The sequence below is a fragment of the Balaenoptera ricei genome, chromosome 5 (genome assembly GCF_028023285.1).
Source record: "Balaenoptera ricei isolate mBalRic1 chromosome 5, mBalRic1.hap2, whole genome shotgun sequence".
NCBI lineage: Eukaryota > Metazoa > Chordata > Mammalia > Artiodactyla > Balaenopteridae > Balaenoptera > Balaenoptera ricei.
Window position 1 is genome coordinate 72,691,153 of NC_082643.1, and position 72,089 is coordinate 72,763,241.

A 72,089-nucleotide genomic window follows, 5' to 3' on the forward strand; every position below is an offset into this window, starting at 1 on the left:
CTAGGGCAGCAAAGAGGAAAGGAAAGACGAAAATATTAAAAATGCAGGAAAAGAGACAAAGGAAAAGAATAAAAGTATGCTCTAGATAAGATGCAAACTTCCTGTAAAGGCAGCACTCATGAGAGCAGAGCACCGAGCTGAGAATGTATGAAGGGAATGGCATCTATAATGGCTCCCAGAGAGACAAGAATTGAGCCTCAGTGAGAATCTAGCAAAGTAATAGGAATACAAGTGCACTAATAGCTCTGGAAGCAGGGCTAGTGGAAAGGGTCTCTGCCCCCAGAGACTGTAAGTATCAGGAATGAATATGTAAAACATTGAGATTTAGCAGGACTTTCAGTTTGCACATATAATCTCTTAAGTTGATTTCTGAATTTTTTTTTCTCCTAAACTTTCTTCCACCTTATGTTGAGACGATTTGCAGAAAGGTAAATATGGCATATTCCTCAGACACACTGAATACTGCAGGCTCAGGTTCAGGAAAATCAGTAGGATTCCATAGAGTTATGCCTTATTTGTCGACAACTCGATAGTGAAATTCTTGAGATCAGCAACTATTTTTAGTCATCTACTACGGACCGAATATTTGTGTCCCTCCAAAATTCATATGTTGAACCCTAATCCCAATGTGATGGTATTTGGAGGTGGGGCCTTTGGGAGGTAATTAGGTCACGAGGGTGGAGCTCTCATAAATAAGATTAGTGCACTTATAGGAAGAGGTCAAAAAGCTAGCTAGCTCTCTTCCCACTACGTGAGAATGCAATGAGAAATTAGCCATCTGCAAGAGGGCTCTCACCAGAACCCTGCTAGCACCCAGATCTGTCCTACAGCTTCCAGAACTAGAGAAATACATTTCTATTGTTGATAAGCTACCAGTTTATGGTATTCTGTTATAGCAGCCCGAGGTGACTAAGACATCATTCTTATATTCCCCCCAAACCTATCACAACACTTTTCATGTGATAGATATTCAACTAATATTATGTTGATTCACTTGTCCTTGATTCTTCATGCTTACCATTTAAAAATTAGGAATATTCAATATTCTTTCCTAAATGATGTAACCTTGTCCAATTAATTAAAAAAATCATGAAAAAGCCAGTCACATTATTAATATATCTTGAGTGCAATAAAAAGTCAGGTGGGTGGAGCTGATAATACACCCAAGTCTTCTTTTTCACCATTATTTTTATACTTTTGAGCTGTGTGTGGAATTGCCTTTGAAAACATTTGTGCTTCTCATTTAGATGAGCTCTGTGACATGCAGAGAAAGATGAAAAACAAGCTCTGTGTGAAGTCTCATATGAGGGGTTAGTTCTAAATTTACCAGCCACTAATTCCTTTGAGTGATCATATTTGTTCTTTGATTATGCATAACCTTACTGATTTCAAAGCAAAAGAGCAGGAGGAGATGAGAATGCTTGAATCACACAACAGCCTCAGGTGGTGCCTTTGGCATTGAAAAACTGACATTCCATTTCCAAGTCTCAAAATACATGAGGCGTAACAGACTTTGGGCAAACCTGATGCAGTAGCAACAGCCTGTGGCAATCCAGGACTAAATACCAAGTGGAAGACAGTACGTTTAATGTGTATAGGAGCCTATGCAGCCCAGACAAGGAGCATGAAGGGATGGAATAGGAACTCCCTGACGTGGTTTCTTGGGGAAGGTTTAGTGGTGTTGCACAGGCAGTACCATGGTGGCAATGCCTCTGAACCTTGGGAAAGCTCTTTGCCAAACACAAAAGGACTTCCTTCTTGAAGGGGATTAAAACTCTCGCTTATTATTGACTGTATAAAGAACTTTGTTCCTACAGAGTGGCTGGAGATAGACATAAAGCAATCTGGTAAAAGACAGAAAGTTGCAGAGTATACTAGAGAAAATAACGTCTCCCTTAGGAATTATAAAGATCAAATAAAGTCGTAGGTTGAGAAAGCACATAAAGTTATACATTCAATCATTTCACTCTATAATTGTATAACTGTTCATGTTGGGTTTTTTTTACTAGGTTACAGTTATTGAGTGATTACTATATGCCAAGTACTGCACTGAATATTTCACAATGTTATTGCTTTTAAGCCTTATTGAAAATCATAGGAAATATGTACAACTATCAACCATATTTTTTAAAAACAGGAAACCAGAGCTTAGAAAAGTTAAGTAAATGGCTCAAGATCATATGACTACTAATTTCAAGACTGAGATTTGCCAGCTAAAGAATGTCATTCACCATTGGATCTACAAAGATTGAGTCATTAGCCACTGCAGCTGCTGACCTTCCACGCACCCTGAAATGAGTTCAGGGTGGAGATCAGGAATGAGGCACTCTGTGCTCTGTGGAAACTGGCAGAACAGGCCTTCAGATAGTGAGATATTTTCAGGAGGAAATTTTATGAACCCAATTTCTTGCATCTCCCCATACTTAGAAAAGCACTAAAACCATTAACTTAGATATCTGTTCCTTGTGACTGGCAGTAAGCGTCTACCGAGATGTGTGCTTGATTGCATGTACCCCCTTCTCCAAAATCACATATATGCTGACCACACCCCACCTTAACTCTTTGGAGCATTTCCTCAGAGTTATCTGAGAGGCTGTCTACTGGGCTATTGTCCTCAGTTAGGCCCCAGATAAAACTGAAACTCACAGCTCTCACGTTGTGAGTTTTTATTTCATTCGACAGACTTGAAGACAGTTCTGACTAACTCCAAATCCCATGTTCATAATTACTAACCTGGATGATCCCTAAAGCAAGAAACCGTTTTTTTTAACATGAATTGTGATGGTCAGCAGCAAAACTATGCACCCCAGAGAGAAATCAGATGGGACAAAATTTGTTTCTTAATAATGTGGCATTGGAGACCTCTATCAAGAATCAAGAATTATTGTATATCCTCCTTCACTAATTGTATGTATGTATAATATGCCTCAATTAGACTTACTCAATTATAGTGTGTCTCAATTTAGGTTCAGTCATTCTCCAAAAAATTATCTTTATGGATTCCTGAGTTAAAAGAGACCTACCAGATATTATCATATAAGGACACTGTGATGGTTAATTTTATGTGTCAGCTTGATATGTCATGGGATGCCCAGATTAAACATTTTTTTTCTGGTGTGTCTGTGAAGGTGTTTCCCTAAGATTAGCATTTGAATCAATGAACTCAGTAAAGTAAATTGTCTTCCCCAATGTGGATGGGAATCATCAAATCCCTTGATGGCTTGAATAGAACAAAAGGTAGAGGAAGAAGGAATTCACTCTTTTATTTTTCTGCCTCACTGCTGGAGTGAGGCATCTCATCTTATCTTCTGCTCTCAGACTGTGAGCATTACATTATCAGCATCCCTGGTTCTCAGGTTGTTGGACTTAGACTGGCATACACCATCAGCTTTCCTAGGGCTTTTGATTTCCTGGGGCTCCAGCCCACGGACTGCAGATCGTGGGACTTCTAAGCCACCATAATCATGTGAGCCAATTCTTCATAATAAATGTATCTATCTGGCATCTATCTATCTGTCTGTCTGTCTATCTATCTTTTATCTAATATTGGGGTGTGTGTGTGTGTATATATATATATATATATATATATATATATATATATATATATATATATATATATAAACTCCTCTTGGTTCTGTTCCTCTGGAGAACTCTGACTAATACAGACACTTAAGTTAGGGGATAAAGATTTTGATACCCAGAGAAGATAAAGTTGAGTAAACAACAACCTGTGCAGAATCCTGCCTTAGCAAGGCTTTCTTTGTTTTTTTCCCTGGGAATGCTGTGAGCTACACCTACAAATGTGAGCAGTCAGTCTGTAGCATTGAAAACAAAGGCTGCTGTGCTTTGTAGTTCATAGCAATTCAATTAGAAAGAAATTTCACATCATTTTTCCCCTTGTGAAAACAAACTGCCTTCACGTTACTAAACGTAAGACTGGTGGTCCCAGGGTATAAAAGTGTCCTGACATTGGTGAGTTGTATTACAGTCTTCAAATATTCTTGCCAACTGTTTTTGGAATACATTGCATTCTTACATTAATTCATCTATTCATTCATTTAGTCATTTTAGAACAACATGTGGAATGCCTACTCCATGCCAGACATGTTTTACATGCTAACAAGGAAGGGATGTGCAAATAGGCAAATTCCTTGTGCTGGAAAACACATCAACAAATAAACATGACATATTTTATCAGTTATAAGTGATAAGAGAATGAAAAAAACTGGGAAAAGAAAGAGAGGGCATCTAGAAGGTTGGGAGTGTGTTTTAAAATAAGGTGTTCACTTATTTACAAAACAGAAACAGACTCTCAGGCAGAGAAAACAATCTTATGGTTACCAAAGGGGAAAGGGAGAGGGGATGAATTAGGAGTTTGGAATTAACAGATACACAACTACTATATATAAAATAGATAAACAACAAGGACCTACTGTATAGCACAGCAAACTACATTCAATATCTTGTAATCCCCTATAATGGAAAAAAATCTGAAAAAGAATGTATATATATATATTATATATATATTTTATACATATATAGCTAATTCACTTTGCTGTACACCTGAAACTAACACAACATTGTAAGTCAGCTATACTTCAAGTAAAAAATTTTAAAAAGAAAAATAAGAAGTAAAATAAGGTGTTCAGAGATGGCCTGGCTGAGGAAGTAGCACTTGAGTAACATCATGAATAAGGCAAAGGAGTAAGGGAGCACATCTCTGGGGTGTGAACATTCCAGACTAAAAAAAACCCACAAACACCTTGAAGAGAAACCTACTAAGTGTATGTAAGGTTCTGGGAGGAATCTGGAGTGCTAGGGCAAAGCGAGAAATAAGAAATGAAGTCAGGGTAATGACCAGGGGCCAGATTGCGAACAGCCTTGCACACTGTGGATTTTGTTCTAAGAGTGACAAGAAGTCATGGGGAGTTTTGAGTAGGGTATGGAAAGGTCTGATTTGTGTTTAAAAAAAGAACATTTTTATAGTGTAGGATAGATTGTACTCTGTATAAATTATGTCTCTACAATTCTGAAGTTAAAGACAAACTCATCACTTGCCCTTTAGAAGGACATTCGTGTTATTCTTCAGTAGAATTATGTATATATTATTGTCATTTGCTCTGTTGTTCAAGGTTTTTTTTTTCTTTCAGTTTTATTGACTGTAACATACATACAGAAAAGTGCATAAATCAAAACGTATAGTTTAATGAATTGTCACAAGGTGAATAAAGCTGCATAGCTATTATCTAGGTCAGGAAATAAACTATTTCCATTACTTTCAGAAACTCCATTTGTGACCTCTCCCAATCATATGCCTTCCCTCCTCCCAAAGGGACTACTATCCTGACTTCTAAAATCATAGATTGGATCTGTCCATTTAAAAAATATGTAGAGATGGAATCATCTGTTATGCACTATTTGGGCCCTGGCTTCTTTTGCAAATGTTGTATTTGTAGGATCTTGGCATTATAAATCCATCTCCAATGCATCTTCATTTTCTATCTTATTAATGTATCTTATCATTAGTATTTTTCCTCTATATTCTTTTAAGTTCTCTTTTTAATGTCAGAGGGTCTATTTCCTTTTCTTTCTCATTCCTAAAGTGTAGTCCTTTTGGATCCTGAACTAAATCCTTGAGTGCCTACCACAGCCTCTCATCCTTAGTGGGCTCTGGAGTCCAAGTTTTGTCCTTGCTGTACATGAACTTGTCAAATGCTCTGCTTGGCTTCTCAGTCTCTCAGTAATCTCTTCTCTAATTGTCATTTGCCCCTGGGAAATATATAGCCCCATAGTCTGGGCTTATCTCCATGGTACTTCCTTTTCTTCTCTCCTAGATCTTGGCCTTGCAATTCCTCTCTGCCTTGGGAACTCTTTGGTATCACCAAACATATTATTTTTTTGTTCCAAATTTTCTCATTCTCCTTAACGAGAATGTAGATATGAACAAGTGGGTTCACCTTTACCACCATATTTTGATAAAGTTTTGATCATTTTTTAAGGTAGCTAATATTCTGAATGCCTTGAATTTACTATAACTATTGTCATCAATTTAAAATTCTATAGATTATTTTTAAATGGAAACCTCTTCATTCACAAATGTAGTAGCCCTACCAAACAATTAAAAACTAAACAAAGAATAAATTATAAAGGTTTATTTCACTAATTCTTTTCCAGAAAAGCTCTAGGAAATAACATATAGGATTTCTAAATGCTGAATTTAAAATTATGTTTCCTTGAACAGAAATGCAGACTTTTAGCATAATTACTGCAAAGTATTTTTTATCACTCAGAAAGAAATCAAATACTTACTTTAAACCAATGTGACTTGAAGAAAGGTAAATCTTATACCCTAACAACTGAGAAAAGATCGTGGAGAAATTACTCCAATTTAGATGAATTGTATATATAAAGTTATTTTACTTCCATTATTAAATTTTTTTCTAACTTCAAAACTAAGGGAAGATAAGTGACTTCCCCATGTCACACAGCAAATAAGTAACAGAGATGGACCCCAAACTCTCCTGCCTGCTATAAGTGTTCTCAAGTGTCTCACACCTTCCCCAGCCCTTCTTTAACTCTTAGTTCATGTCTAGTTACTATGTTCTCCCCTCCCTATATTTCCTAACAAAATTTCTTGAAAGTGAAAAAACAACAATTATTTTTGAACTTCTTCAATCCCTGTGTTCACGGTCTGAACGACTGAGGATTGTTCATATTTCCAAGTTTTCGGAATTTTGTAAAACTAAACAAACTTATAATAAATAACTTAAGTCAACAGGTCAAGATATTAAAAAATGAATTTCTGTATTAGCTGAATGATTGTATGGAATTACTTCAAAATTACCTTCCAAGTTCACTACTGTGCAATGTTATAACTATCTTCAAATTGTCTTATTATTTAAAAACAACTTAAAAAATAATTTTAAAACATTGAAAATATTTTTATAATAGTGACTATTTTATTCAAAAATATGTAATGTTAATGTGAAAACGACTGTCAAACCTTTTTCAAGATGAATATAAAGACACCACAAAGCTCTATGACTAGTGTCTCTATTTGCCACTTACATTTCTCTTTCAAAATATATGTAATTTGTTTTTCTATAAATAGTCCATCTTTTGAGTCCAGCCAATATGGTATCTAATAATGGCTCTCTGACATCAATCAACAGTGCATTTCTCTGAAGGAAATGATGTAGTCTATGTGCAATGCCTATTGTCTCTTTGTGGTGCATAGTGTATATGTGGTAATTAAAGCAAGCAGCTAGTGTAATCATGGGTTATTAGGAGGAAATGCTTGTGATTAGAATAAAAGATGATTGTTGTATTAATATTTCAGGTGGCAGAATCTGTCTGAAAGGAAGCTATTTCTGGAAGTATTCTGGGACTCCATCTTTTAGATGCATATGCTAATCCCAAACCCTGTAACTAAAAACCAGACTATATTTATCCAGTATGAACCTGAATGACTTTTCCTACAGACTACTTGAGACTCATTGAATATAGAGAGAAGAAGGAGAAAGGGTAGAGTATGATACTGTAAGAGGAGCATCGGATCAATCAAATAAATACTGAATCCTTCTCACTATACGCAAAGCAACATACTAGATGCTATTGGTTATAGACAGAGATATTGAAAGCTCTGCCTGACCTCAGAGGGCCTGTATTAGCAAGGAGGCAAGACTATGCATATGTTTTTTAATTGAACATCACAGTATAATGCTGTATTAGTTTTCTAATGCTGCTGTGACAAATTACCACCAACAGTGGCTTAAAACAACACTAATATATTATCTTACAGGTCTGTAGCTTTGAAGTCTCAACAGGCTAAAATAAAGAAATCTCCAAGGCTGCATTCATTTTTGGAAGTTCTAGGGTAGAATTTGTTTCCTTGCTTTTTCCAGTTTCCAAAGCTGTCCATATTCATCTGCTGGGAGCAACGTTAATCTATCTTCAAAGTTTACAACATTGGATTGCTCTCTCACCCTTCCCCCATCATTGCATCTCCATCTGCCATCAGAGGAGAAAGGTTCTTCACTTTTAAGGACTCATGTGGTAAAATTGGGCTCACCTGGATAATCCAAAGTAATCTTTCTCAATGTTCTTAACCTTTATTATAATTGCAAAGTCCCTTTTGCTGTATATGGTGACATATTCACAGGTTTTGGGGGTTAGTTCATGGACATCTTTGGGGGCCATTATTCTGCCTACCATAACTACTGAAAAAGTAGTTTAAAAATAAAACTTAAATTAAGATTCAGAGAAAGAAGAGAGATCATGTGGGCAAGATGCTAAGGGAAAGGTTTATCAAGAAGGTGGGGAATAAATTGATCTTTGAAAAGTAGGTTATTTGTTTCTTGATGTTTTCTTCCAGAAAATCAATTATTTCATCAAGATTTGCCAAGTTATTTGCATAGATGATAATATTATTCATGTTATCTCAATTTATCCTCAAAACAACCTCATCAGGGAGGTATTATTATTATCCCTGTTATATAGTTGAAGAAAAATTAGGTTAAGAAAGTTACCCCAAATCACATTCTTTGTATAAATTGAAACTAAATGGAAACCTACATAATTGGCACCCATGTCGACACTTAACCACCATACTGTATAACTCTTGTTTTATGTTTTCCTTCAAATGTCTTTTGTTGTAGTATTTTCCTTCTTAAAACCAGGTTTATGTTTATATTTTACAACTGAAATTATACATTCTATACTTTTTGTTTGCTTATGTTTTGTTTGCTTTGTTTATGTTATTTTCAAATGTATTGATTTCTCCTTTCATGTTTATAATTTTCTTACTCATTTTTTCTTAAAAAATATTTTTTCTTCTAACATCTTGTTTTGAATTCTTAATTATTTTCTTCAAAAAGTGTTAAGGCATGGAATTAGGTTCTAAATATAAATTTTACCATATCTCAAAAATATTGCAATTCAGTATTTTTGTTTTAATTATTTTAAGAAAGTCAGTAATTGAGTTTTTGACAATGGCAATTCCCATGGCAGAAAAATAAAATCAACAAAGAACTAAGAAAATAAATGATCTTTCCACCTAGACACCCAGAGATCTTGATAGTTCTGATGGTAAATAGCTTCTAAGACTCCAGGACTCTTTTATTTTTTTGGCATATATTTACAAAAATAAGTTAATAGGATGTAAAAAGTTTATAATTTTTAATTTTTCTTGTAGAAATATATTAAGGATATGTTATGTCAACAAGTCTATCTTTTTATGTTATCATTTTTGCTGATTGCATAGTAGGCCTTTAATGAGGATAGTATAATGTATTTGTCTAATCCTCTATAGTGAGGCTGTTTTTTTTCCCAATTTTGGATTACTATAAACAACACAGCAATGAACATCTATATACTTCTAGCTCAACTATCTATCTATCAATCTGTCTACGTGTCTATCTGTTCTCTCCCTATATCTTATTCGCCTGTTTGATTATATCCTTTGTAAGGAAATATAGTATATATTGTTAAGTATGTGAGTTTTGGTCTCAGTTTTCCTGGAATTGAATCTCTCTCCACAACTTATTATGTGAGTTTTGGCTAGTTGTTTAACCCCACTGTGATTCAGTTTTCTCACGTATGGCCAAGTAATAGGCTTGACCTCTTTTTTGGATTTCCTTCCCATTTAGGTCACCACAGTGCATTGAGTAGAGTTCCCTGTGCTATACAGTATGTTCTCATTAGTTATCTATTTTATACATAGTATCAATAGTGTATATGTGTCAATCCCAACCTTCCAATTTCTCTCACCCCCTCCTTCCTCCTTGGTATCCATATATTTGTTCTCTACATCTGTACCTCTATTTCTGCTTTGCAAATAAGGTCATCTATACCATTTTTCTAGATTTCACATATATGTGTTAATATATGATATTTGTTTTTCTCTTTCTGACTTCCTTCCCTCTGTATGACACTCTCTAGGTTCATCCATGTCTCTACAAATGACCCAGTTTCAGTCCTTTTTATGGCTGAGTAATATTCCATTGTATATATGTACCACATCTTCTTTATCCATTTCTCTGTTGATGGACATTAGGTTGCTCCCATGGGACAATCACCTCTGAGCATCTCATTTGAATTGAATGGGCTCCAACCATGTTCTGGTTATTACATTTTCATTAAAAAATGTGCCAGTGCTTAAGAGCTTGAAAAACATTTTATCATACTTATGGAGTCTGCATGTTAGGAATCCAGACAGAGGCCCTCACGTTGAGACCCTAGCTGGAAAGTCTTAAGAATAGGTTGAGGCACTCTATATCTGGGTGCTGAAATTATTGGCAGGCACCTTTATTCTCAACTGACAGTTGCTGTCAGCTGTAGTCTGGGACCTCATCTGGGCTTGTCAACTGAAGCATCTTCACAAGTTCTCTCCATGATGGCCTCAGGGTGGTCAGAATTTTTATGTGGCCACTCAAGGTGCCATACCATATGTCTCAAGAAAAAAGGCAGAAGTTTCACTGCTTTTTGGGACCTAGTAGTATATGACCTAGGAGTCGTATAACATCATCTCTGCTGTATTCTATTGATTGAGTTAGTCACAAGGTCATTCAGATTCAAGGGGAAAAGATAAAGACTCCAGTTCTCAAAGGTAGGGTGGCAACATTAACTATTAATGTAGACGACCATGTGGATTGGGAGATGTTATAGTTACCTTTGGAAAATATTATCTGTCAACCTTTCCTATTTATATGCAAGTACATATTTGATTCCAGGGGACATCTGAATGGATAGGTCTTGTTTCTGTATTTCTACCTGGGATCTCACCTTCTTCACCAGGAAGAAGGTGCCTTGTGAAGAAGAGGGTCTTCATATTTAGAGAAGAAGATGCATCTGAGGGAAATGGTTACTGGATGAAATACCAAAGAAGAAAGTTGGAGTCTAACGTGCCTTCTGGTATCATAAATGTCACAGCAGCAGGCAATATAGACCAGGGGCAGTGACTCTAAGAATGCCATAAGATTTCTTAAAACTTTGAATGTCTCTGTGTTTGTTGTTATGTTCTTCTGACTGTTTCCCCAGAAGGATTTGAAGTAAGAACCTTAAAACCAAAAAGGTAAGTATTTGTCTTTGAACATACCAAGAAAATGTTGAACTGGAGAAAAGATAAACCACTGAGGAGGCAAATGTGGGAAGGAAAGGAGCCCCAAGAGAAAGGCTGTGTAGCATCAGCTGCTAAAGAGGAAAAAAAAAGCAGTCTGGGTCCACAGAGACTACACGGGGGAAAAGAAAAGCACAGGAAACTGGCCTTCACCTTAGATGTGGCCCAGGGGATTTTACAGTCTGAAATCCCTAGAAAGGTGAGAGCAAACCTGCTGTTAACTATGCCAGCTAAATCAAGACGATCTAAAATTTTAAAAATGAAAAATACCAGGATGTAAACAAGAAACTGTTTGCAATGGCCAAAATGTGATTATGATTATTTTCTCTTGGGTCCTTCCATTGGTTTTATTTTCTCCTTCCCCTCTCTCTTTTCTAAACCCCTCACTATTTTTGTTTAGTCTTAAGTCATTTTTAGTACCTGCTCTCCTTTTACACTTAGTGAAGGTAGAAAGAAAAAGGGAAATATTAAAGATCATCTAATTCAACACTAATTTTAACAAAAACAAAGCAGCCCCAGGGAGGGAGTGACAGGCTCGGAGTCAACATGGATTATTGGTAGCAGCAGAGTTGTGGCTGCAAGCAGCTCTACTGACCCTTCGTGTGTTTCTCTGTATATGAGACTGCCTCTCTGGCCTAGCTTGAGGCTGAAGTCCCAGACAAGGAAAACTGTCCCTGTGTCAATTTTAGTTCTCTGGAAAGCTGATGCCAAGACACAATGAAAAGGGCATGGGATTTTTGAGGGGAGGTGCCATGAAGAATGAATAAGAATAAGTGAGGGGGGTGTTGTTTGGATCACAGTGTCAATCTGACACTGTGAAGGAGAGAGGGGAAAGGAGGAAGAGACTCTGATTGCTATAGAGTTCTGGGAAAATGGCAATTAGGTTGATGGAGTGCCTTAGAGCAAAGATTAACCATTACAGGAGTCCCACATTGGGCAGAAATGGCTCAGCTCTAATATTACCAGGCATTATTCAGCCATTGGCTGAGAACAGCCTGGGGTGGCAGGGGTTGGAGGAGCGGGGGTGTGTGGGAGGAGATGGGAAAGAGAAGAGTAGTGAGAGCAACGCAGTGGATCCCAAAAGTGTGGCAGCTGCAGGCTTTTGGTTAACTACACTCCTTGCAGCAGATCTCTTTTTAAGCAGATCTGAGTCATACCCTCCTATGACTGCCTCAGTTCCCTTCTATATAACTTACTTCAAATAGGACTATAGTAAGGTGTGTAAGTCAATTAGTTGTCTATTGCTGTGTAACAAATTACCACAAACAGTGGCTTAAAACAGCATATAGTTATTATCTCATAGTTTCTGTGGGTTAAGAGTCTGTGCACAACGTACTTTGATCATCTGCAAGGCTGCAATCCAAGTGTTGGCTTGGGCTGGGTTCTCATCTGAGGCTCAAATGGGGAAGGACCTGCTTCCAAGTTCATATGGTTGTTGGAAGAATCCAAATTCCTACAGGTTGTCAGAGTGAAAGCTTCATTTTCTTGCTGGCTGTTGACTGGAGACTATACCCTCAGGTCCTTCTTTGTGCCTTTTTCTACAAGGCAGCTCTCAACAAGTCAGCTCACCTTTTCAAAGTTAGCAAGGGAGAAATTCTTACAGCAAGATGGACGTTACAATCTTATATAAAGTAATGATGTACATATAATCACACATATTCCATCATCTTTGTTATATTCTGGTCAGAAGCAAGTCACAGGTCCCACTCATACTCAAGGGGAGGGATACAGGAGGGCATGAGTATCAGGAGGTGGGGATAGTTGGGGCCATCTTAGAATCTTTCTGCTACAGTTGGAGGCTCTATTTATTGGGCCCAAAGGACTGTTGAACATTTATAAACATGAGCATTTGGGTTCTGTCCCAGAAGACTTAAACATTGAGAAATTCAAACATAGAGGTGTTCATGATCTCAAATTATTTTAAACATTCCTGAGTAGGACTAGTTCACTCATATATATATATATGGGAAAGTTGGGAGACACTGAATATGTCTGTTTGATAAAGACTGAACATATTTTATCCAGCCTGCAAAATACTCTTTCACTTAGATTCATCCAAACTTGAGCACGTCACTTAATGTTACTTTTTTTTTTAATGCTTTGGTTTGGGCCATGTCATCAGAAACACAAACAATTTTAAGATGAAGTCACCTGAAAACGTGTCCTCCCTGAAGCTAACCATCAATAATCAGTCTCAACAGAGATGACTTTTTTAAAAATTTTATTTTACTTATTTTTTTATACACCAGGTTCTTATTAGTCATCCATTTTATACACACCAGTGTATACATGTCAATCCCAATCTCCTAATTCATCCCACCACCACCCCCACCCACTGCTGCTTTCCACCCTTGGTGTCCATACGTTTGTTCTCTACATCTGTGTCTCAATTTCTGCCCTGCAAACAGGTTCATCTGTACCATTTTTCTAGAGTCCATATATATGCGTTAATATACGATATTTGTTTTTCTCTTTCTGACTTACTTCACTCTGTATGAAAGTCTCTAGATTCATCCACGTCTCTACAAATGAACGAATTTCGTTCCTTTTCATGGCTGAGTAATATTCCATTGTATATATGTACCACATCTTCTTTATCCAATCATCTGTCGATGGGCATTTAGGTTGCTTCCAAGACCTGGCTGTTGTAAATAGTGCTGCAATGAACATTGGGGTGCATGTGTCTTTTTGAATTATGGTTTTCTCTGGGTATATGCCCAGTAGTGGGATTGCTGGGTCATATGGTAATTCTATTGTTAGTTTTTTAAGGAACCTCCATACTGTTCTCCATAGTGGCTGTATCAATTTACATTCCCACAAACAGTGCAAGAGGATTCCCTTTTCTCCACACCCTCTCCAGCATTTGTTGTTTGTAGATTTTCTGATGATGCTCATTCTAACTGGTGTGAGGTGATACCTCAGTGTAGTTTTGATTTGATTTTAGTGATGTTGAGCAGCTTTTCATGTGCTTCTTGGTCATCTGTAGGTCCTCTTTGGAGAAATGTCTATTTAGGTCTTCTGCCGATTTTTGGATTGGGTTGTTTGTTTTTTTAGTATTGAGCTGCATGAGCTCTTTATATATTTTGGATTACTCCTTTGTCTGTTGATTCATTTGCAAATATTTTTTCCCATTCTGAGGGTTGTCTTTTCGTCTTGCTTGTAGTTTCCTTTGCTTTGCAAAAGCTTTGAAGTTTCATTAGGTCCCATTTGTTTATTTTTGTTTTTATTTCCATTACTCTAGGAGGTGGATCAAAAAAGATCTTGCTGTGATTTGTGTCAAAGAGTGTTCTTCCTATGTGTTCCTCTAAGAGTTTTATGGTGTCTGGTCTTACATTAAGGTCTCTAATCCATTTTGAGTTTATTTTTGTGTATGGTGTTAGGGAGTGTTCTAATTTCATTCTTTTACATGTAGCTGTCCAGCTTTCCTAGCACCACTTATTGAAGAGACTGTCTTTTCTCCATTGCATACCCTTGCCCCCTTTGTCATAGATTAGTTGACCATATGTGCGTGGGTTTATCTCTGGGCTTTCTATCCTGTTCCATTGATCTATATTTCTGTTTTTGTGCCAGTACCATATTGTCTTGATTACTGTAGGCTTGTAGTATAGTCTGAAGTCAGGGAGTCTGATTCCTCTAGCTACGTTTTTTTCCCTCAAGACTGCTTTGGCTATTCGGGGTCTTTTGTGTCTCCATACAAATTTTAAGATTTTTTGTTCTAGTTCTGTAAAAAATGCCATTGCTAATTTGATAGGGATTGCACTGAATCTGTAGATTGCTTTGGGTAGTATAGTCATTTTCACAATACTGATTCTTCCAATCCAAGAACATGGTATATCTCTCCATCTGTTGATATCATCTTTAATTTCTTTCACAGTGTCTTATAGTTTTCTGCATACAGGTCTTTTGTCTCCCTAGATAGGTTTATTCCTAGGTATTTTATTCTTTTTGTTACAAGGGTAAATGGGAGTGTTTCCTTGATTTCTCTTTCAGATTTTTCATCAATAGTGTATAGGAATGCAAGAGAGTTCTGTGCATTAATTTTGTATCCTGCAACTTTACCAAATTCATTGATTAGCTCTAGTAGTTTTCTGGTGGCATCTTTAGGGTTCTCTATGTATAGTATCATGTCATCTGCAAACAGTGACAGTTTTACCTCTTCTTTTCCAATTTGTATTCCTTTTATTTCTTTTTCTTCTCTGATTGCCATGGCTAGGACTTCCAAAACTATGTTGAATAATAGTGGCGAGATTCGACATCGTTGTCTTTTTCCTGGTCTTAGAGGAAATGCTTTCAGTTTTTCACCATTGAGAATGATGTTTGCTGTGGGTTTGTCGTATATGGCCTTTATTACATTGAGGTAGGTTCCCTCTATGCCCACTTTCTGGAGAGTTTTTATCATAAATGGGTGTTGAATTTTGTCAAAAGCTTTTTCTGCATCTATTGAGATGATCATATGGTTTTTACTCTGCAATTTGTTAATATGGTGTATCACATTGATTGACTTGCGTATATTGAAGAATCCTTGCATCCCTGGGATAAACCCCACTTGATCATGGTGTATTATCTTTTTAATGTGTTGTTGGATTCTGTTTGCTAATATGTTGTTGAGGATTTTTGCATCTATATTCATCATTGATATTGGTCTGTAATTTTCTTTTTTTGTAGTATCTTTGTCTGGTTTTGGTATCAGGGTGATGGTGGCTTCATAGAATGAGTTTGGGAATGTTCCTTCCTCTGCAATTTTTTGGAAGAGTTTGAGAAGGATGGGTGTTAGCTCTTCTCTAAAGGTTTGATAGAATTCACCTGTGAAGCCATCTGGTCCTGGACTTTTGTTTGTTGGAAGATTTTTTTTTTTTTTTTTTTAATGGCTGTGTTGGGTCTTCGTTTCTGTGCGAGGGCTTTCCCTACTTGTGGCAAGCGGGGGCCACACTTTATTGCGGTGCGCAGGCCTCTCACTATCGCGACCTCTCCTGTTGTGGAGCACAGGCTCCAGACGCGCAGGCTCAGCAATTGTGGCTCATGGGCCCAGTTGCTCTGCGGCATGTGGGATCTTCCCAGACCAGGGCTCGAACCCATGTGCCCTGCATTGGCAGGCAGACTCTCAACCACTGCGCCACCAGGGAAGCCCTGTTGGAAGATTTTTGATCACAGTTTCAGTTTCATTACCTGTGATTGGTCTTTTCCTATTTTCTATTTCTTCCTGGTTCAGTCTTGGAAGGTTATACCTTTCTAAGAATTTGTCCATTTCTTCCAGGTTGTCCATTTTATTGGCATAGAGTTGCTTGTAGTAGTCTCTTAGGATGCTTTGTATTTCTGTGGTGTCTGTTGTAATTTCTCCTTTTTCATTTCTAATTTTATTGATTTGAGTCCTCTCCCTCTTTTTCTTGATGAGTCTGGCTAATGGTTTATCAATTTTGTTTATCTTCTCAAAGAACCAGCTTTTAGTTTTTTTGATCTTTGCTACTGTTTTTTTGCTTCTATTTCATTTATTTCTGCTCTGATCTTCATGATTTCTTTCCTTCTGCTAACTTTCGGTTTTGTTTGTTCTTCTTTCTCTAGTTCCTTTAGGTGTAAGGTTAGATTGTTTATTGAAATTTTTTGTTGTTTCTTGAGGTAGGCTTGTATAGCTATAAACTTCCCTTTCAGAACTGCTTTTCTGCACCCATAGGTTTTGGATCATCGAGTTTTCATTATCATTTGTCTCTAGGTATTTTTTGATTTCCTCTTTGATTTCCTCAGTGATGCCTTGGTTATTTAGTAACTTATTGTTTAGTGTCCATGTGTTTGTGTTTTTTACGTTTTTTTCCCTGTAATTGATTTCTCATCTCATAGCGTTGTGGTCAGAAAAGATGCTTGATATGATTTCAGTTTTCTTTACTGAGGCTTGATTTGTGACCCAAGATGTGATCTATCCTGGAGAATGTTCCATGCACACTTGAGAAGAAAGTGTAATCTGCTGTTTTTGATGGCATGTCCTATAAATATCAGTTAAATCTATCTGGTCTATTGTGTCATTTAAAGCTTGTGTTTCCTTATCAATTTTCTCTTTGGATGATCTGTCCACTGGTGTAATTAAGGTGTTAAAGTCCCCCACTATTATTGTGTTACTGTTGATTTCCTCTTTTAGAGCTGTTAGCAGTTGCCTTATGTATTGAGGTACCCCTATGTTGGGTGAATATATATTTATAATTGTTATATCTTCTTCTTGGATTGATCCCTTGATCATTATGTAATGTCCTTCCTTGTCTCTTGTAACATTCTTTATTTTAAAGTCTATTTTATCTGATATGAGTATTGCTACACCAGCTTTCTTTTGATTTCCATTTGTATGGAATATCTTTTTCCATCCCCTCACTTTCAGTCTGAATGTGTCCCTAGGTCTGAAGTGGTCTCTTGGAGACAGGATATATATGGGTCTTGTTTTTGTATCCATTCAGCAAACCTGTGTCTTTTGGTTGGAGCATTTAATCCATTCACGTTGAAGGTAATTATCAATATGTGTGTTCCTATGACCATGTTCTTAATTGTTTTGGGTTTGTTTTTGTAGGTCCTTTTATTCTCTTGTGTTTCCCACTTAGAGAAGTTCCTTTGGCATTTGTTGTAGAGCTGGTTTGGTGGTGCTGAATTCTCTTAGCTTTTGCTTGTCTGTAAACCTTTTGATTTCTCCATCAAATCTGAATGAGATCCTTGCTAGTAGAGTGATCTTGGTTGTCGGTTCTTCCCTTTCATCTCTTTAAATATATCATGCCACTCCCTTCTGGCTTGTAGCGTTTCTGCTGAGAAATCAGTTGTTAACCTTATGGGAGTTCCCTTGTATGTTATTTGTCCTTTTTCCCTTGCTGCTTCCAATAATTTCTCTTTGTCTTTAATTTTTGCCAATTTGATTACTATGTGTCTTGGCATGTTTCTCCTTGGGTTTATCCTGTATGGGACTCTCTGTGCTTCCTGGATTTGGGTGGCTATTTCCTTTCCCATGTTAGGGAAGTTTTCAACTATAATCTCTTCAAATATTTTCTTGGGTCCTTTCTCTCTCTCTTCTCTTTCTGGGACCCCTATAATGCAAATGTTGTTGTGTTTAATGTTGTCCCAGAGGTCTCTTAGGCTGTCTTCATTTCTTTTCATTCTTTTTTCTTTATTTTGTTCTGCAGCAGTGAATTCCACCATTCTGTCGTCCAGGTCACTTATCCGTTCTTCTGCCTCAGTTATGCTGCTATTGATTCTCTCTAGTGTATTTTTCATTTCAGTTATTGTGTTGTTCATTTCTGTTTGTTTGTTCTTTAATTCTTCTAGATTTTTGTTAAACATTTCTTGCATCTTCTTGATCTTTGCCCCCATTCTTTTTCCGAGGTCCTTGATCATCTTCACTATCATTATTCTGAATTCTTTTTCTGGAAGGTTTCCTATCTCCACTTCATTTAGTTGTTTTCCTCAGCTTTATTTTGTTCCTTTGTCTGGTACATAGCCCTCTGCTTTTTCATCTTGTCTATCTTTCTGTGAATGTGGTTTTTGCTCCACAGGCTGCAGGATTGTTGTTCTTCCTGCTTCTGCTATCTGCCCTCTCCACTTAACATTCTTGAGCTTCAGTTTCCACATTCTCATTAACTCCTGCCCCATCTGAGGAGAATTGGCCCCTGAAGTTGTTCCCTCAGCCATAAAAGATTTCCTCAGATATATGCATGACTTTGCAGTCACCTTCTTCAAGGCATTGCTCAAAAGACACTTTCTCAATGAAGTCTATCCCACTAATTTATTTTAAATTGCAATCCACCCCTTCCTTTAACACTCTTGATTCTATTTACCTTGCTCAACTTTTGTTTGTTGCCATAATACTTATGGCTGAGTATACCAAATGTTACTCATTTATTAGGCTTCTTTTTTATTGTCTATCTATGCTCTAGAATATAAGCACCACAATAGCATAGATCTTTGTCAGTTTCATTCATTCATGTAGCTCAAGTACCTAGAGAAACAATGTCTGGAAGATAGTAGGCACTCAACAAAAATTACTCATGGAATGAATTAATGTCTTAAAACAACTCTCTGTGATCGGTATTATTATTATTACCTTTAGCTTGCAAGTGAGAAAACTGATGCACAAAGAGGTAAGCAATTTTCCCTTATTTTTCAATTAATAACTGACAGAACTTAGAGTCAAATGCAGATAGTATGATTACAAAATCTGATCTCAAAAAATAACGTGCAACAGTGCCTACACTGAGGAAAAGAAAAACTGATATGCAAAACTGTAACTGTCATATTGCCTATAAAGACAAAGATATTTCTTAAAAATTTCACTTTTTTTATCCCATTATCAGTTTTCAATAAACTTAAGCTCAGAATTTGTAGAAAAATGCAGTGTAACAGCAAATGCTCCTGTCACATGGATGCATATTTTGCTTTTAAGTATTTTTAAGTTTTCCCTTCAAATAATATAAGTGATATTTCCCCTCAGAATTTAACATTTTTCCTTAGCAATTGAAAATCTGAATACTGGAAAGCAAGCAAATATTATTAATAATGTTCCTTTTAGTGCATCTTTCTAGATGACTCCTTAGCAAGGAGAATGAGCAAATTTAAGTAAGTGACCGTTCAGAAGTCCCCAGGCACTTTATAGATCTCAATGTTTGGCCTGGCTCATTACATTTAATGGATCTTACTCTCTTTCACCAAAATACTTCTTTTAGTTAAGTTTGACATCAAAATCTGGGTCCAAATTATCCAAGATTGACCTTGAAGAAAACCATAAAAATAATTGACATGATCTAATCAGGGAATTCCTGAGTAAGTTAGTTGCCATTATGAAAGCTTTCAATAAAAATGTTTCACTGGATAGTTTTCATAAACCTGAGAAATAATGATAGTCACAACAGAAGAATCCTGGGTTAGGAGACAAGAGACCCAGTCCTGGAGCTGCCATTGTCTTGTAATGTGGCCTCATGTAAATAATTTTCCTCCCTGGGCCTCTGATATTTCATCTATTGGGAAGAGTTACAGTATGATCTTTACTGCAACTTCTAGCCTTAATAAGACGTATGGATTTGTGAAAAATAAGAAATCCACCTTTAATAGTGAAAGTACATGAAGCAGCGTTCCTTGCTGAGACTGTGATTTGAAGTCTGTTACCCTGGAATCCTGAATCTGAGTGTGTCTGAAGAACTGGTGAGACGCCCCTAAGTGTTTATTGACTTCATTTATGTTACACGAATAATGGAAGGGACCTCAAGGAGGCAAATTTTGTGCACCTTCCCTACATACTGTCTCAGTTGGCCATTATCAACAATAACCCCATATAATAAAATCCCCAAATACAGTGACTTACAATAATAAACATTTATTCACATGCTCACAGGTCAAGAGGTTGAATGCAGTCTGAGCTGATCTAAGCTTCTCCATTGGGTGGTCTACCTCAGGCTGTGGATAAGCTGAGCCCACCTCCAGGTTATCAGTTGGGCTCAGATCTATTCCATGTGGCTTGTTCTAGGGAACAGGTTGATGGGACATCAGTTACTAGGAAAAATTCTTCTCATGGCAAACTCCCAGAGCAAAACAGACAAGCCAAACCATGCAAGGTCATTTAAGTCTTCTGCCTCTGCTACCTATGCCAATATCACATTGGCCAATGCAAGTCAAGTGGCCAAGCCTACTGTCATCAGGATAGGAAATATACTCTGTCCACCAGGAGATGGATTTAGATGTAGTGTAGAGTAGATGGGTATAGATATAGGCTAGTGAAGAAATGACAACAGTAGTTCAATATATCAGAGGGACAAGATGAAGAGGGGGGGCACAAATTTCCTGGGCCAGCCTTGTGGACTGGTCTGAATCTTATGAAAGGAGAAAATTTTCCCCAATTTTTGACAAATTTCACAAGATTCAGTCCTCAGTAAGGGCTGGAGGACTATAGTGCTCTTTTGTGCATGAGAAGTTTTTTATCTGTTGTGGAGCTATTTGGGTGGCACCACTGTGGGCTGGCCACGTGGGGCAACAGCAGTGTCAATGACACTGGTGGTATGTGGCTCTCAAGTGCCTCTTTAGGTGCTAGTGCTCACTGTGGAACACAAGAACTTGAGTAGCTTTGTTCATAAACAGATGCCTCCTTTTCCTGGGAGCTCTCAAAATTACATGGTAAGAATAGCAGGTGTTGAGGACTAAATTATGTCCCCTAAAAGTCATATGTTGAAGACCTAACCTCAATTGTATCTCAAAAATGTGACTGTGTTTGGAGATAGAGCCTTTAAAGGGGTAATTAAGGTTAAATGTGGTCTTAAGGGTGGGGCCCTAATCCAATAAGATGGGCCTTCTTATTGGTTCTCCAAAGACCCAGTGCAGGGAGAAAAGTGAAGGCTCCTCTGCTGCTCTCTTCAACCCTTCAGGGAAGGTGAGAAAGCAGAGCTGCAGAGATATTAAGAAACCTGTACCAGGTCATTCAGCTGGAGATTCAGTACCAAGAATGAAATTGCTGGGAGCTCTGTTGCCAGAGTAACTCAGCTTTGGTGTTGGTGTTGGTTCCTTCCTGTTGCAAAGATACCTGTTTCCTTGTGCTGAGATCCTGAGGTGGTGCCATGTGGCTGAAAGGGTCTTGGTGCTCCAGCCAGGTGTCAGGGCTGTGCCTTTGAGGCGGGAGAGACGAGTTCAGGACATTTGACCACCAGAGACCTCCCAGCCCCACATAACATCAAACAGTGAAAGCTCTCCCAGAGATCTCCATCTCAACGCTAAGCCCCAGCTCCACTCAACAACCAGCAAGTTACAGTGCTGGACACCCTATGCCAAACAACTAGCAAGACAGGAACACAACCTCACCCATTAGCAGAGAGGCTGCCTAAAATTATAAGTTCACAGGCACCCCAAGACACACCACCAGACATGGTCCTGCCCACCAGAATGACAAGATCCAGTCTCATCCACCAGAACACAGACACCAGTCCCCTACACAACCTTCCAGACACCAGGAAGCCTACACAACCCACTGAACCAAACTTACCCACTGGGAGCAGACACCAAAAACAACGGGAACTAAGAACTAAGAACCTGCAGACTGCAAAATGGAGACCCCAAACACTGTAAGTTAAGCAACATGAGAAGACAGAGAAATACGCAGCAGATGAAGGAGTAAGGTAAGAACCCACCAGACAAAACAAATGGAGAGGAAACAGGCAGTCTACCTGAAAAAGAATTCAGAGTAATGATAGTAAAGATGATCCAAAATCTTGGAAATAGAATGGAGGAAATACAAGAAACGTTTAACAAGGACCTAGAAGAACTAAAGAGCAAACAAACAATGATTAACAACACAATAAATGGAATTAAAAATTCTCTAGAAGGAATCAATAGCAGAATAACTGAGACAGAAAAACGGATAAGTGACCTGGAAGATAAAATAGTGGAAACAACTACTGCAGAGCAGAATAAGGATAAAAGAATGAAAAGAATTGAGGACAATCTCAGAGACCTCTGGGACAACATTAAACGTACCAACATTCGAATTATAGGGGTCCCAGAAGAAGAGAAAAAAAAAAGGGACTGAGAAAATATTTGAAGAGATTATAGTTGAAAACTTCCCTAATATGGGAAAGGAAATAGTCAATCAAGACCAGGAAATGCAGAGAGTCCCATACAGGATAAATGCAAGGAGAAACACGCCAAGACACATATTAGTCAAATTATGAAAAATTAAATACAAAGAAACAGTATTAAAAGCAGCAAGGGAAAAGGAACAATTAACGTACAAGGGAATGCCCATAACGTTAGCTGATCTTTCAGCAGAAACACTGCAAGCCAGAAGGGAGCGGCAGGACATATTTAAAGTGATGAAAGGGAAGAACCTACAACCAAGATTACTCTACCCAGCAAGGATTTCATTCAGATTCGACAGAGAAATTAAAACCTTTACAGATAAGCAAAAGCTAAGAGAATTCAGCACCACCAAACCAGCTCTACAACAAATGCTAAAGGAACTTCTCTAGGTAGGAAACACAAGAGAAGGAAAAGACTTACAATAACAAACCCAAAACAATTAAGAAAATGGTAATAGGAAAATACATATCGATAACTACCTTAAATGTAAATGGATTAAATGCTCTAACCAAAATACATAGACTGGCTGAATGGATACAAAAACAAGACCCGTACATATGCTGTCTGCAACAGACGTGCTTCAGACCTAGGGACACAAACAGACTGAAAGTGAGGGGATGGAAAAAGATATTCCATGCAAATGGAAATCAAAAGAAAGCTGGAGTAGCAATTCTCATATCAGACAAAATATACTGTAAAATAGACTATTACAAGAGACAAAGAAGAACACTACATAATGATCAAAGGACCAATCCAAGAAAAAGATATAACAATTGTAAATATTTATGCACCCAACATAGGAGCACCTCAATACATAAGGCAAATGCTACAGCCATGAAAGGGGAAATCAACCGTAACACAATAATAGTAGGGGACTTTAACACCCCACTTTCACCAATGGACAGATCATCCAAAATGAAAATAAACAAGGAAACACAAGCTTTAAATGATACATTAAACAAGATGGACTTAATTGGTATTTATAGGACATTCCACCCCAAAACAACAGAATACACATTTTTCTCAAGTGCTCATGGAACATTCTCCAGAATAGATCACATCCTGGGTCACAAATCAAGCCTTGGTAAATTTAAGAAAATTGAAATCATATCAAGTATCTTTTCTGACCACAACGCTATGAGACTAGATATCAATTACAGGGAAAAATCTTTAAAAAATACAAACACATGGAGGCTAAACAATACACTACTAAATAACCAAGAGATCACTGAAGAAATCAAAGAGGAAATCAAAAAATACCAGAAACAAATGACAATGAAAACATGATACCCCAAAACCTATGGGATGCAGCAAAGCAGTTCTAAAAGTGAAGTTTATAGCAGTACAATCCTACCTCAAGAAACAAAAAAATCTGAAATAAACATCCTAACCTTACACCTAAAGCAATTAGAGAGAGAAGAACAAAAAAACCCAAAAGTTAACAGAAGGAAAGAAATCATAAAGATCAGATCAGAATGAAATGAAGGAAGCAATAGCAAAGGTAAATAAAACTGAAAGCTGGTTCTTTGAGAAGATAAACAAAATTGATAAACCATTAGCCAGACTCATCAAGAAAAAAAGGGAGAAGACTCAAATCAATAGAATTAGAAATGAAAAAGAGGTAACAACTGACACTGCAGAAATACAAAAGATCATGAGAGATTACTACAAGCAACTATATGTCAATAAAATGCACAACCTGGAAGAAACGGACAAATTCTTAGAAAAGCACAACCTTCTGAGACTGAACCAGGAAGAAATAGAAAATATAAACAGACCAATCATAAGCACTGAAATTGAAACTGTGTTTAAAAATCTTCCAACAAACAAAAGCCCAGGACCAGATTGCTTCACAGGCGAATTCTATCAAACATTTAGAGAAGAGCTAACACCCATCCTTCTCAAACTCTTCCAAAATATAACAAAGGGAGGAACATTCCCAAACTCATTCAACGAGGCCACCATCACCCTGATACCAAAACCAGACAAAGATGTCACAAAAAAAGATAACTATAGACCAATATCACTGATGAACATAGATGTAAAAATCCTCAAGAAAATACTAGCAAACAGAATCCAACAGCACATTAAAAGGATCGTACACCACGATCAAGTGGGGTTTATCCCAAGAATGCAAGGATTCTTCAATATATGCAAATCAATCAGTGTGATAAACCATGTTAACAAATTGAAGGAGAAAAACCATAAGATCATCTCAACAGATGCAGAAAAAGCTTTCGACAAAATTCAACACCTATTTATGATAAAAACCTGTCAGAAAGTAGGCATAGAGGGAACTTACCTCAACATAATAAAGCCCATATATGACAAATCCATAGCCAACATCTTTCTCAATGGTGAAAAACTAAAACCATTTCCACTAAGATCAGGAACAAGACAAGGTTGCCCACTCTCACCACTTTTATTCAACATAGTTTTGGAAGTTTTAGCCACAGCAATCAGAGAAGAAAAAGGAATAAAAGGAATACAAAGTGGAAAAGAAGAAGTAAAACTGTCACTGTTTGCAGACGACATTATACTATACATAGAGAATCCTAAAGAGGCTACCAGAAAACTACTAGAGCTAATCAATTAATCTGGTAAAGTAGCAGGATACAAAATTAATGCACAGAAATCTCTTGCATTCCTATACATTAATGATGAAAAATCTGAAAGAGAAATTAAGGAAACACTCCCATTTACCACTGCAACAAAAAGAATAAAATACCTAAGAATAAACCTACCTAAGGAGACAAAAGACCTGTATGCAGAAAACTATAAGACACTGATGAAAGAAATTAAAAATGATACAAACAGATGGAGAGATATACCATGTTCTTGGACTGGAAGAATCAACATTGTGAAAATGACTCTACTACCCAAAGCAATCTACAGATTCAATGCAATCCCTATGAAACTACCAACGGCATTTTTCACAGAAATAGAACAAAAAATTTCACAATTTGTATGGAAACACAAAAGACCACAAATAGCCAAAGCAACCTTGGAAAGAAAAACGGAGCTGGAGGAATCAGGCTCCCTGACTTCACACTATACTACAAAGCTACAGTAATCAAGACAGTATGGTACTGGCACAAAAACAGAAATATAGATCAATGGAATAGTATAGAAAGCCCAGAGTTAAACCAATGCATATATGGTCACCTTATCTTTGATAAAGGAGGCAAGAATATACAATGGAGAATAGACAGCCTCTTCAATAAGTGGTGCTGGGAAAACTGGACAGCTACATGTAAAAGAATGAAATTAGAACACTCCCTAACACCATACACAAAAAATAAACTCAAAAAGGATTAAAGGCCTCAATGTATGGCCAGACACTATAAAACTCTTAGAGGAAAACATAGGCAGAACACTCCATGACATAAATCACAGCAAGATCCTTTTTGACCCACCTCCTAGAGAAATGGAAATAAAAACAAAAATAAACAAATGGGACCTAATGAAACTTAAAAGCTTTTGCACAACAAAGGAAACCACAAACAAGATGAAAAGACAACCCTCAGAATGGGAGAAAATTTTTGCAAACGAAGCAACTGACAAAGGATTAATCCCCAAAATATACAAGCAACTCATGCCACTCAATATCAAAAAAACAAACAATCCAATCCAAAAGTGGGCAGAAGACCTAAACAGACATTTCTCCAAAGAAGATATACAGATTGCCAACAAACATATGAAAGGATGCTCAACATCACTAATCATTAGAGAAATGCAAATCAAAACTACAATAAGGTATCACCTCACAGCAGTCAGAATGGTCATCATCAAAAACTCTACAAAGAATAAATGCTGGAGAGGGTGTGGAGAAAAGGGAACCCTCTTGAACTGTTGGTGGGAATGTAAATTGATACAGCCACGATGGAGAACAGTATGGAGGTTCCTTATAAAACTAAAAATAGAACTACCATATGACCCAACAATCCCACTACTGGGCACATACCCTGAGAAAACCATAATTCAAAGAGTCATGCACCACAGTGTTCATTGCAGCTCTATTTACAACAGCCAGGACATGGAAGCAACCTAAGTGTCCATCGATAGATGAATGGATAAAGAAGATGTGGCACATATATACAATGGAATATTACTCAGCCATAAAAAGAAACAAAATTGAGTTATATGTAGTGAGGTGGATGGACCTAGAGTCTGTCATACAGAGTGAGGTGAGTCAGAAAGAGAAAAACAGATACCATATGCTAACAAAAAAAGGTTCTGAAGAACCTAGGCGCAGTTCAGGAATAAAGACGGAGACATAGAGAATGGACTTGAGGACACGGGGAGGGGGAAGGGTAAGCTTGGACGAAGTGAGAGAGTGGTATGGACGTATATACACTACCACATGCAAAATAAATAGCAAGTGGGAAGCAGATGCATAGCACAGGGAGATCAGCTCAGTGCTTTGTGTCCACCTAGAGGGATGGGATAGGGACGGTGGGAGGGAGACGCAAGAGGGAGGAGTTAATGGGATGTATGTATATGTATAGCTGATTCACTTTGTTATACAGCAGCAACTAACACACCATGGTAAAGCAATTATACTCCAATAAAGATGTTAAAAAAGAATAAAAATAAAAAGAGGCTGAGACACCAAGGATATACATACACAGAACAAGGCCATGTGAGGACACAGCAAGAAACTGCCATCTGCAAACCAGGAAGAAAGGTGTCAGGTGAAATCCAACCTGCTGACACCTTGATCTTAAACTTCCAGCCTCCAGAACTATGAGAAAATAAATTTCTGTTTTTTAAGCCACTCAGTCTGTGGCATTTTGTTATGGCAACCCTAGCAAACTAATACAGATTTTGGTATCTAGAAGCAGGTGCTGTTGTAACAAATACCTAAAAGTGTGAAAGTGACTGTGGAAAAATGGATAATGGGCAAAGGCTGGAAGAGTTTGGAGGTGCATGTTAGAAAAAGCCTAGATTGCCTTGAAGAGACTATTGGTAGAAAAATAAAAATTTAAAGGTGATTCTCTTATGAGGTCTCAAGTGGAAATAAGAAATATGTTTTTGGAAACTGGAGAAAAGGTGATCCTTGTTATAAAGTGGCAAAGTCCTTGGATGAATTGCATTTCAGTGTTTTGTGGAAAGTAGAACCTGTTTGAGATGAACTGGGATATTTACCTGAGGAAATTTCTAAGTAAAGTGTTGAACATGCAGGCTTGGGTTCTCCTTATTGTTTATAGTAAATGCACGAGGAGAGAGATGAATTGAAGAAGGAATTGTTAAGCCTAAAAGAAACAGAATATGAATATTCAGAAAATTCTCAGCCTATCCATATTTAAAAATGCTAGAAAACACTTTCTGGAGAAAACATCAAGAATGTGGCTGAAAAAATCCTTTGGTGAAAAGATAATGAGTATGACTCTTGGCCACAAAGATAGGAAAGAGTGGCACTGGAATTTGAACGTAGCAATCCCAAGTCTAGAGTTTGAGTCCTTAACTCCAACTCTCCCATAATTAGTATTTTAAAGACTTTGATAAGTTCTTTTGAAATCGTTTCACCTTTGTTTAAAATCTTCTCAAATTTATTTAAGTATCACACTTTGTTATTCACAGAATGCATAAATATCTAATTCTATGGGATGCATACATGGGAACTTACCAACAGATTTTGGAAGATACGACATGTGAAGTTTTTATGAGAAGTTACAGGATTATAAAAATAATAATACTAGTGCTAGGGGTGACTCATGTTGGAGGGACACTTTGTCAGCATTAAAATGTACCTACAGTCATAATGTGGAAGGGTTTGGTATCTCGTGTTTCCTGGAATGAGTTGAGCAGTAACTTATATTTGGTAAAAAGAAGAGGGAGGTCTCCATGTCCCATTGTGAAAATTCCACAAGAGTTATAATGCATAGAAACTGAGTATCATTGGAAAATACTGCAGATGTCTGAAATTAATTGAAAACTGGGAAGAAACTTTTGTTTTTGTCAGTAGTAAGCTCATTGGCAGCTAAGAAATGCATTTTAGTAGAGTGGTAAGAAAGTTCCAGGTTATTATAGCCAGGCATTAAGAGAATGTACTCTTGCCAGATCTTCCTTTTATGGTTTGGTTTTGGTTTTGCTTTTTGAGATTTCATGCATCTGAAGTTTTATGTAAATTGCCACTTTTTTAATGTTGGGAAGTACTTAAAAATTAAGCACCATAAAAGAAAAGAAAAATGCCTATGCATTGAATTAAGACCCAAGACCTCTAGTTCGCAATCTCTAGTCTGACAGTCAGTGAGGAAAATATTTAAAAAGAATAAGCAACAGTCTCATTATGGGCCAGTTAAGGCTGGGTAGCAGAAACCTACAGTGTAGCCAAAAAACTTGGCCATATATAGCAATATTGGAGGAAAGGAAACAGATAGCTCTAGCTAACATAGAAGTTTTGTTCTGTGGGTTTGGCAGGAGATCAAGAGAGGGAAAGGAATCCAAATACAGAGGGAGGGGCCTTCATGAAGAATATGGTTAACAAGCTGAGAGAACCTAGAGAGGCCCCCTTTGCTCCTTCGAAGATAGGTTTATAGAGAAGATAAATAGATCAATCACCAGAGCCACTAGGGTGAGACAAGTGACACCCCTGGAGTACAAAATTCAAGGACGCATTCATTCCCAGCATCATGCGGGTTCAGGTCTGGGGTTTGCACCAGCCTGGGACTGAGTGTCTTCTTACGCTGTGTGCCTTAGATGCCTCATTCACCTCACCCAAGTGCTGCTTCTGGTGCCGGCATTATTTCAAAAACATTTATGTATTCTTTTCTTATGTGATATGGCTATATTTCAGGTTTGAGAATAGCAAATCTCAATAAAAAATAGTAAAAAGTGGTAAAAAGAAAAAAAATATCTGGACACCAGTGACCCATTTCATGATGATAGAATTTGCAATCATATTTGTGTTTTGTCCCTGCAAATCGCTTTTTGTTTTACACCTATAGATTTTCAATTGTACCCTCAACCTATGTTACAATTTCATTTTCCTGGTTTATATATTTATTCAAAATATTATTGAGTGCTTAACCTAGTGTGCCAGTCATTGTGCTAAGAAATGACTACATATTTGTGAATAAAACAGAAACAATCACTTCTCTCTTGGAGTTTATGGTAAGTGAAGAAGAAAGAGACCATTGACATGTATGTAAGTAAATAAATATGTACTTTTCATTGTGGTAGGACAGACAAAATGCTGAAGTATCTACTGTGATTGGTTCATATGAAGTAGGACAGTCAAGGATCACCTCCAAGACCTGAATAATGGGGGAGATCAGTCATGTACAAAAAGTTTGGGGGTTGCAATGTGGTTGGAGAGCATTCCTGCTAGAGGCCTTGAGAGACTTGAAGAAGTAAACTATGTAACATCTTTTCCTATTAAATATTAAAAATAAAATTAAATAATTCATGTATGCTGCAAAAAATTGGAAATTAATTTTTAAGTATATAGAATGAAAACCAAACACATATAATCATACCACTAAGATACTACTGTTAAAAGTATTTTTATTTATTTCTAGTTTTTTTTCCCATGTCAACACTAATAAAATACTTGTTACTCTGATTATTCCTTTCTCCTTCTTTTCCTCATCCTCCTTTTTATTCTTATACATTTAGGATTTATCTAATTTTAACTTTAATTTTTTTCTCATTTAAACTACTCTTGGATACTTTAAGTTTTTGTTGTTGTCGTGAGCAATGTCTCATCTCTATATTTTATTTTCATAATTTTCACCATCTACGTAGTCTAAATGTTTCACTGTGGAGAAATTTTAAAAATAGGGACAATCCTAAAGAAGGAAAAATCACACACAATGTGATATCTGGTTGATGTTTTCAGTATAATTTTCCAGGTCTATGTCTACATATATAAAATAGCATATTTTTGTTGACCATATGTAATGAATATATTTTGCAATTATTATTTACTTTATAAAAGAAAGCCTGTATTTTTCTATATGTAGCTTGCATATGACATTATCCTATTATACCTAATCACTAAGATTTTATAATCAAACGCTTTATCTTCATTTATTGAAATAATCATTATTTTTATATTCTACCAACTGATTAATACCAGAGTAAATTTATAGATTTTCTGAAACAGAAATGGCTTTGAGTTTCTGGGACAGAATTTATCTATTCTTGGTAGGTTATTTCTATTTAGTTTATGTAAATTTACATAGATACTTAAAATTTACAGTTGCAAATTCGATATGCATTATATGCCAAAACACTGTTCCTCTTTAATTATGAGTGAATCTTCTGGTAGAACTTAATAATTCATCTATTTTTGCTACTTTCATTCAAACACTATTATTTCTTTGACCTTTCAACATCTCACTCTAAAGTCCATTTGTTTAAATTAAAAACATAATTTTATATTTTTAGCTACATTAATAGTGGGATTATATAGAATTTACTATGTAGTGATGTGCTGGTAAATGTTTATCAACCGACTCCCCAGAAGGAAAAAAAAACCTCATAATATGTAACATTTGCTCGTTTCCATGGTGCAAATACTCCCACCATGGCTGTTTTCAAACTACCAGTGTGACATCACTGAACATGGACTTGGGAAGCGATGCACATAATTGACTTTCATGAACTTGTAGGATCCAGCTCCAGCACAGTACTGAAATTGATGGTGCAGGAATTAGTCATTGAGAGGCTGAATACAAGAAAAGTCTTAATATCTATAAATGGAAATGGCCTTATGCAATAAGACAGGATTGTCCATATTTTATATGAATAATTCAAGAAGCTTTTGAAGGCTTACTCACCCAACACATTGCAGTAAAAAAGTACTGAAACAGGAGCAGGAGACCTAGACAACAATTTGAGATTTACCACTGACTAATTGTTAAGTACCTGAGCAAGCAACATAAATTTTCTGGGTCTCTGTACTGGGGTGGGGCGGGGAATTGTGTATGTATATATCCTTAACTCCAAGTTTCTGTGAGTGAGACACAAATGTCTTTATTCCTTCATAAATTATACAAATGTACCTTTTCCCAGCTGTTTATAGAAATTGTAACTACCTTTCAAGATCATAACTGAGTTCCTAAGTCCTTTATCAAGCCTTTCCTGACTATATTAAATTTTCATCTTTATCCATTTTCTTCTTCTTTAATTCTGGTACATTCATTCTCTCTACCACACAATGCAACATGTGTATATCTATGATTTGCATTATTCACACCTTCATGTTTTCTGATCTTTCCCTTTCAGATAGATGCAAATCCCTTAATGATTGGAATTGCAAGGCACCCAAATATTTAGCATATTGCCACACATATAGAAGTTGTCCAATTAATAACTGTTCACTAAATATAAAAATAAAATGTAACTGTGAAATTGAAAGAGCAAGAAAACAAAAACAAATCCTTATGGAATGATAATTTAGACCTGTGTTGGTATTTTTGAACTTGAATAGTTGCCATGTTTATTGCTGATTACTTAAGGTAACAGTGTCTGGCAAATTATTATGGGCTTACTAAATGCCAAGAACCATACTAGGAACTTTTATTATCTTCTCTCATCCTTACAATAACTCTAACTAGATAGGTCACTTCATCCCTTATTTCTGAAACAAAGAAAATGTGCCTTAGCAATAGTAACACTGTCAAGGTTATGAAGCTTAAATGATAGATCCAGGAATCAAATCCAGGTGTGTCTGACTCCAAAGTCCATGTCTTAGTATTGCATTACAAATGCTAAAAATATTTTCAGAAGTTAACATAGAAATTAAGAACATATTCAAATATATGGAAAAGAAAAATGAAATGCTCTGGGTCTAAATAATACTAATGGTTGGTCATACAGGAATTCACAAGACAGCTACTTAAATTTAACCTTACCCTAGAAAGAACTCTAATTCTAGCCAGCAAAATTGAATCAGCCATTAATAATGCAAGATTACGTGCAGAGAAAGACTCTATGCCCATAAAAGTGATTCATTCACCCTCTTTCCGGAAACAACATTCCATTGGGGCAAATCAATGCCGCAAGCTGCTACTGAACAGAGTATCTACACGAGCCAAAAATCACTGAGGTTTACTTTTATTCTTTGATTGTGATTCTAAAAGGTACTTGGCAAATATTGCAGGATGTTCTGTGCAAGAAGGCAAATGGTAATAATTGGGGAGAATTGGGTATAGTACATGAATGGACTTCTGAAGGATCACTGACATTGTTTTTCTTTTTATTCCCTTTTATAAGTTTTAATTGAGGGTTAGCAATAAAACATTTTATGGTAAAAAAAAAAAAAGGTTGTGTTGCTTTTAATTCTAAACAAAAATACTTGGAAGAAAGATAAAATAAGAATTATAATAAGATACACATATAAAACAAAAACTTAAAACATTTAGGTCTATATTAATGTTTCATTCCTTTGCATAAGCAGAGATTTCCCTTACACATAAGATTAGCATTGAGATTTGTTGGTCCCAATTTTTGATAAAAATTTTGAGCTAACAGAAAGGATAGGGCTAGATTCACATTTGCAAGTCACTCAACTTGCGTACACATATTAGTTATTCGATATGTATTTGTCAAACGAATAAATGTATTGGATTGGCCAAAAAGTTCGTTCGGGCTTTCATAGGGGCGTACCAAAAACCCGAACGAACTTTTTGGCCAACCCAATATATACACATATACATATATCTATGTACGTATATATTTTCACAGGAAGAGTTATAATCATACATATACTCCCAGGAGGGTATATACATATATATTGATATACAGAGAGACATATATAGATATATACACAGGCATAAATATATATATGTCTCTATGTGTACCTGTTATTAAAATATAGAACCTAAGTCAGAAATATTCTAAACACTTGGTCACTGTGTGCTCCATGCTATAGGGGAAGAACAGATTTTATAGGCAAGCACACCTGGCTTTGAATCCTGGTTCTACCGTTACCCACTCTTTAACCTTGGGCAATTTATCCATTTCTAAGTCCCAGTAGTTGTCTATCAGTTCACATTATCGCCTACCTTTTCAGATTTGTTGAGATGAATGCAGCAGATAAGCCTAGCAGTGTCTGATACAGAAAAGTAAATAAAAATAGCATTTTCCTTTCTTTCTCCCCCCCCCCTTCATCATATAAGAAAACTACTCAGTACAATCTCTCACATTTAAATACATCAGTTTGATAATCCAGTTCTTCAAATGGCTTAGTCACATTTTATCCTTTACACAAATTTGTAAATACTGCCTAATATCATCTCTACACTGAAGTATGCTAACATTCTATGAACATTTCCTGTTTATTTTTATTCTGGAGACATCATTTATGCCTTTCCAATCACCAGGGAAGTAGATACTCTCATACCTGCCAAGCTAAATTTTCAACTTTTTCAAGGTCCATCTCAAATCTTATTTCAACTCAACATGACCAAAACATCTTTCTTTAAATTAATCCTCTCAGCATTTGTGTCTCTACCTGGTTCTATATAAACTTCTAGTGTATTTTGGTGGTCTCTATAGCTGGTAATTTTTTAATGCATTTTGTTCCCCCACCAGACCATTTATCTAAGCTCTTCAAGGAGTTGAATGTGATCTTAAACTTCTTCAACATTCCTCAGAACCTAGGAGAATGCCATAATATGTGCAAAAAAACAAAATAAATAAGCAAAACACTCTCTTGACAATAACTGAGAACTTCGACAACGCATGGGATAAGTTTGCTCAAGCAGATACTTTCCAATTTCTTGGGTGCAGTCACCTCACATCTGCTGTCCTGGAACATGTGACTTTCAACCATTAGCTATGTCACTGCATCAGCCTACCTGGGACTGAGGTGCAGAGGACACCCAGTGACATTTTATTCTAACTGTTAGATTAGGGCCTGACCCCTGAACTTGACCATTTAGCACATATTCCTAAGACAATGTATGCTGTGAGCAAAACGCCTGTCATATGGGAAGAATTCAGTACATGTTATGAATTTTAGTTTTAATAAACTTTGGGTGATGATCTGCACTCAGCATTTATGCTTCCCTTTTGTCACAACAACAGAATTTCAAATATGAAATATGAAAGAATCCAGATGATCCCAACATTTTAATGTTATATGGTCTTGCATCTTTCAAGAAGGATATAATGTTGTGTGATTCTTCCTATAATGGTATTTTTAATGAAACAAATACAATATCATGATGACAAGAAAAAGACAAATCCTGAATAGATCAATATAACTGAAATATTATCTTCACTTAAGAATTTCAAACATAGATTATCACTTTATGGCCTAGATTTATATTGTTTGTGTTAGTATACACAAACTCACTTGCTTGGTTCTTTGGTTTGCACACAACCCAGTAAGTTCAGATGCAATATCCTTTTTTAATATTCATGAATTAATTAAGTTGTTTTTCCTCTAGAGTTTAGGCTGCTTTTATTTTATTTTATAATAGAGTGTGATTCCAGACATTCTATTCAATTAAATGGATTTGGAGAGAAACCAAATGTATAATTCAACGGGAAAACAAATCTTTAAAGATAATCTAATAAGATCTTAGAATTTTACGAATAAGTAGCAGACGTTTAGAACCAATAAGTACATACCATGATTTCCATTATAGAAAATTGGAAATAATATAATATAAAACTTAATTTTAATTGGGCAGTAATAATTTTCTTTACCTCTTATTATGAATAAAGGTAGCATTTATGAAGCTCTGGTTCTCATCATATTTAATGAATCATTTCCAGGTGTATGTATAGTTTTCTTAAAATTTCTAATTCCAAAGTAGTAGACAGCATTCATGTTGCATTCCTCCCCACCCCCCATATCTTTCAAACTCAGAAACAATAGAACTATTATAAAAATAATTATGTATTACACTGAAAGTAAGACCAGGGAAGTATCAATAAACAAGAAATTGAAATGGATCTCTGGCAAAACGATAAAGTAGAAGAGAAGTAGCATCTGTACTTCTTGACTACCATTAGAAAAAGACAACCAATACAGGTAGCTGATGTCACCTGGTGCTGCTTCAGAAAGCTGCAGTTCAAAAACTGTAGAAAATGCTGCAAAAATATGTTGCAATAAACTGAATCACCATATATTTAAGAAAATCCAAATTTATGAAAGAATAACAAATTCAACAAGTAGAATTTGCACTTGAAGAAACAGAGTTAATAGAACAATTAGACCCTGCCTTTACAACTAGTACATTTAATGTGTTAGTGAAATAAAGTGAGGACTTATACTCTTGGAAATAAAAACACATGTGTAAAACATCGAAAAGATATATTCTGGTAAAGAAGTCAAGTCAATGCATGTGTATAATTTTTGAAATGAATTCTTATTAGTTTTGAAGGAAATGTCACAGGAAATCGTGGTAACTGGGCTTCATTCTCTTTCTTTTTATCCTTCTTCTTCTTCTAAATTCCACGTGCCTTTTTGTTTTTTTGTTTTTTTGTTTTTTTGTTTTTTTTCATTATTATTTTTGCCTGAAACTTAAATCCTTTTTACTCATTCATTAGGGGATTCCATAAATTTGCATGATTACTTTGTCTCTGACAGTTATACAGATGTTGGCTCTGTTATTCTATATTCTGGATGTATAAATAAACAAAGGCTAAATATAGCAAATTAAACTCAGATGCTTTAGGTTGAACATTCTACTTGCTGTGACTACAACACAATCATCTAACTCTTTGAGGTCAGCCTCAATTTTAGTAGTCATTGTGTTTCTCTATTTCCTCCCCTTTGCTCTCCTGTGGACACTGCTTCCTCTGCAGTCCCATTAAGCAAGTAATTTACAAAACACAGACTCCACTTCAGACTAATTCCCACCTGTGAGCTTGTGAAATCTTTTTCTATTTTCCTAGCTCTACTGCCTGAGAGGCCTCCTTTTCGTTAGTATTAACTCATCTTGTGGAATCCACATTCAGTGCAGACTTTGGTGCCTGGTCCCCAGGATCTTCCATTCCTACCGCACCTTCTCCAGTATCACTCATCCATCTAATCATACCCTCAGACAGTCACACTGTGGGCCTTGCAGTCACCCCAACTCACCCATTTCCAAAATTATTCATTGAAACTTCCCATTCTCCAGCCCCTACTGCTTGCGCTTCCAGACTATTTGTTTAACCATTTCCATAACAACTTTTCTTTCTTTGACCTTATTGGAAGTTTAAACTCTGATTTCTCATCTTTCTTATTACCCATCATTACCTCCTTTCTTCACTGCCTTCTGTTTTAGATTGCATCTTCCTCTATCTCAGTCAATCTTTTGCAAACCTGAAACTCTTTGCCTACATCATAATGATCCCAGCCACTCTCTGCATCTCCACCTGGGCAAGTGAGCATTGCCAAAGGAATCTACACACTCAGATTGGAATGATACTATTGTCAATTTTTTTTCAACAATATAAACACTGCTTAAACTGCAAAGAACATTTTCCTATTCAGTGAATTGTCTTACTTTCCACAATAACAATTTCAGATCTTTCTATTCCACCCAGACTTCCAGCCTCTTCTGCTTCACCACAATCAGCAGAGTTTCAGAAGTCTCTTACTTCCTGTAGAAAATAAAAGTCAGTATTTTGGAACTCCTTCAACCTCCCACCACTAAACATAAATACCTCCCTGAATGCTCAGCCATGCTCCTTTTTCCCATGTTTAAAATAGAGGAAAATTTTTTTTCTCAAGAGCTGCCTAGAGCTTCCATTTTCTTCATATTTCCTGATTCTTTAACCCACTCCAGTCCAATTTAATGAATTGAAAGTGCCAGAGCCACTTCCATAAAACTACGCTGCCCAAGGAAACCTATGGAATCTCAATTCACTAAGTTAATTTTTCAACAGTATACGAGCCTTTGCTTTATAATACACTCCTCTTGGTTTTCTTCTTACATTTCTTTTCTACTCAGCCTTGTCTCTTGGCTCTTTTTTCCTTCAAGACCTAAGTATTTTCCTCTTCTCTTCTCAGCCTAGCAGCCTCATATGATCACATCGATTTCCAGGACTTTAGTCAATATCCACACGCTGAACATTTTTATATTTATATATCCAGCCAAGACTTTTTTCTGAGTTATAGATCCATACAATTATTTGCTTACTTGGCATTTATGCTTGGATTTTTCAGAAACGTTTCAAGTTTTGCATGGCCAAAACTGAACTTAATGCTTCTTGCTTTCCACATTCTCCTGTTACCTCCAAACAGGTCCTCAAGTCAGAATTATGGAAGTCTTTCTTGATACTAATTCCCCAAACAACATTATTATGTCTCACCCCTTTTACTTCTCTTATCACTCACTGGAAGTCATCATGTCTCCCCATTTCCACCTTACTCATGTATCTTCTGAACTACTGCAATAGCCTTCCAACTAGTCTAGCTTCATTTACATATCTGTTCAATTAATGACTTAATAATTGAAAGAATGAATGAGTTCCAATTATCCCTGTTGAAACAATTTACTCCCTACCTAGAAATTAACTCCTACTCTAAGATCTGGGACCAATTTATTTCTTTGAATGCTTAACAGATATTATCGCCTTAGGTCCTCCTTTTCTTGATATTATATATCCCTTGGGACTCCTTCTGGATTGATTCATGAAGTTCTCTCTTATAACTTCACACAGTCTTTACAGTGTGAAATAAAGACCTTGGAAATCTCTGTAGTACTAGGATGGGGGCATTTAATGCTTGTCAAGGTCCACTGATCTAAACTTGAGAATAACCTCTTCTTATTTTAGAGAAGCAAGTTCTAAGACCAAGGTTAGTGAATAGGTCTAGTGGAAATTGTTTAAGTGGACCAAATAATATCCTTCCATATAAGTGCCAGTTTTCTCATCACTTCCAGGGTTTTTCTACATAGGTATATGGAACGGACGTTACTTGTCTTTTCTGTAGAGATTCAAATGTGCTCGGTTAGAACATGATCCTGCCATTCGGTGATTTGGGATTTGTCTATCTCTAACAACTTGGAATTTATAAATGTTCTTCTCCTTCTCCATACCCAGCTCCTATTACTGTCTGATTTTATTTTTTCCATCTTGATTGGGGTATGGTGTTCTGAGGTAATTCTTGAGACAAGGGACCTGCTTACCTAGTCCTCCCTCCCTCTGAGAAATGGAGTCATCTCGGAGACCCATTCTTGGTGTTGTGTCCGTGATTCCTGCTGCACCCTTTGGGCACTAAGCTCTTGGTAGGCTGCTTTTATATTCCACTATACTGCCTGATTTCTCTGCCTTTATTTACCGCTGGAAGCTTGCTTGAAACTTTATTGCGGACCTGGGGAAGTTAATTTTGTTCCTTTCATCACTGAGCCCAGGTTCCAACATGCAGAGCCCATGTCATTTTATGTTTGTTTATTTTGATCAGATTAAGAAGATAATACTTATCTGATACAGAAAATTGTAAGGTCTAGAAAAACATTCAATCACAAGTCACACAACACAAATACACACATATACTCACAGTCATTTGTTAAAGAACTAGCATTGAACTGAAGTCAAATTGTCAAAATCTTGTATTTTAAGAAGATTTTTGAATCACCTGATGCTTTGATACGCTTTGAATATACTGACACACAGTCTGACACCTCATTATTATGGCTGAATATTGATCAAATGAATACTACGGAAGTAATTTAATCAGCTGAGGGGAAAAAAGACTCACTTGGTGACCTAGTTAGTTAATAGATGGGATTATAAAATTAGCACAAATATTGCTGTTTTATTTTATTCAAATATTTTTCAATGTTTTATGGTTTTTTCTTTTTGACTGAACACAAAAAAGTCTATATCTTACAAATATGGACTTAATAGAGTATATATCAATAGAGTACAAAATTTAAGATGCATATAAAACAGAATAATAAAATCCAAAATGAAATAATACAATGCCATATATACAAATTCAAATGATACAAATGTATGGTATGTGAAAGAGTCTAGCCAATATGTTGATATTGTGTTGTTATTTAAAGAATGAAATGATATTTTAACTGAATCCTGTGGTGGCATTTTAGGAAGAACTTTATGTTAAAATGGAATATTTGGTATTTGGAGAACTTATTTAAGACCAAGGTTTATTTACTGAAAGAATGTTGATTCTCTTTTCAGTGCTGTCATATTCCTTAACTGACATGGCAAAAAATTACTGGTTTATTCCCTGCATTTTCCTATAGAATAGAGAATCCAATTTTTTCCCCACAAGGCTAGATTGCAAGTAGGTATCAGAGTCTAAGTGATGAAAAAGTCTGCTTTCTCATAGAAGTAGCACATATTTTAGCAATCTAGCTTCTATTATATTTTTCTTCCAAGATCCTGCTTCCTCAAAACGTTTCTGGAACACTCTACTACTATATCTGCTCTACTTAAAATGACTCACCTATTTCTTGGGGTAAATTATATTGCCTTTCTTACTTCACAGCTGGGAATAACTGAACAATGAGTAAAATATCCCAAATGGAGCTTTCAACTTGAACATTGCTTTGGAATTATGCCAGCTCTTCCTGAGTATTAACTGCTCTACTAATGGTTTTAATTCTTTAAATTGCAGTTTGAGTTCTGGCTATTTTAGATCCACAGATGGAAAGATTCAGATGTTTCACAGGAATTTGGAGAATTAATTTTTCATGCTAATATGATTTGCTATGTCCTAGAAAAGGAAATAAGTGAATTATCATGTGTAGTTTAATAAAACTCAAAGAAGGGAAAGGGAATGAGTATCTTTATATTTACACAGAAACTTCTTATAATAGTCATTAAAAATGTGCTTTGATCCATTTTTGGATCCATCCAAAAAATGTAATTTTCTCAATAGTTCAATTTGCCTTATCTTGCTTCCACTCACCAGAAGAGTAATGTCTAATCCATTGGAGTTTGTCTTTGGGACCTGTTTAGTACTGGGGAAAAAACACCAGCTCTGCCATCCCTGTGAATCTCAGAACAGCTTCATTTGAATTCAGTAATGGTTCCAAGTTCATTTTATTTCTTTAAAACATAGAGTAAAATATAAAACGGGGCCATGCCTCTCTCTCAATGGAATTTTTTAACAGATAGTTTAAATACCACACTAATTTGAGTTTTCTTTCTACCCTTGGAGGAATGACCTAAGAACAAGGAAGAATCTGTAACTTGATCTCATTAAATCCTGGAGAAAAGCTCATCAATGACCTCATCTTTCTTCTTCTTCTTTTTTTGTTTTTGTTTTTTGGCTCTCTGTTGATGCTCTGTGGATAAGAGTAGAGAGGTGCCAGCACTAAGTATGTTTTTAGACTTCATTTTCACTAATGGCTTAATTTCCCTATTTAAAAAAGTAACCAAATTGCCAAAAAAAAAAAAAAAAGTGCTGACCAAGATTTGTAGTATATTCAGCAAACTTTTAATTGATGTATGATAGCATATGAAAGATGCTGAGTACATAACCCTGCACATTTCCTTTTTTGTAATGATAATATTAAACTTCAGTCTGATAGAGCATTTTCTTTCAAGAGCACTCAATGTGAACCTCACCTCTGCCCAGAAACTCCATGCAGAGAAAGCCATTTTTCTACCTATCTTTCAATTGCCTAACAGGCTACATATTTAAGTAGGGTGACCATGTGATTTATTGCCAAAATATGGACACTTTGGAGAGGAAAACGGGATGCTATTAATAATTAAACCAGGTGTAAATAAGGATGCCTCAAGAAAGGCAAGACTTAAAATGACACTGGAAATTAGGATAAAGTAGGACAAATAAATGACTGAACTTGGATTTTGGTAAGTGAAACCTGACTTTTATGATTACTATAACTCTGTATAAATTAGCTACATGAAGCCCCAGTTTTACTACTCCACACTTTCAACCAATAAAAACTGTATTCTGAAGTTGTCAAGGAACATACCATACTTCTGCTTGACTCTCATGGGTTTCTCCATGCTCTTTTCCAATAAGTTTCTTTGTTCTGTTTGTTTGTTTTAAATCAGGATTATGGAGGTATAATTTACTTACAAGAAAATATGTCCTTTTTAGGTATACAGTTGTATGAATTTTCCCACCAACATCATCAAGATATAGAATATATCCATCACCCACAAAGTTTCTTTATGCCCTTTTGTAGTCACTTTTCTCTGCCTAAAGTCAGAAGCTGACAACTGCTTAGCTAAATTTCATAGAAATGAAATTTTACAGTATGCAACTTTTCGAGTCTGGCTTCTTTCTCTTTGTATAATGCATTTGAGATTTGTCTATATTGCATGGATCAGTAGTTTGTTGCTTTTTATTGATCTTTTTGCTAAGCAGTATTCCATTGTATAGTGGTACCACAGTTCACCATTCACCAACTAAAGGGAATTTGTTTTTTGGGTAATTATGATTACAACCACCATAACTCTTCCATACAAATCATTGAGTGCACACTGTTTTCGTTGTCTCAGATAAATACTTAGGAGCAGGATCATTGGGTTGGATGGTAAATGTATACTTAATTTTACAAGAACTACCGATTTGTTTTCCATTGTGACTGTACTGTGCTTCATTCCCATCAGCAATGTATGAAAATTGCAGTTTTTCTATACCCTCACAGCAACTGATACTGCCATTAAAAATTTGTTTTTATCCATTCTTATAGATGTGTACTGGTACCTTTTCATGGTTTTAACTTGCTTTCCCTGTTGGTAGTAATGTTGAGCATCTTTGCATGTGCTTTTTTATCATCCATATATCTTCTTTTGTGACACATCTGTCTAAACCTGTTGCCTATTTTTCAGTTGTGACCTTGTTTTCTTATTGTTGAATTAAGAGATTCTGTATATATTTTGGACACCAATCCTCTATAAGAGATGTGTTTTGCAAATATTTTCTTCCAGTCTATAGTTCGTCTTTTTATTTTCTTAATAGTGCCTTTTGAAGGGCAGGAACGTTAGCTTTGATGAAGTCTAATTTATCATTTTTTTCTTTATGATTCATGCTTGTGGTGTCCTATCCAGGAAATCTTTGCTTAACCCAAGGTTGAGAAATTTTTTCTCATTATTTCGCAAGAAACCTTAGATTTTTACCTTTTACTTTTATGTCTATTTTCCAATTTACGTTAATTTTTGTATGTGGTTCAAGGTATGAGTTGAAGTGGGTTGTTTTGCTACTGATGTCCAATTGGTCCAGCACAATTTGTTGAAAATACCATTTTTTCTCCATTTACTTGCCTTGGCATTTTTATCAAAAGTTAATTGACCATATATGTGAGTATCTATTTTTTGGACTCTCCTGTTCTTTTGATATATGAGTCTATGCTTTTGCCAGTACTACACTCCCTTAGTTATAGTTAGTCTTAAAGTTAGGTAGTGTGATTCTTCCTTCCTGATGTAAGAGGGGAAGCCCTTACACATTTACCATGAAGTATGATTTAGCTGTAGTTTGTTATTTTTGTTGTCGTTGTTGTTTGTATTTGTTTTTATAGTTGCCTGTTATCAGGTTGAGAAAGTTGTTTTCTTTTCTTAGTTTGTGAAGATATTTTTATCAGAAAGGAATTCTTGAAGTATATCAAAGATATTATCTGTTTCCATCGGGATGGTTATATGTTTTTCTTCTTCATTTTATTAAAGGACAAATTTAATTGATTTACATATTTTTGAATGTGGAAGAGCCCTGAATTCCTGAGATAATGTCCACTTATGATGTTAATATACTTCTGGATTTGATTTGTAGTATTTTCAAAAGCTTTTTATGTCTATATTCATGAGGGATATTGGTCTGTAATTTTCTTTTCTTGCAATATCTTTGTCTGGCTTATGTATCAGTGTAATCATGTACTTGTAAAATGCATTGAGACTTTTTCTCTACCCCTCTACTTTCTGGAGTAGTTTATAATGTAGATGTTATGTTTTCTAAATATTTGGTGTAATGCACTGGGCCTAAAATCATTTCTGCTTGTTTTGTTGTTGTTGTTGGCAGTTGTGGTAGAAAATTATTAACTAACAATTCAATTTCTTTAATAAATACCGGATTATTCTGGTAATGTATGTCTTCTGGTAACATATGTGTTCTTAAGTAATCTTTGGTAGATTGTATCATTTAATAAATTTGTCTATTTTATCTAAATTTCAGAATTTATTGTCATAAAATCATTCATAATATTCCCTTATTAACTTATTAATATTAGGGTGACCTGTAGGAATATCACCCTCTTTCTTGCATACTGTATATTTTTGCATTCTTTTTTTCTTAAGCAATGTGTCTAATGTTTATTAATTATATTGAACTTTTAAAAAATATTCAGCATTTGGTTTCATTAATTTTATATGTTGCTTTTCTGTTTTCAACTTCATTGTTTCTACTTTTGTCTTAATATTATCTTCCTTTTGTTTGGTTTGAGTTTCGTTTGCTCTTCTCATTCCAGTTTAAGATGGAAGTTAAGGGGCTTCCCTGGTGGCGCAGTGGTTGAGAGTCTGCCTGCCAATGCAGGGCACATGGGTTCTAGCCCTGGTCTGGGAGGATCCCACATGCCGTGGAGCAACTAGGCCTGTGAGCCACTATTACTGAGCTTGCGCATCTGGAGCCCGTGCTCCGCAACAAGAGAGGCCACGACAATGAGAGGCCCGCACACCACGATGAAGAGTGGCCGCCCCCACTTGCCACAACTAAAGAAAGCTCTCGCACAGAAACGAAGACCCAACACAGCCATAAATAAATAAATTAATTAATTAATTAAACTTAAAAAAAAAAGATGGAAGTTAATATCATTGTTTTGAAACTTATAATACCAGCTTTTAATAGTATAATTTTTAAATTTATTGGCCATATTAAATAAATTTGGATATAGTATGTTTTTATTTTCAGTAAAATACTAAAAATACTTTCAGATGTTCGGAAACTAATCAAAAGCCAGTAGTCCCCAGTGAAATGTTTTATCAAGAAAACCCAGCTGAACCTCAGTTAAGAACAGTGAGCTTTGTGGTGTTTTAACATACTCTGGCCCCATCCCCTGCTCCCTAACTCAGAAGTGGCCCTAAAGAAAACAACCATATGTTATGGTGCTGGAGGAAGTAGAACAGACCTCATTTGCAAAGAAGTGTGTTTAGCTTTTGTTTCTCTTGTTATTGCTGTTGTTTTGACTTGTCTGGTGTTTTCCTGAAGGAGCAGTTCAAAGGACTTGCTTTTAACTTAGAATTAAACTCACTAACTCACCTAACTTAGAATTCCTCCAGTGCTGAGGCAGCTACCCAGGGGACATTTGTGAAAAACATTCACAGGCAATTATATTAATTGCTGTTGCCTTGGGAAATGGATGACGGTTGGAGCAAACAAGGGACTAACCAAAATTTGGAAGGAAAGGCAGGTGATTGAGATGTTTTGGGCCCTAAGGCCTTGAAAAACTCTGACATATTCCTGGAAATCTAGAAGGCCACGCACATACTCATGGCTGGATGTATGCTGAGTCAAGACCTGGGAAGGACCAAAGCTCTCGTCTCTGGTTGACCTTTGGGTCTCTATATGTAGGTGAAAGAAAAACTTAAAGGCCACATATTGTATGATTCCATTATATAAAATATCTAGAATATACAATCTGTAAAGGCAAAAAACAGATGAATAGTTGCCAGGGGCTGGGAGAAGTGGGGCGACTGTTTATTGGGTATAGAGTATCATTTTGGTGTGATGAAAATGTTCTAGGATGAGCTAGTGGTTATAGCTGCACAATATTATGAATATAATAAAAAGCCACTGAATTGAATACTTTAAAATGTTTAAAATGTTGAATTTTATGCTATGTGAATTTTACCTTAATAAAAAATATTTCTATGGCAGTGCTATTATTCTGTGGTTGCAACAACAGCGGGTCAGTGGTGGAGGGTTTTTCTCAAAGTCTGTGTTCCACTCCCAGTTTCAGCCCTCACTGGAAGCCTGAAATTCCTTATACCACACCCGTCCCTCCTCTAATGTTAGACTTTTTTTTAATTTTTAATTTTTATTTATTTATTTATGGCTGTGTTGGGTCTTCGTTTCTGTGCGAGGGCTTTCTCCAGTTGTGGCAAGCGGGGGCCCCTCTTCATCGCGGTGCGTGGGCCTCTCATTATCGCAGCCTCTCTTGTTGCGGAGCACACGCTCCAGACGCACAGGCTCAGTAGTTGTGGCTCACGGGCCTAGTTGCTCCGCGGCATATGGGATCTTCCCAGACCAGGGCTCGAACACGTGTCCCCTGCATTGGCAGGCAGATTCTCAACCACTGCGCCACCAGGGAAGCCCTAATGTTAGACTTTTATGGCTGGTACTTTGTTCTTGTCTAACTGATGTGGGGCTAGTTCATCATCAAGTCTTAGGTAGTCTCTGTGTGACCTCAGGGGTAGGTTTCTCTTGGTGTTCTTGCTTCTCCTCCCATAGTAGGCAGCCTACAAAAGACATTCAGAGAGTGGAGGGAGGATCTGTGTCTCTATATACATTTTTATTTCAATATAAAAATGTTGAAATTTAAAAATAATGGACTTCCATGGATTGACTTGTCCACAATCTTCTCACTTGACACTTTTGGACAATTTTCACCACCAACCTCTATTCTCCTTACAATAGAAGCATTTTTATCATGAAACAGCAAGACTTTTTAAATTACATGCCAGAATATAGGTGCATAAATCTCAGATTATCACCTTCGATTACTTTCCTTATTGTTATGCTATTATTTATTGAATTATTTCTTAATTCCTGTCCTCTACTCCATCCAAGCATTTATTTAAATGTTCACCTTTTCAGGAGGCTATTCTTGACTTATACAATCTAAAATAATAGCCATCTTCCCTAATATCACATCTGTTCTGCTACATTGTTCTCTGGTTTTCCTCAGGGCATATTACAACATGACATTATATGTATATATATATATTTTTTTTTTTTTTCACCAAGCAATGTGAAATATGTTTATTTTTAACATGATCTCTGTACACCAGAAGTAAGAGAGTAATCCTTTTTACAAATGGAACTGATTACAAGAAACAATGGCAAAACAAACTGGTATTTAATGTGAATCCATGGGAGCTGAAATTTCAACTCAGGTTTGTTACAATCTCGTTCAGCTTTGCATCTGATCCTTCTGAAATATTTCCTTCAGTTCAAGTTCAACTACACTGGGTGTTGGCAGAGAGCATGAGTCAAGAAAGCATTCTCAAACACTGGGGTCTTGCCAGACTCCAGTGTGTCAAGATACCTCTACCAGCATAGATGACAGCCACTTATTCTTGACCAGCCATGGGATGAAGCTGTGTTGGCTTCAGGAACTCGGTCAGACACACACTAAGGCTCAAGAGCTGTGAGTGGCAGCATCGAAGTCAGAAATGAATTGGACAAAAGTAGCGACTTCATGATACTGAGGCAATTTGTGGTATTTGCTACCTGTTTCGTAGCCCCAGTTTGGGTAGCAGACTTAACGTGTACTGTGGACAAACTGACGTTAATGAAAGGGTGGGTACTTTTGAAGAACAACTATGTCTCACTTAAAGGATTAACTTAAAAGAGGGATGGGATTTTCTTGTGCACATGATGTACTCTTTTGCTGGAAGAGTGCCTGGTAGACAGGCAGATTTTTTTAAGCAGATGCTTAAAAAGTATTTGCTGAATGAATGAAATCAGGTACAATTCTTAGCCAAATGCATAGCATTAAGAACCTTATTTTTAAAATGTATAAGAGCATTAAACCATCAGCTGACATATGAATCTAATGAGTCCCTTTTCTATACAAATAATTTCCAGCATTTTAAATTTTCTTCATTTTGCTCATCACAGGCGAAGATGTGTCAGTTTCCTTCTCATGCCCTTCTTAAGTTTTCTTTTCTTCTAATCTAACAGGGACATAAGTGGATCACTTGAATTCCTATCTTTTAGGTATTGATATCTGAAATTTCTGGCCTGTATTCTTGATTCCTCTGAAACACATGAATTCCGTAAGAAAAAAATCTAAGAGAAAAGGGGACAAAATCTTAGATACGTTTTTCTTCATTTTTAAATTACATAATACATGAATTGCCTAGCCAAAAAATTTAAAAATTAACTATGTTTTTATTTTCCTCACACCATGGTTTTCTCTCCTTCCCTTTAGACAGTTTGCCTGGAAAAGTGCCATTGATCTTCTTCCTCTGAGTTTTGTTCTTCCAGAAGAATTTGCTAATCTACTACCTGGCACTGTAGCATGCCATGCCTACTTCTATAGACAGTCTGTACATAAACCATTGTCATGTTGTGCCTCATCTATTTACATTGCATTTTACATTGCTAAATGAAATAAACCATGATTTGGGGGGTAAAATCTGGGTATGTAAGCCATCGATATTGACAAAAAAGTAAGAATCACCACTCCATGATACTGGGCTCAAGTACCTATTAAAATTGCACCCTAAAAGATGAATAAACTGAAAATGAGATTTACATGAACTCGTCTCACCTCGACTGAAATAGCAATGAAATTTAGCCAGTATCTTGAAATTGCTTTGGAAAAAGTCATCAGTTATGTTCTAAATGTCAAATATAATCAACTCTTTTAACTCTTATTTCCATTTACTCCAACATATAAAAACTTTGCTCATCATTTTCTCTTTCTTTGTAATGACTTTTAATTGTAGAAATAAGATTTGGTCATTTTAGAAAATGTGGAGAATGCACAAATTGTTCTCAAAGATGCAAATAAAGGAATTGGTTTAAAAAACACCATATAGGAGTAATTAACTTTTGTATACACACATAGTGTGCATTATACATATGTACATGGTATATGTGATTAATATAATAAGCACGTAATGCTTTATTTGGTATATATTATACTCATATGGTATGCATTATGCAATATATAATATACATTAAACTGTTGTGTATAAAGCAAATTATAGAAATTGATATGTGTATATAAATGATTGATTTTGTTACTTTAACATGATAGCTCTTTTCAAGTGTTATAAAAAATCACAAAAATAAATGTGTTCATGCAGAAATTCTTTTTTAACATGTCATTTTATTCTCACAAATATTTAAAAGTAGAGATATTAGATTAAAGGTTAAATACATTTTAAGGCTGGACATATTTTACCCAGGTTACTTTCCCAAGCAGCTGTATTTCTGTATTCTTTCATCAACAATGAATAGGAATACCTATTTCACAGCTCTGAATAATGCCGTGTTTTAAAAACACTGTTAAAGTGATGAGGAAAAGTTATTCCTGATTATTGTTTTTATTGATATCTTTCATTATTACTGAAGATGAATATTTTTTCATATGATTATTAGCCTTTTGCATTTCTTCTCTTGTGAATAGATTGTTTATGTCCTTTGCCCTTTTTTATTTTTTTTTTCTTTCTGCTGAACACTATCTCCTTGAAGCTTACTTCTGCCTTGGTTTCCATAAAATCACTTGTATTGATTTTTCCTCCCAGTTCTTAAAAACTTACTTGTCAAGCTGAGCATGGCCTGGCCTTCCTGGGAGTCAGCTGTAAATTCTGCTATTTTGTGTATTTTGGGTCTGAGAGAAGATGCTTGAATATCAACCAAAGTTTTCTCCCAAACTCACCTTCCACATTTCCCTGGAACATGATACCTTCCCCAATTGCAACATCTCAAGAAGAATTCATATTTTTATAACGGGAATGCTTTTGAGTTTCAAAAATGACATTTGAAAAACACAGCTTTTGATTTGCGAGAATTAGGCTTTTAGAATTGAAAGTGCCTCAAATTCTAAAATTTTCCTTTTGTTTGTCAATCATTAAGTTTTTAGGAATCAGAGTACAAGGTGCGTGCCATGAACAGTGATAGCAGAGGGACAAGATAACACTGGCCAAGCTGCCTGAAATGGGAAGTGGAAACATTAGCGAGATGGGGAGCTGCTGATATATGACTCTCAGAAGGGGTCCTGTACCCTCCTCCCCGCTGTGGGAGCACAAGAAAACTCTAAATAAGGTTGAAGAATCTGGGACTGAAGGAAATGTGTTCCTCACTTTCCAAGGTATAGCTGAGGATAAAGGTAAACTTGGAGTAAAGTCCTTGGCAAAATAGGACACGGTACCAGGGGAGCATCAGTGGTGGCCTTAAGCCTCACAGAATTCTATTCACTTCAGATTTTTGGAGGGAGCAGCAGAAATATCTCCTACCCTGAAATATGGTACAGACATCAATGGGGGGAGAGATTAAAAGCTCATGCTAGGCCATCTTACTGGTGTTGTAGCCTTCCTTTCCTAGAATGCCCTTTCTAACATTGCCAATCTGGTTTCCTGCCCACACTTAGATCACAGCACTTACATTTTTATTTCAGTGATTGTTCTTGTTTGCAGTACCCTAAGCTCATTGAGAACAGAGCTGAATTTCATTATTTTTAATCTACCATGATTTAAATCATGTCTACAACATAGAAGGCCTTTAAAGGAGTAATCTCTTAACAAATCCAATGCAATTTTCAGGCAAGCTTTTAAGGGGAAGAGACCTCTGAGTTGGTTTATTTCTCCTCCCATGAACAGCTTTCAAGGTTCTAGCCTGACTTCACGGTGGAGATAGATTGGAAGGCAAGAAGCAGAGGATGTGTACCTGCCCTTTGACCTCAACTACTATTTTTAAAAAAATGTTTTTAATTGAAGTATGGTTGATTTACAATGTTGTGTTAGTTTCAGGTGTACAGCAAAGTGATTCAGTTATACATATATATATATATATTTTTTCAGATTCTTTTCCATTATAGGTTTTGACAAGATATTGAATATAGTTCCCTGTGCTATACAGTAGACCCTTGTTTTTTGTCTATTTTATGTATAATCGTGTGTATCTGATAATCGCAAACTCCTAATTTATCCCCCTCTTCCCTCCTTTCCCTTCAACTACTATTAATATGATCTAATGAGCATCTTAAAAGTCTCACCAGTTGAACTGCCAACTTCTCTTCCGGAAAAGAATTGGAAAAGGAGCAGGCAGACTTGGACTAATGGGAAAAGGTGCAGAAGTGTCCTTTCCCCTTTCAATATCACTACTCCTATTTTACAGCTTAGAAGGCAGAAGATAGGATATTGTTATTTTATCAAGAGCATAGAGCTATGGAATAGCAAAGTCAACATGCAGACCCTGGTTTATCTGGTCACAACAACATACTCTTTCCCCTACATCAGTGCTTCCTAATAAGTGCAAGGATACATTAAAGGTGAAATGTTATACGGATTCTCTCAGTCCTGTAGTCAGCCGACATGGCCTGGGGCAACTGGAATCCCTGGCTTATTGCCTCTGACACAAGAAGTCTCATTAAATGATCCTGGAATATACAAAGATTATCTTTTTCTATGTGTACCTTGATATGAAAATGGCTGAGAGGAATCACATCATTCTGCATTCCCAATGAATTTTTTAAGGGAAGGAGCTGGAGAAGCAAAATCTGGCTGCAAAGTATAAACTAATAGATAACAAGAGAAGAGATGGGTTGTAGACATAACATAATGAGAGCAGGTGTATATTTCAGAGATACAAAGAAGATGGATGTCAGGTTACCAGATAGCAACATATATAATTTGAGTGAGCAGAGCACAGTGAGAGGTTGGCTAGATGAGTCTAGAATGATGAAACGAGAAGTCTGGGACGAACATTTGCTAAGGGATCAGGTAATAGTGATAATATTTGGAGGGGCAGGAATAAGATTTTAGCCAGCCTATAACTGACATCAGCATCCCTAATTTCTATGTGTATATTACTGTTCTAAGTGTTAAATAGTCACATTAAAACCTTATTTACACTATTAATTTGACTTGCAGAGTTTTCACCATCTATGTATATAATAAAAAACTACAGATTTTTTAGTGTCACACATTTCATATGACAAAGTCTCAACAAATGAAATGTTAATTCATCTAATAATAAGCTACTTTTTCCACATAAATTCAGCCTCCTTATTATACTCTGGCTTCCAGTGATACACAGAGAAGACAGTCTGGCTTACAGACCTCTGGGAAATTTTATATGTCCCATGAATCCTGGAGCCCCCTGCAAACAGGCTGGCTGCAGATTCAGGTCTGACATGAAGAATGAGATTTTCATTAAGATAACAATGAGCTTCAGGCCACCATTACAACACTGTATCTAGGCTCCAAGCAGTTACTCTGCTCCTATTTTTTAAATAATTCTTATCCCTTGGAAAGCCATTTTGCATAGCGGTCAGTGGACAGACTATAAAACCAAACTGCTTGGATTGGATCCTGGCTGAATAACCCTGACTGGATTACTTAATCTTTCTGTGCTTCAGTTTCTCATCTCAAAAGAATAATAACAATACATCCCTCATAGTGCTATTGTAAGGATTAAATGGGTTAATGCATGCAATGTGCTGAGAATTGGTCCTGACACATGGTAAACCTTCAACAAATGTTAGCTATTATTAGTATCACTTTTATAAGAAACAGCAAGAGTCCTTAACCAAAAGGCTGACTTTTAATGTTGAACCCTTGGGGAGTGTTATTTTTTTATTAGCATTTCAGAATCTAAAGTACTAGCAATTAATTTACAGCCCGCAATCTTCCCAGACTGCTTGGCACCTCATAATATTTAAAGTCCATATGTATTTTCCCAACGTGTAATATGCACACACAAAAACTCTTCAGTTATAGACCAGCTTGATAACTTTTTCACTTCTCATATACCTTGTCCACATGAGATGCTAAACTAGAAAGTCCCCAGACCATCTCTTAAAATGTGGCAATATCCAGAACATAGTAGAAGGCATTATATATATGTATGTATGTATGTATGTATATATATATATATATATATATATATATATATATATATATATATATAGTAGAGAGCAGAATAAAACTAAGGAATGTCATTAAGAGATAACAAAACTGTAGGAAACATGAGCTTTATGAAGATTCCAAGTTGGAATGAAGAAGAGGGATAAAATTTAGAGTCACAATCCAACTGCCTTTCAGTGCATTTCACTCTAAATTCTATTGAATAGTATGGCACCAATTGTCATCTTCGCACTATTAATAATTCTTAACATCTATATCACACAGGATTGTGTGGGGAGATATTTTTCTTTGCTATCTAAATGGCAATAAGTGACTTCTTGAGGAAGTCATCAATCCCCCTTGTCCAAAAGCATCTCTCTCACCAACAAAACCAAAGATAATTACTTCTACAGTCTTCTCTCTTTTCTAACTTCATGCAAGTGCAGAGAGACAAAAGAACTTCAAGGCACACGTGCTTACTTCATGGCTTTATCTATGCATGACTTTAATAATTGCAAAAAAGCTTTCTTTACTACAAACTCAAAACAGTTGATCATGTCACCTCAGGTATTCTCATGACACCTTGGAACAGTGAAGGGCAGAGCATATTTTTTCTGATCTACAAATAGAGCCCTAGATAAAGTTATTACAGGTTTCAAAGTCACATAATAGTGTGAAGGCCAGACAGGTACTAGGACAACTGTCTGTTGGTGTTTTACTGAATGCTCCAAGCACTTCCCTGGGCCAATAATGTTTCCATAATAAATACACAAACAAAGTCTAAGCCTATAAAAGACGCATGAAGTCAAGAAAATATACATATGGCCATGGCTGCACTTAAGTAACTGTGAATGTCAACCTATTGGATGAACCCTCATACTCTTGGTTAAATACAAAATTCTTATCAAGTTGTTACTGCAACACCTTTGGTGGACCTGCTTATCCTTGTGAAGGGTTAGCCTTAATCAAACTGTCCTTATTACTGTATTTTTAATAATTTGTCCCAATTGCTGTTACATGCATAATAATGCATTTTTTGGAAACACTGATAAGATTCAGTCTCCCTAAATCAAGGAGTTTACAAATTCTTTGGAGAGATAATGTTAAATACATAAAATAATATCAGAATGTCTAAAATAAATATATAAAAAGTATTAGTACTCCACGAATTCATAAATTGGTAGTTTGAAATAATTATTTCATAAAGGAGGAAAGTCAGTATGCTTTGGAAAAGATAGGAGAACAGTGGACCAGGAAGCTGCTTTGAAGGAGTAGACTCAGGGTCTGATTAAGAACACACTTCCTCTCCTGGGTAACATGCCTCAGAAGTCCCTCTAGCAAATTTAGAGCATGACTGTCAACCCATCACTGCCATGTGCCAGCTATCCTTGTCCTTTCTGAGTGTGAATATTTGCTAGGTTTGTTGGTTGGGTATGTTGTGGGCTTATGATTTGTCTTTTTAGTTTATAAATATATAACTCAAGAGGCATTATATCCTGACCTGATATAGATATAGAATATCATCAGGTCAGTTTTTGGTCTCATAGGTCGTGTGCTGAGTTGTTTCCCTTGGAGAGGGAATGAGTATATTTTGCAGGCAGAAGGGAGGAAAGTAAATATTTGTGACAGAGAGTGGACTGTAGTAGACTTCATAAATTTTCAAAATATTAGCTGCTCCTCTTTATGGAAGTATTATACATCCCGGTTCTGTTGACATCAGGCTTAGCCATGGGATTTTCTGTGCCTCTCCATCTGAGGAAAAGATTCATCCCCTTCCGACTGACATCAAGCTTCACCAAGTGACCTACTTTGTCTAGTGAAATGTGAATAGATGTGAAATGTTACAATTCTGAGAAAAAGCTTTAATAGCCTCTACCATGTTGATTTTTTTGCCCTCTACAACAAGAATCTGTAGACTGATACAGGCTGGTAGGATTTGTATTGGTGGAAGGAGAGACACATCCTCATATAACAATAGCAGATGTGAGTAAAGAAAGTAAAGTAAAGAAAAGATGCAAGATGTTTTTGAGTACCAGTGAAAGGCAGCCCTGAATAGAACGTAAGTGTTACAAAGAAGTGAGGTATGAACATTTGTATGTCTTTCTTTTCTTTGGTGATGGGAAGTCTGAACGCTAGTCATGGGAGTTTAGACTTGATGTAGTAACATTGGTGAACATTTAGGCTTTTAGGTAGGGAGTCACAAGATGAAAATCCATGTAATGATAACTAATTTGCCTGTTATAAGTCAGAAAAATTAATTGAGTGAGGAAGGAACAGCAATTCTGGAAAAGCTAAAGAAAGTGCTGTAATAGTCATTTAATTGTGAGGGAAATGTGGTCCATAATGGTGCAGATAGGAAGAAGGTTAAGAACAAAATAATTCTTTACAAGTAAAAATATGGAGGTCTAGATCATTTACAGAATATAGAGAATAAAGGAGAGGAATGAGTCAAAGAAGTCTGCAGTTCCAAATCTGAAGAGCTGGGGCAATGGAAACACCATGGACAGAGGTAGGTAAACTAGAAGGGAGGGCTAATTTTGAGTGAAAACTTTATGTTTGGAGTAGTTATGTTAGTTTTTTATACTTGACATGAGCCATTCAGTGAAAAGTTAGAGGTTTCCTGCCTGGATCAGAGATCAGATCCCATGATAGAAATTTGTGAGTCATCTGCACTGGGGTTATCACTAAAGCCAAGAAAATGAATGCATCCTCTGAGACAAAACATACAGTGAAAATGAAAGAAATTTAAGAAAGAAGCCATGGTTAAGGGGTCAGAAGGATGCAGGTAGCTATAGAATCATGAAGTTAGATATGCATATATACTAGACATATGTACTATTACTAAACTGATATTTTTTCCCAAAGATAGCGCCTTTAGAATTATCTGAGGCATGAGAGAGAGCAAGAATAGGGAGGATGGAAAAAGTTCATTCAATGTATCCATTCTTAGGGTCTGTCTAAAGAGTCATTTAGTGATAAAGAGAATTGAGAAGATTTGTGAGGTTTATAGATGGCACACAGTAAGCATTGGAAATCAAAGATTTTCAAGAAAAAAAAAAGTGGGGGGGAATAAGTGTAAAAAGAAACAAGGTCATTCACAAACCAGAAGTAGATGGAATTAGATACAGGTAAAGGGATCTCTAGGTGGGATAAGTGTTTCTACTTTATTTGACTCTGTGGGCTGGGGTGAAAATAATAAAAATAGCCACATCGATTGAGTCCTGGTTATGTGTGAAGCACTGAACTGAGAACTTGACATATACTATGTCATTTAATCCTCCAAATAACCTTATTGGCTAAGAAGTGTTATTATTATTCCCATTTATAGGGAAAAAAACCCTAAGGCAGTGAAAAGTAAAATGAATTAACATAGGTCATTAGTAAGTAGCAGAATTGAGAGTCAAACTCATAAGTTTAGATTCAGAACCAGTATCCTAAACCACTATATTTGGGATGAAAGTGATAAGTGTTGAATTTGAAACAAGGAAAACTAGGTATGGCCATTATAACAAGCAAATTGAGGAGAATAGCAGGCTTTTAAAAAAGTCACTAAATACATATATCTGTTCTATCACCTACTATTTCAAATACATTTCAGAATAAAATAAATACTTAAAAAATCCAGTGACTGATTTAGCATAACTCTTCATAAATTATGATTCACCTATAGTATCTCATTTGATTCTTACAGGAAATTACATAATAAGTAATATTGGTTTTCTTTCTTTCTTTTCCTTTCCCCATCCTTCCTTCCTTCTTTCTTTCTTTCTTTCTTTCTTTCTTTCTTTCTTTCTTTCTTTCTTTTCTTTCTTTCTTTCTTTCTTTCTTTCTTTCTTTCTTTCTTTCTTTCTTTCTTTCTTTCTCTTCCTTCCTTCCTTCCTTCCTTTCTCTCTCTCTCTTTCTTCTTACAGATGACAAAAACTAAGGAGTAGAGGAATAAGATATTAAATTTATCAAAGGTGCCCTGTTAGAATATGGCAGGCCTGAAGTTCAAAGCCAGGTCTATCCTTTTACTCCAAACTCAGTGTTCTTGCCACTTTCTTAACTGATCTTTTACCAAGCACATACACTCTTTTGTAAATAACAGCATATATACATGCATAGCATTTGATAAAGTCCTTTAAGTTTCTCTAATTATTCCTGAAGAGAGCATAATATAGGAATCAGAGAAATCTAACTCTCCAATCTGGACTGGCTTCCTGACTTCCTCATTCCTATCCAAAGTCCACTTATTGCCTTGAACACAGAGGTATTGATAGTTTGTTCATAAGGGATGCTTCAGGCTTCTTTATTACTTTTGAGAAACATTTCCCTGAGGCAGTAAAGAAGTGCCTGTGTAGCCCTTTCATCATTCCATCCAAAATACAAAGTATTATTTTAGCTTTGAAATTGAGCATCGCTGGGGCTGGAAGGGCATAATTTATCCCATGTTCCCATGAGTCACATATTTTAACAAAGCCCAACTTGTAAACTTTTGTCACAATGTTGTAAAAGCTTTTCTTCAGTATTGTTCTTGTTCTTGCTTAAGTTATTAGGAATAAATTAAGCTATAATTAAAAATAACATTTTAGGTCCCATTCTTCATGTAGGCACTTTACAAATTATTTTTGTTTACTTCAGTCCAGCACTGTGAAATTACCACCAAATGTTTGCATTTTGGTCAAAACAAGATAAATTATTTATTAGGTAAAAAATACAAAAAAATGAAATTCATTGCCATTGTTATTAGTTGTTTTCTTTTCCCTAAGACTAGCTAAATAATTTAGCTTCATAAACTACCACAATTCACATTGAAAAAGCAGTCTTTGTTTAATTGAACCTAGATGTTTAGATTTCATGATTAGCAATATATAAAAGCAAACATCCATAAGCAGGTGAGGCTTAGCATCTTGTACAGAGGTCTGCTCTGACCATAGTCCAGTTCTCCAGACTTTAGCTCGCTTCCCAGGAGATGGCATATGAAACTCTAGCAGCATCCTAGTGAAACAGTTGATCGGAACCCAAAACAGTCCATACCTGCATAGCATAACCCCTGGGAGGATAAAATAATCTAGCCAGAGCTGAAGCTGAGAAAAGCTTATAAAACCTGGAATTACCTCAGTCTATCTAGAGCCAGCTGTGAAGAGAAAATGTAGTGCATGTGGTTCTTAGGTTTCTGGATCTATAACTTGGGAGTATGCAGGAAGATGAGCCATTTCATTTCGCTTCTCTCCCCAAACAGCTCCTTTCACTTAGGTAGCAAAGTCTTACCAACGGAAACTCCTCTTCCAGTTTCATTTGGATTTGCATGTCATCTTTTTTATTTATTTATTTATTTATTTATTTATTTATGGCTGTGTTGGGTCTTTGTTTCTGTGCGAGGGCTTTCTCTAGTTATGGCAAGCGGGAGCCACTCTTCATCGCGGTGCGCGGGCCTCTCACTATCGCGGCCTCTCTTATTGCGGAGCACAGGCTCCAGACGCGCAGGCTCAGTAATTGTGGCTCATGGGCCCAGTTGCTCCGCGGCATGTGGGATCCTCCCAGACCAGGGCTCGAACCCGTGTCCCCTGCATTGGCAGGCAGACTCTCAACCACTGCGCCACTAGGGAAGCCCCTGCATGTCATCTTTTAAAATGCAAATATCCTGGACCAATTAAGGGGTTAATGCCTTAGTGGGGAAAATCTTTCAATCAGATTACTTTTTTTCCTATCATTGAACAAAATTCATCCACTCTGAGGACAGTTAAAGACCAGACTTCTTAGGATCGTGAAAGTCAAGCAGTCTTTGTACTGGATGTATTAGGCAACAACTACACTTCTTTGTGCAAGCGTGAAAAATACTGTTTAAGGAAAACTAGTCAATAAGATGTTTGGGGTATGGATTAGACCATTACAAAATAATAAACAAGCATGATTTCAGACCCATGAGTCAGTGGACTTTCTCTATTCTCTGCTCTGTCACAAACCTACTATATTATCATGAACAATTCAACTTATGTTTCTTAGTTTTGGTTTTATCATTCTAAAATGAGGGTGTTAAGTTAGATTTTTTTTTTTTTAGGTTTGTATATATGCACTGATTTTTAAAATTGAAATAGAACTGACGTATAACATTATATTAGTTTTAGGTGTATAACATAATGAGTCCAAAAATGTATATATTACAAAATGATCATCACAATAAGTCTAGTTAACATTCATCATTATACACAATAACAATTTTTTTCATGTCATGAGAACTTTTAAGATCTACTCTCTTAGCAACTTTCCAATATGCAATACAGTATTATTAACTATAGGCACCCTGCTGCCCACAATGTGGTATTGCCTCACACTTGTTAGAATGGCTATTATAAACAAGACAAGAAATAAGTGCTGGCAAGTGGGGAGAAAAGTTAGATTGCTTTAAGGTTCCTTGTAGCTCAGATTAAAAATGAAAACAATCATCAGAGTGGAATCATAAAACCACAGACACTTAACGTTAGAAGAGACCTCAGCAATCACTTTACCTTCTGTCCATTTTAGGAATTCTTCTTTAATATCACTGATTAAATAACCTGTAGCTGAAGATTAACCCTGAGAAGGAGCTCTCCATCTTATAAAACAGGTTCTTCTAATAAATAGATGGAAGAGTGCCATGGATTACAGTTGGAACTCTAGAGTTATACCCATCTGAGTTTGAATACCTGCTCGCTAGCTGAGTGACTTTGGGAAGGTTACTTCATTTCATCATTTGTTACAAAAATATTATGACTACTATTAGTATTACTATTATTGAGAGATCGTCTCCTTGACTGAATTTTAGTTAGGCTCCTTTAAGCCCTCTTCTCCACTAGGTTTCCGTGTCCATCCTTGTCAATCCCAGTCTTAGCAAGAATTCTGCTACGTCAGTTTAGTGAGAATCTCCCACCCTTGATATCTGATCACCCTCGATAGCTGATCAAATTCCTCATCCCCATTCATGATATATAATCTCTCTGGCCTATCTTCAGTAAAAATCCCAAGTAAGCTTAGTAAGAATCTCCTTATTCCTGAGGTCCCCTCTTAGCAATTTTCTATCTACTGATACCCCTCACTCTACTCATTGGCTATAAATCCTCACCTGTCTTTGCTGTATTTGGATTTGAGCCCAGTCTCTCTCCCCTGTTGTAATAGTCTTGAATAAGTCTTCCCTACCATTTTAACAAGTGTCAGAATAATTTTCCTTTAACATTATCTCTAATTATTAGAAAGTTCTCCTTCATGTTGAGCTGAGAACATATCTTTTATCAATTCCTCCCACTGGTCCTAACACTTTCCTTTTGGAGACATAACTAACACTTCTATTCCCTCTTTCACATGAAAATTTTTTAAATACATGAAAAAAGTGATCATATATCTCAATTTTCTTTTCTTCAGGTTAAACATTCTCATTTTCTTCAGAGTGCCATATTATTATTATTTTGGTCCCTCTTATATGAATGTTTAAATACATCATTGTGACACTTAGTTATAATACTTCAAAAGTAATCATAAAATCTTGGGGCCCAGTGACACCATTATCTTCCTTGGTCTAGGCCCTACAATTCTATGAAGTTGACCTAAGAAGTAGCCCACAGATGCATTACTTTTTGACAGGTGCATTACAATTTTGACACACAAATACTGATAGGAATCTGGGTTTTCTCTGACCTGAAATTTTTGCAGTTGATTCTTTTTAAAACTAAGTGCAGAATTTAATAATAGGATGTGAATACTCAGGATAGTCTTCCAAAAAGAAAGGCATTTACAGTTGACTCATGAAACAGTGATGGACATGTGTCCTGTGAACTGAAGCTTGAAAGACGATGAACACTGTAATAATACAAAGTGAATATTTTCTAACGGCAGGATGGAAGAAAGAAACGCATGGAGATAGGAATTAGCAAAAGGCATGCAGGTTAGAAGGATGCAAAGCACTGAGTAACGGTAAGTCAGCTTTTAGCTGAGATATTACTTTCTTTGAGAAATATTCCTTGCACGCTCTGTTTCAATATTGGTGGATTTATCTCCAGAGCAGCTTAGACCCCAATTATACCAGTTTCAAACTGTAGTTTTTGACATGTATTATTATTATTCTTTTTCTGGAACAAAAAAGCAATTTATTAGAGAAAATTTTGGAAGCATAGAAAAGCACATTTGATCTTAATTATCTGTAGATATATATATATATATATACTTATGTCACAGAATTACATATATATTTATCTAACAATGCACTATATATAAATATATATAAATAATAAAAAATTTTCCCTTTTTCCCTGACATTTCCACTTCTGAGACATAACCATCACAATTTATTTGTCTGTGTCCTTCCCCCTTTATGTTGTAAGTTCCTTGACTATGTAAGGTAATATCAGTATTTCAAAACACTTTTATATCAAGGTTATAAAACCCATGATAAAAGGTGAAGCCTGTGACGATAAGATCCTTTAAGTATTAAATCCTATCAGGCAGCACTTCAACATGCAGTCAGTATTTCACATTATATAAAAATACCTGAGGATACAAAGGACAATTCTACCCATAACACAATTGCCAGATAAGTGAGAATATATTTTGTCTGGAAAAATCTTAGCACAAGCTAAGCAATCCTGATGCCATTTAGACTTTTAAAAATTACTATGGGGAATAAACTTCAGTTGCACCCTGATAGAGAAATTCTGCCTAAAGACAGTGTTGTTAACCTTTTGTGCATCTGAGCAGCATGCAACAGCACTAAAAATGAAAACTGGATTTAACTATAGCAACAAACATTGTCACATAGAGTAGACAGAACAAAAGTAACCAGGAGAACAAGCTTTAGAGATGACAAAAGCTCAGTATCTTGGCAACCTTTTGTGTTGGGTTATTTTTAAAAAATGGATAATACTGTGCTCTGTTTCTAATTTATTTAGCCACTCGCTGAGTGATAGCAACGTTATAACTACAGAAACTGTATGTCATCTTGCCATTGTGAATATTTTTTAAATACAGTAATATTTGTTTTATTTTTTTCTTGTTTAGTTTTTCTGCAGTGGGAAGAAATCTTTAAAGCAGCCTGTAACTTGATTAGCTCAACTATGCTGTCTGGCTGACAAGTTACTATTTTGTCCAATCAATTTTTTTTTTTTTAATTTTGAGAAAATTTTCTTAATGTTTCTATTAGAGAAAGATTTGTGAAGCCCACCTCCCTCCCTCTATTCCCCAAGTGCAACTTATGGGTTGAGTCAGACTCTTGGAAACCCTCCTCTCAAATTTGTGAAACATCAGGCGTTTTTCACATGAGGCTGTAACAAATCTGTAGTGCCCAAATTGTCTTGCGGTAGATTCTTATCCTGCCGCAATCACCATCAAGCATATCATCATTTAATTTAAGGCCAATGAAAGTGTATGGTTCTCACCAACTCTTTTTCTAGGCAATTTATTTTTTCTGTGTAATTTCTTTTCCCTGTTGGTTCTTCTTTTAACTATTTCTTAATGCCTAGCACAGCAAATATTTGTCAAATCTATAAATAAATGAATAAACGAATGAATGAATAATATTCCACTCTTTCTGCTCCCCCTTGAGAGCATTTCCCACCTTTGTTTGCTCTCTTTGCTATTTGCTTTTAATAATGCCCCATAAACGCTGTAGTTCTGACTGGATATCATCCTGTCTCTCTCCTCCTCCACAGCCGAGTGGCTCCAAATACCTTCCCTCACATCGTGTTGTTTTTTTCTCCTCTTCTCACATTTCTCATGCTTAGGAGATGTTTTTTGTGTTTTTGTTTTTTTTCTTTTTGCAAAACATTCCATACTAGAAACATCACAATGATTTCTAGTAGCTACATAGAAACATTTCTAAAACTCTCCTTTTCCAGTTCTTCAAATTTGTTTCATTACAGTCTCACTTGGTATCCCCAGGGTATTGGTTCCAGAATCCCCGTTGGACACCAAAATCCAGGGATGCTCAAGTCCCTTGAATAAAATGGCGTAGTACAGTCAGCCTTCCCTGTCCACAGGTCCACAGCTGTGAATTCAACCAATGGCTGATATATGGTTGGTTGAATCCACAAATGCAGAGCCGCGATGTAGAAGACCTATTGTATTTCAGTGTTGTCCCTCCACCACCACCCTGAGCCTTTAGATCTGAAACTGCTACCTCTACTAAAATCTCCCACAGTATTTCAGTGCCCATGTGTTAAGCACTTTACATAATGACTCCATTTAATTTCCACTATAACCTTGGAATACTGATAAACAACTGTTTTACTCATTTTACATGTGAAAAGAAAACAGACTCCATTTGGGTAACTGGTCCAGCCTTAACAGCTGATGATTTAAAAGCCTGATGTCAGAGAGCTCCGAGCCTGCCAAAGCTGGTGCTTTCCCGCTGTGCTGCGCTTGTGCTTCATCAACTCTCCCAGTTTTTGCCACCTTCTGCCTTCATGTATTTGAAAGACAAAAATGTTGACTGATAAAATACTTTGACATTGATCATTTAATCCTCTCGTGAGAAATAAAGAGCCTCCTGTCAAGTTTTTTTTGCCCTTGTTCTATAAGGATGTTAAAACGACTCATCAATGAAGGAACTGCATGCATGCAGTTCGTGGGAGCTGGAATGTGCAAATACGATTTGGCACTTGGCAAAGCTTAATGATATGTATCCTGCATTCTAATACTTTTCAAATCCCCTATGTTTATTTTTAATCTTCTGTGCTGTTATTTTTATTGCCCTAATGTCATTTTGCATCTTCCACCTGTCCAAAGCAAATTAAGCATTGCCAGTGGCCCAGCCAGCACTTTGATATCTTCAACATTATCAGGTCTCTCTTTGCCTCATTTTATAGCACTGTGCCTCTTGCTTCAGCTTTCTGGGAGTACCCTTTATAGATTTTAAATATTCTCATCTTTGGTTTGTCTGCATTGTCAAGAGGATGTTATCTGCATAAGGTACCTAGGCTTATTAACCTAGGATAGCATCTCTTTTTTTTTTTTTTTTTTTTAACATCTTTATTGAAGTATAATTGCTTTACAATGGTGTGTTAGTTTCTGCTTTATAACAAAGTGAATCAGTTATACATATACATATGTTCCCATATCTCTTCCCTCTTGCATCTCCCTCCCTCCCACCCTCCCAATCCCACCCCTCTAGGTGGTGACAAGGCACCGAGCTGATCTCCCTGTGCTATGCGGCTGCTTCCCACTAGCTATCTATTTTACATTTGGTAGTGTATATATGTCCATGACACTCTCTCACCCTGTCACATCTCACCCCTCCCTCTCCCCATATCCTCAAGTCCATTCTTTAGTAGGTCTGTGTCTTTATTCCCATCTTGCCACTAGGTTCTTCATGACCTTTTTTTTTTTTTTTCCTTAGATTCCATATATATGTGTTAGCATACTGTATTTGTTTTTCTCTTTCTGACTTACTTCACTCTGTATGACAGACTCTAACTCCATCCACCTCATTACAAATACCTCCATTTCATTTCTTTTTATGGCTGAGTAATATTCCATTGTATATGTGTGCCACATCTTCTTTATCCATTCATCCAATGATGGACACTTAGGTTGCTTCCATGTCCTGGCTATTGTAAATAGAGCTGCAATGAACATTTTGGTACATGACTCTTTTTGAATTCTGGTTTTCTCAGGGTATATGCCCAGTAGTGGGATTGCTGGGTCGTATGGTAGTTCTATTTTTAGTTTTTTAAGGAACCTCCATACTGTTCTCCATAGTGGCTGTATCAATTTACATTCCCACCAACAGTGCAAGAGTGTTCCCTTTTCTCCACACCCTCTCCAGCATTTATTGTTTCTAGATTTTTTGATGATGGCCATTCTGACCGGTGTGAGATGATACCTCATTGTAGTTTTGATTTGCATTTCTCTCATGATTAAGGATGTTGAGCATTCTTTCATGTGTCTGTTGGGCACCTGTATATCTTCTTTGGAGAAATGTCTATTTAGGTCTTCTGCCCATTTTTGTATTGGGTTGTTTGTTTTATTGTTATTGAGCTGCATGAGCTTCTTGTAAATCTTGGAGATTAATCCTTTGTCAGTTGCTTCATTTGCAAATATTTTCTCCCATTCTGAGGGTTGTCTTTTGGTCTTGTTTATGGTTTCCTTTGCTGTGCAAAAGCTTTTAAGTTTCATTAGGTCCCATTTGTTTATTTGTGTTTTTATTTCCATTTCTCTAGGAGCTGGGTCAAAAAGGATCTTGCTGTGATTTATGTCATAGAGTGTTCTGCCTATGTTTTACTCTAAGAGTTTGATAGTGTCTGGCTTTACACTTAGGTCTTTAATCCATTTTGAGTTTATTTTTGGGTATGGTGTCAGGGAGTGTTCCAATTTCATACTTTTACATGAACCTGTCCAATTTTCCCAGCACCACTTATTGAAGAGACTGTCTTTTCTCCACTGTATATGCTTGCCTCCTTTATCAAAGATAAGGTGACCATATGTGCGTGGGTTTATCTCTGGGCTTTCTATCCTGTTCCATTGATCTATATTTCTGTTTTTGTGCCAGTACCAAACTGTTTTGATTACTGTAGCTTTGTAATATAGTCTGAAGTCAGGGAGCCTGATTCCTCCAGCTCCATTTTTCGTTCTCAAGGTTGCTTTGGCTATTCGGGGTCTATTGTGCCTCCATACAAATTGTGAAATTTTTTGTTCTAGTTCTGTGAAAAATGCCTGTGGTAGTTTGATAGGGATTGCATTGAATCTGTAGATTGCTTTGGGTAGTAGAGTCATTTTCACAATGTTGATTCTTCCAATCCAAGAACATGGTATATCTCTCCATCTATTTGTATCATCTTTAATTTCTTTCATCAGTGTCCTATAATTTTCTGCATACAGGTCTTTTGTCTCCTTAGCTAGGTTTATTCCTAGATATTTTATTCTTTTTGTTGCAATGGTAAACGGGAGTGTTTTCTTAATTTCACTTTCAGATTTTTCATCATTAGTATATAGGAATGCATGAGATTTCTGTGCATTAATTTTGTATCCTGCTACTTTACCAAATTCATTGATTAGCTCTAGTAGTTTTCTAGTGGCAGTTTTAGGATTCTCTATGTATAGTATCATGTCATCTGCAAACAGTGACAGCTTTACTTCTTCTCTTCCGATTTGGATTCCTTTTATTTCTTTTTCTTCTCTGATTGCTGTGGCTAACACTTCCAAAACTATGTTGAATAATAGTGGTGAGAGTGGGCAACCTTGTCTTGTTCCTGATCTTAGTGGAAATGGTTTCAGTTTTTCACCATTGAGGACAATGTTGGCTGTGGGTTTGTCATTTATGGCCTTTATTATGTTGAGGAAATTTCCCTCTATGCGTACTTTCTGCAGGGCTTTTATCATAAATGGTTGTTGAATTTTGTCGAAAGCTTTCTCTGCATCTATTGAGATGATCATATGGTTTTTCTCCTTCAATTTGTTAATATGATGTATCACATTGATTGATTTGCGTATATTGAAGAATCCTTGCATTCCTGGAATAAACCCCACTTGATCATGGTGTATGATCCTTTTAATGTGCTGTTGGATTCTGTTTGCGAGTATTTTGTTGAGGATTTTTGCATCTATGTTCATCAGTGATATTGGCCGGTAGTTTTCTTTCTTTGTGACATCTTTGTCTGGTTTTGGTATCAGGGTGATGGTGGCCTCGTTGAATGAGTTGGGGAGTGTTCCTCCCTCTGCAATATTTTGGAAGAGTTTGAGAAGGATAGGTGTTAGCTCTTCTCTAAATGTTTGATAGAATTCACCTGTGAAGCCATCTGGTCCTGGGCTTTTGTTTGTTGGAAGGTTTTTAATCACAGTTTCAATTTCAGTGCTTGTGATTGGTCTGTTCATATTTTCTATTTCTTCCTGGTTCAGTCTCGGCAGTTTGTGCATTTCTAAGAATCTGTCCATTTCTTCCAGGTTGTCCATTTTATTGGCATAGAGTTGCTTGTAGTAATCTCTCATGATCTTTTGTATTTCTGCAGTGTCAGTGGTTACTTCTCCTTTTTCATTTCGAATTCTATTGATCTGAGTCTTCTCCCTTTTTCTCTTGATGAGTCTGGCTAATGGTTTATCAATTTTGTTTATCTTCTCAAAGAACCAGCTTTTAGTTTCATTGATTTTTGCTATTGTTTCCTTCATTTCTTTTTCATTTATTTCTGATCTGATCTTTATGATTTCTTTCCTTCTGCTAGCTTTGGGGTTTTTTTGTTCTTCTTTCTCTAATTGCTTTAGGTGCAAGGTTAGGTTGTTTATCCGAGATGTTTCCTGTTTCTTGATGTAGGCTTGTATTGCTATAAACTTCCCTCTTAGAACTGCTTTTGCTGCATCCCATAGGTTTTGGGTTGTCGTGTTTTCATTGTCATTTGTTTCTAGGTATTTTTTGATTTCCCCTTTGATTTCTTCAGTGATCACTTCGTTATTAAGTAGTGTATTGTGTAGCCTCCATGTGTTTGTATTTTTTATAGATCTTTTCCTGTAATTGATATCTAGTCTCATAGCATTGTGGTTGGAAAAGATACTTGATACGATTTCAATTTTCTTAAATTTACCAAGGCTTGATTTGTGACCCAAGATATGATCTATCCTGGAGAATGTTCCATGAGCACTTGAGAAAAATGTGTATTCTATTGTTTTTGGGTGGAATGTCCTATAAATATCAATTAAGTCCATCTTGTTTAATGTATCATTTAAAGCTTGTGTTTCCTTATTTATTTTCATCTTGGATGATCTGTCCATTGGTGAAAGTGGGGTGTTAAAGTTCCCTACTATGATTGTGTTACTGTCGATTTCCCCTTTTATGGCTGTTAGTATTTGCCTTACGTATTGAGGTGCTCCTATGTTGGGTGCATAAATACTTACAATTGTTATACCTTCCTCTTGGATCGATCCCTTGATCATTATATAGTGTCCTTCTTTGTCTCTTGTAATAGTCTTTATTTTAAAGTCTATTTTGTCTGATATGAGAATTGCTACTCCATCTTTCTTTTGATTTCCATTTGCATGGAATATCTTTTTCCATCCCCTCACTTTCAGTCTGTATGTGTCTCTAGGTCTGAAGTGGGTCTCTTGTAGACAGCGTATATATGGGTCTTGTTTTTGTATGCATTCAGCCAGTCTGTGTCTTTTGGTGGGAGCATTTAATCCATTTACATTTAAGGTAATTATCGATATTTATGTTCCTATTCCCATTTTCTTAAATATTTTGGGTTTGTTATTGTAGGTGTTTTCCTTCTCTTGTGTTTCTTGCCTAGAGAAGTTCCTTTAGCATTTGTTGTAAAGCTGGTTTGGTGGTGCTGAACTCTCTCAGCTTTTGCTTGTCTGTAAAGGTTTTAATTTCTCCATCAAATCTGAATGAGATCCTTGCTGGGTAGAGTAACCTTGGTTGTAGGTTTTTCTCCTTCATGACTTTAAGTATATCCTGCCACTCCCTTCTGGCTTGCAGAGTTTCTGCTGAAAAATCAGCTGTTAACCTTATGGGGATTCCCTTGTGTGTTATTTGTTGTTTTTCCCTTGCTGCTTTTAATATGTTTTCTTTATATTTAATTTTTGATAGTTTGATTAATATGTGTCTTGGCATGTTTCTCCTTGGATTTATCCTGTATGGGACTCTCTGTGCTTCCAGGACTTGATTAACTATTTCCTTTCCCATATTAGGGAAGTTTTCAACTATAATCTCTTCAAATATTTTCTCAGTCCCTTTCTTTTTCTCTTCTTCTTCTGGGACCCCTATAATTCGAATGTTGGTGCATTTAATGTTGTCCCAGAGGTCTCTGAGACTGTCCTCAGTTCTTTTCATTCTTTTTTCTTTATTCTGCTCTGCAGTAGTTATTTCCACTATTTTATCTTCCAGGTCACTTATCTGTTCTTCTGTCTCAGTTATTCTGCTATTGATCCCGTCTAGCGTATTTTTAATTTCATTTATTCTGTTTTTCATCGTTGCTTGGTTCCTCTTTAGTTCTTCTACATCCTTGTTAAATGTTTCTTGCATTTTGTCTATTCTATTTCCAAGATTTTGGATCATCTTTACTATCATTATTCTGAATTCTCTTTCAGGTAGACTGCCTATTTCCTCTTCATTTGTTAGGTCTGGTGTGTTTTGACCCTGCTCCTTCACCTGCTGTGTGGTTTTTTGTCTTCTCATTTTGCTTATCTTACTGTGTTTGGGGTCTCCTTTTCACAGGCTGCAGGTTCGTAGTTCCCGTTGTTTTTGGTATCTGTCCCCAGTGGCTAAGGTTGGTTCAGTGGGTTGTGTAGGCTTCCTGGTGGAGGGGACTAGTGCCTGTGTTCTGGTGAATGAGGTTAGATCTTGTCTTTCTGGTGGGCACGTCCACGTCTGGTGGTGTGTTTTGGGGTGTCTGTGGCCTTATTATGATTTTAGGCAGCCTCTCTGCTAATGGAGGGGGCTGTGTTCCTGTCTTGCTAGTTGTTTGGCATAGGGTGTCCAGCACTGTAGCTTGCTGGTCGTTGAGTGAAGCTGGGTCTTGATGTGGAGATGGAGATCTCTGAGAGATTTTTGCTGTTTGGTATTACGTGGAGCTGGTAGGTCTCTTGTGGACCAGTGTCCTGAAGTTGGCTCTCCCACCTCAAGGCACAGCCCTGATGGAGCACCAAGAGCCTTTCATCCACACGGCTCAGAATATAAGGGAGAAAAAAATAGAAAGCAAGAAAGAGGATAAAATAAAATAAAATAATGCTATTATAATAAAAAATAAGAAAAAAATTATTAAGAATAAATGTATTGAGAAAAAAGTTTTTTTTTAATTTTTAAAAATAGATTTATTAATTTTTTATAATAAAAAATAGGAAAAAAATTATTAAGAAAAAAATTTGGGGGGGCCTCCCTGGTGGCGCAGTGGTTGAGAGTCCGCCTGCCAGTGCAGGGGACACGGGTTCGAGCCCTGCTCTGGGAGGATCCCACGTGCCACGGAGTGGCTGGGCCCGTGAGCCACAATTACTGAGCCTGCACGTCTGGAGCCTGTGCTCCTCAACGGGAGGGGCCGCGATGGTGAGAGGCCCACACGCCGCGATGAAGAGTGACCCCCACTTGCTGCAATAGGAGAGGGCCCTCGCACAGAGACGAAGACCCAACACAGCCATCAATAAAATAAATAAATAAATAAAATTAAAAAAAAAACTGGAAGTGAAATGTATACTGAATATATTTTTAAAAAAAAGAAAAAATTTTTCTTTTTTAAAATAAAAAATATGAAAAAACTTATTAAAATTTTTTTTTAATTTCTAAAAATAGAAAATAAGGAAAAAATTATAAAGAAAACATTTATTAGGAAAAAAATTTATTTTAAGTTAAAACAAAAAACAAAAAAACGGATGGACCTAACCCTAGAACTAATGGTGAAAGCAAAGCTATACAGACAAAGTCTCACCCAGAAGCATACACCTATACACTCACAAAAAAAGGAAAAGGGGAAAAATTAATATATCCTGCTCCCAAAGTCCACCTCTTGAATTTGGGATGATTCATTGTCTATTCAGGTATTCAACAGATGCAGGCACATCAAGTTGTTTGTGTAGCTTTAATCCGCTGCTTCTGAGGCTGCTGGGAGATATTTCCCTTTCTCTTCTTTGTTTGAACAGCTCCCTGGGTTCAGCTTTGGATTTGGACCCGCCTCTGTGTGTAGGTCGCCTGAGGGCGTCTGTTCCCCGCCCAGACAGGATGGGGTTAAAGGAGCAGCTGCTTCGGGGGCTCTGGCTCACTCAGGCCGCGGGGAGGGAGGGGTACGGAGGAGGCGGGGCGAGCCTGCGGCGTCAGAGGCCGGCGTGACGTTGCACCAGCCTGAGGCGCGCAGTGCGTTCTCCCGGGGAAGCTGTCCCCGGATCACGGGAGCCTGGTAGTGGCGGGCTGCACCGGCTCCCGGGAGGGGCGGTGTGGAGAGTGACCTGTGCTCGCACACAGGCTTCTTGGTGGCGGCAGCAGCAGCCCCAGCGTCTCACGCCCGTCTCTGGGGTCCGCGCTGATTGCCGCGGCTCACGCCCGTCTCTGGAGCTTGTTTAGGCGGCGCTCTGAATCCCCTCTCCTTGCGCACCAGGAAACAAAGAGGCAAGAAAAAGTCTCTTGCCTCTTCGACAGCTGCAGACTTTTTCTCGGGCTCCCTCCCAGCTAGCTGTGGTGCGCTAACCCCTTCAGGCTGTGTTCACGCCGCCAGCCCCAGTCCTCTCCCTGCTATCCGACTGAAGCCCGAGGCTTGGCTCCCAGCCCCGCCCGCCCCGGCGGGTGAGCAGACAAGCCTCTCGGGCTGGTGAGCGCTGCTCGGCGCCGAGCCTCTGTGCGGGAATCTCTCCGTTTTTCCCTCTGCGCCCCTTTTGCTGTGGGATCCGCGCTGAAGGCCGCGGCTCGTACCCGTCTCTGGAGTTCGTTTAGGCGGCGCTCTGAATCCCCTCTCCTTGCGCGCCGCGAAACAAAGAGGCAAGAAAAAGTCTCTTGCCTCTTCGGCAGCTGCAGACTTTTTCCCAGACTCCCTCCCGGCTAGCACTGAAGCCCGAGCCTCAGCTCCCACCCCCCGCCCGCCCTGGCGGCTGAGCAGACAAGCCTCTCGGGCTGGTGAGTGCTACTCAGCACTGATCCTCCGTGCGGAAATCTCTCCGCTTTGCCCTCCGCACCCCTGTGGCTGCGCTCTCCTCCGTGGCTCCGAAGCTTTCCCCCTCTGCCACCCGCAGTTTCTGCCCACGAAGGGGCTCCTAGTGTGTGGACACCTTTCCTCCTTCACAGCTCCCTCCCACTGGTGCAGGTCCTGTCCCTATTCTTTTGTCTCTGTTGTTTCTTTTTTCTTTTGCCCTACCCAGGTACGTGGGGAGTTCCTTGCCTTTTGGGAGGTCTGACGTCTTCTGCCAGCGTTCAGTGGGTGTTCTGTAGGAGCAGTTCCACGTGTAGATATATTTCTACTGTATCTGTGGGAAGGAAGGTGATCTCCGCGTCTTTCTCTTCTGCCATCTTCCTGACCATCCTCGATAGCATCTCTTTTTAAAATCATTTTCATGTGTCTTTTCTCCAGTTTATTTCTGTTGTCTTTTGAGAGGGTCGACAGAGCACACATGAAAATAAAGGACCATGTGGGTACACTTGCCTCACTCTTCTTGTCACATTAATTTGTTTCTTCCCCCACCCATTGAGCATTGAATGTGGATCACTTTGATACATAACATCCTCACTTATTTCAGCAGCTAACCTGGCAAACGCTATTTTGGATCTAAATTTAGAAAAAGAATTATAGTTAACCATCAAAGCCATATTTTTAATAAACTAATTAATAATTTTCCCATCTCTATTTTTGGTCTGTTTCAGATTGCCTCTGAAATTCAAAATCAGCTGTTTCTGGATGTCTGGCATATCATTTGCCCTGTGAGTGCTGCCTTCTGCTAAGCTTGCCAACCCTTGCAGCAAGATGTCTACATAAGTCTTGTGATCAGTATTCAGTAAGGTTAGTGGTCTCTAGATTCTAATGCTTTTCCTCTCTCCCTAATAATTATTATTGGTAATTTCCTTTGTACTGGCCTTTGCACTTTTTATTCATATACCTTTAATACAAAGCTTTTTTGGATTTCTTTTTTTAAAGAGCTGTAAAATTCAGCAGAAAACCATCAAATATCAAACCCAAGAGAAATATCAAATTCTGCCTTAATCACTCTGCACAGTTTTTGAGTTGATTTGTTTGCTGTAGAATAATTTTTAACCTCTAATTCCTCAGTATTGGCACACATTACTTTTCTTTTATGTGACTTCTAA